Genomic DNA, 72,089 nt, shown 5'->3' on the forward strand with positions numbered 1-72,089 from the left:
CCCTGTCTCATCTTTCTTACTTTCAGAGTTATAGTAAATGTACTATGCCTGGCTTATATTCTTTAAAAACCACAGGCTATGTAATTATGAGTTCTTGATATTTCAGTAAGGAAAATCATTTTTCACCATTCTGCAGAGATCTGCACACCTTAATCATTCACTCTAGACTCCCTTATTTTGATGAAGACATTTAAAATTTATCAGTTAAAATCAGTTTGCTAGAATGCTCACCAATATTTTGTGAGTGCTTACTGCACACACATGTGCTTCCTTTCTTTGTGAAAAAGTCTTTAGTTTAAGAAAAAATTTAGTTAACAAAAACTTACTAAGTTTCACTTAGTAAAATACAACCAAAAGGAAATCACAGTACGAAGAAAGCTTTAAGTGAAGGCCTCACCAATCCCTACAGTATTAATATTGTGTCTCAATTCCCCAAACTAAGTTTTAAAAAGCTTAAACTTAACCTAAAGGTTTTAAATGAGAATATGAACTAGAATGAATGTTAGAAATGCTTCTCTTTGTATCGGGGATCTAGGGCCCTGAGTTCTCCAGAAAAGCACATGCCCCCAGTGTGTTCACTGTGGTGTGCCGAAAGATCCACTCACCACACTTACGCTGCTTAACTCAGATAACAACACTCTTAAGTATACTACCAAAAATGTTAATTGAGAAAGGCAGGAGAAAATAGTTTTAGTTCACTCAGTATTACATGCTAGAAGAAAAGTTTGCATGAGAAATACTGAAGAGATAATATTTTTAGACTGCTGTAGCTGATCTGTAACAGCCACTCACTGATTGGCTCTCCAGGCCACTGTAAGTTGCCTGGGAGCTGACACACCCATGCCCTGCATCACCTGGCTGCTATAGGCCCCATTGCTAGCCCCTGTTGTTGAATCCAGGAAGAGTTGTATGCATCTGTGTTGGCCCTATCCTTGGACATAGCTGCCAGGGCTTCTTCATGAGTAAAAAACTCAACACCAGCTTCTCCTGTCACTCTTCCACCAGCACCAATCTCAGTATGAACCCTCACAGGGTTGAGTGGAGAGAAGAAGTTGTAAATGTAGCCCTCTCATGTGGACGAAGTGGCTGTCAGTGCTCTGTACTGTGAACTCACTGTCTCAGTATCTGTGGTCATACATTCCTGAGAGACAATAGCTGAAGTCTCTCCCAAACAGGTCAGTGGTGAAGTCATAGCCATTACCGAGGCCACTGTGTTCTTCATAGCCCCCAGAGCCTGCACTATAGGCACCAGACCTCATCCTATCCAGGCCTGCCTGTCTCACAATGCCAATGTACCTCTGGGCTGTGCCAGGCCTGTCATAAGGCCCAGGCCTCTGGACAGACATAAACTTCAGAGGTGGATCTGAGTGTGACCTAACTTCCTCCTGACTGCTCCTGAACACTGCTCCTGTGCCCTATTCTCTCCTTGTGCCTCCCTAAGGCTTTCTCGGCTAACTCTTGTGAGGCAAACTGAACAAAGGCCTCCCCTGTAATTTTGCCTTTCAGGCCTAGAGGTAGTGTGATCCTGTTTGACACAATTTCCAACACTGAGAAGAACTGAATGACTTATTCCTTTGTGCAACCACGTGGGGGTCCCCGAAGCCTCACAGTATTTGCACTGTCGGCCCTGTTTGGACCACTGTCCTTCAACACCCAATCCATCTCAGTCCTGTGTGACTTCAATACCTCAATATACTAGTGTCCCATGCTTTCCCTGTCTTTTTTTCTTAAATATTTATTTATTATATGTAAGTACACTGTAACTGTCCTCAGACACACCAGAAGAGGGCATCAGATCCCATTACACATGGTTGTGAGCCACCGTGGGGTTGCTGGGATTTGAACTCAGGACCTCTGGAAGGGCAGTCAGTGCTCTTAACCACTGAGCCATCTCTCCAGGCCCCCTGGTTTTTTTTTTTTTTTTTCAGAGCCAATTTACATCATCTTCTGACTCAAGAGCAGCAAAAGCCTCACCACTCTGCCTGCCTTCTCCAGTCTAAATGAAGTGAACACCTGCGACCCCATCGTGAATTGTGCAGTTGGAAAGGAGATTTTGTACTACCTCAATTGAGCAGGACCGAGGTAGGCCACGGGGTTTGACCACATAGCCTTCCCCTCCCTCAGGGCCCAGCATCATGGACACTTGGCAGGGCTGATGTCACACAAGCTCGAGCAATTTTTTTTTTTTCGTAGCTTAAAGAACCACCACAGACGGCTTCTGTAGGAAACACTTGATGGAAAATAACTGGTTTTCCATGGGAGGAAGGTAGGAGTGACTTCAATAAGGCATGCGGCTTACGAACCCCAACTCTACCTGATGCCTTAAAAACAAAGAGGGCTCCAGGGAAAGTCCAGGTGCATCTTCTTTTTGTTTTCAATTTTCAGGAAGACGAGGCGCAGTCCTCCTTCCATGACAGAGCCAGAAGGATTCAAGACAGTTATGGGGCAGAGCCTCAGGCAGCGGACATCCGAGCATGGGCCGCCACAGCGCCACTCTCATACACGTGCTTCCTAAGTGCACACTTCGTCTTGTCTTTGGAGATCCTCACCTTCCCATAGTGTCAAGAAATCCAAAGGGATGACTGAAGGGGGACTCTGTGGGGTGGACCCCAGCATGCTGAGTGCTGTGTGTACCCTTCCTGTACTGTATATGGGTCTGCAGTATCATTGTACAAGAAGTTAAGGGCCATGGACACAGCTCAGTGGTGGGGGATCCATGTGTTTAGCATCCTCAGGGCCCTGGGTTTTTATCTGGGTTCAGCACCAGCGCAAAAGAAACCAAGACCCAAACCAAATAAACTCAAGGAGAGATAGGAGTAGAGACAGAAGTAGAGATAAACTAACTCCTCTTCTCATCATTTCTACAGTCAGCATGTTCTTATGCCTCTCTTACTTTTCTGAGACTTTCTACCCTAGGGGTACCAGAGTTCTTCCAGCTAGAACATTCTGGGGTGGTATTCCACCTTGGGTACAACCAAAGCAAAGTTTATAAGAAGTAGCTCTTCTCTTGCGAGGGACCATGTTTCCCTAGGCATAATGCCTTGTGGTGCCATGGGACGGTAAAGCCCTCCATCCTCACGGCTTGCTCTCTGTGAGGGGGATGGGAACGTGTCTGGTTCCTAGCCCTGAGAGTGGGCAACGAAAGTATGGTCTCTGGGAAACTGCTGTCCGATGATCTGTGATGTGTTGAAAGCAGCTCATTGGGGGGATATCAGCAGTGGAGGAGGGAAGGAAGCCGGCTCTTGAATTTCTATGTCGTCAAAAGCAGCTAGCTATAGGGCTGACAATCTTGGGCAGCAGGAAATGGAGCATTATTTCTGAAGAGAACTTCCTGTCTCCAAAAGCTAAACTTTATCCACTCTGCACACTTCCCTCTTGAGCTGGGGGCTTCCTAGGAATGAAACACCCATGGGTAGTGTGGCATGTCTCTCCTCGCTCAGGGGTCTGAGACAGGAACCATTTCTCAGGAAGATCTCTGGGAGAAGGCACAGGGCAGGGACAGGAGGTTATCTTTCTGGGAACTGAATGTTCTTCTCTCCTCATTTTCCTCATCTGTCCTTAAGCTAACCAATGCTGGTTTTTGTTGGGTTACTGACTTTTAGGCTTCAACCAGTTCTTCCAAAGTCCACAGACACTGTACCAACTAACTGTCTGCAAACCATTTTTGAGGTAAGCGGTTGATTCAAAGCAAAGGCCACACAGTATAAGGAAAGATAGAAGTGCAGAATGTATTAAAATCAACTCTATGAGATGACAATAAACCTTTATAAATACATGTACGTTACTACAAAATACACTTCTAAGAAAAAGGAGCAGGAGTCTTGTATATTATTTTTTCAAGAATTTATTAGCCTATTCTCTGTTTTTGTTTTCTTTGTTTTAAACCATTTCCCCTCCGTCTTTCACAGAGACAGATGGTTTCAGCTATGTTCAGTAGCTTCTAGCCTCTGTCTGCGTTGCTATGCAACAGAACCCATCCTACCCTCGTCCATTCTCTGTTGTATCCCGTTTCTGTTGACAACTCGAAATAACTAGCCTAGTGCTTTGGCATTCTACTTCCTCCTTGCTACTGAGCTGAATACCTATCAAGTATCTTCCGGGGCTTCCTATCTCTTCCTGTTACAGCCTTGAAAAAAAATGTGTTTGCCCTAAATTGATTCTCCTCATCACTTCCTATTTACATCAGCCCACTCAGTGCTAAGGCAGGCAAAACATACCAGAATGAGTCAGGCAGCTGCGGGCCCATGGGGGGGGGGGGCGATGTGTCAGTTAATTGTATGATATTTGAAACCAAGATTTCGTGCTTTGTTTTTTGTTTCTGTCAGATGTAGAGTTCTTCATGTTCCTTTTTTATCAGGATGTTGTTCACTAGGAGATACTAGTATGTAAAAAGAAAATTAAAAAAAAGCAAGGAGTGTGGAAAGGACACTTCTCTGGGCTTGAGGAAGGGCGATAAACTTCTTCCACAATGAGAAGAGAGCAGAGGTCATGAGAGTATTCTGCTTCTGAGTCTAGAGAGTGGAGAACAAGAGGGAAATTTTCTCCAGATGGAAACAAAAGTATGGATTTAAGACTGTAGGTCATTCTGGGCTTTTCCTCTCTATTTGTGTACCATGAGATGATTAGGCCCATGTATAGATTCTTCTAAACCTCATTTCATGCCTCTTTAATTCACACCATTTTTCTTAGCTCTAGAAGTCACACACCTCAAATAATTATAGAGTAAAGTCCCAACTAAGTAATCAGTGGCTGTTCAATGGGCTCACATTCCCATTATGGCCGCCGGGGAAAGTCACATCTGTCAAGCCTCACTTTGCAATGATGCTGAACTCCACTCTCTCAAGAAGAATCTAATGGCAAGTGGCATTCGAAGGTTCGGAGAACACGTGGTTCACATCAAAACTCACAAATCTTGAAAAAGCAAAGTACTGCAATGTTGTCTACTTGGGGTGAAGCCGATTCCACTCAGAGCTGTGACACCATGGGGTTATCTCACCTTCTGTTTCAGTGACCTTCTGTGGAAAGCAAATCGTGTGGTCCCTTCGGGTGTGTACGTTGACACACTTTCTTGGGACTTATCTTGACATCAAGCATTCTACTTGGTGTTGTAACCTTCTGACACACTGGCAGTGGTGTGGGCACTCTATGCTCACTGGTAAGGTGGTTGGTTTTGCTACTTTTTGCTTGGCCTCTCCTTGCCTATAGAAGGTTCTACAGGTGTCTACGCTGCTCATCAGAACAGAAGATCACTACGGCCAGGCTATCTACTACCTGGGTCAGAACTCTGAGCTGCTGCTTGAGGATGACAAGGGAGCTAACCCATTTAAGGGTCCCGAGGGCTCTCGTTGCCAACAGGATCTTAGGATCGCTGTGAAACCACTCAGTGTCTTCTAGTATACTGATCATTTTATGCAGGAGCCAGGACAAAGTGAGCTAGTGACATGCACAAAGGGAGCACTGACAGCTTGAACCCAATGGTCACTAGGTTCCCGGATGGAGCCACATCTCTGCTTTCTGCTTTGACTACTTATGACTGTCTGCATTTGATGGTGAGAGTCTTCTCTCTTCTCCTAGGTGGAAGAGGTGCTCTTTGGTATCTTAAGAGTTGAGAAGAGCTTGGACTGTGTTGGCTGTGTTCCTTCCTAGCCACAACTTTTTGATTCAGCTTTCCAGCCAACTATCATCCAAGAATATTCAAAAGGGAAAATTCCAGAGATAGACAACTCCTATTTTAAAATGGTGTGATGGAAGTCTAATGTGGTGACCGTTCTTGCTGTCCTCCATCCAGCCTAGTATACAAAGAGTACAGGAATCTAAGCTTGATCCGATATATCCACGCCATCACCACCAACCTACTGATTATCTAGTACCATCTACACTGTCGGATCTGCTGTCGTGGTTCAGCATGTGCTCTAATGACAATTGCTTTATTTACTAATGGCTCCGGATAATCAGAATAGTGACAAGAGGTGACAGCATAAGACAGGAGTTCAGATTCCCTCAGATTCCATGCATAAGGCTCCTAGGAAGTTTGAGAAGGTAAGGTACAGCTCACGTCGGGGTTCAGAACTACTGCTAATCCCAGGCATTCACTGGAAGTGGACTGGACAAGAGAACCTATTGTACATCTGAATTATATCAAATATTTGAGAACTAGACACTAAAAATTATAAAACCACTGGTTTTTTTAAATTATTTATTTTATGTATGCGAGTACACTGTTGGTATCTGGAAGAGCAGTCCATGCTCTTAACCACTGAGATTTTCTCTCCTGCACCCAAAACCACTCAGTTTTCAATGCGTGCATCCGGTACTTTTCTTTTCCTTGTTTATCAGTTCTTTAAAAAACTACCCACAGTTCTATAATGCTGTCAACTTTGTCAGTCTCTAGATTTGTTTCTTTTTTAAAAAAGGTAGTAAGGGGGCTGGAAAGATGACTCAGTGGTAAAGAGCACTGACTGCTCTTCTAGAGGTCCTGAGTTCAAATCCCAGCAACCACATGGTGGCTCACAGCCATCTGTAATGGATCTGATGCATCTGATGCCCCCTTCTGGTTTGTCTGAAGACAGAGACAGTGTACTTACATAAAACAAACAGATTTAAATTTTATTTATTTATTTATTCAGTGTGTGTGTGTGTGTGTGTGTGTGTGTGTGTGTGTGTGTGTGTAAGCATGCTTGTGGAGGTCAGAGACAAACTTTCGGGACTTGGTCCTCTCCTTCCACTGTGTGGGTGCTTGGGGTCTAACCTGGGTTGTCATGCTCATTGGTAATCACCTTTACACATGAGCCATCTTTGCAGTTCTACATCATTTCTTACTGTGTGTGAGAGAAGGACTTTGGTTTTCTCAGAAAAACAACAAAAATCAAATGATATATCCCCTCCCCACCCCCAATCCACATGGTGTCTTAGGAGCCCAGAAACTCCATTCTTAGAATCTATCTCATCTTATCACTTCAAACCACGAGCCTTGGCAATTCCTTCCCGTCTTGAACATGAGGTGAATTCTAGGGCAGATAATGAGGCCACACAGCCTAAGTCACACATCTGCCATCTCTGAGCCAATATTAGAGAAGCAGCCAGAGGCAGGACAGTGATTTGGGGTAAAATAACCCAAATTGTAAAGACTTTCCAATATAGAGCGGTACCTGGATACAATGGTCTGTCTCTAAATCTCAAGGCAGCCAACAGAAGGGGCTCTGCCACAGTCAACTTAGAGTGGCTTTGCTGGTGATGTGGTGGTTTTTATGTTGTTTATTTGTTTAATAGAGGGTTTGACTATATAGCTCAGGGTGGCTTTGAACTCGTGCTTTAGCTTCAGGAGTACAGGGATTATAGCTATGTTCTATGACTCTTCGTTCATTGTTATTTGTGTCCATTTAAAATTATGTGTCCATTTTGATGTATACTTATTAACATTGTAGTAAAGGATGCTTATTCTAGAATCTTCTAAGACTGAACAGTGTGAGGACGTGCACCCCTAGACTACCATCAGCACCTCTTTTGCTGTACTTTCCTCTCTCGTTTTCCTTCTGTGGGATCTTACTTGTGGTTGCCAGATTTCTCCCCCTACGTACCATGAATGGTTTACGTGTCCTTAAATATTTTAGATTATGCTTGATAATGACTGTATATATATTTCCAGATATGAATAACTTTGGTTACTTATGCAAAGAGCAAATTCTTCTGTCTTTTAAATGTAGATGAAGATGGTACTATGAAATAAGTCTTGTATTGTCAGCACGCTATGTCTCCCATCTGATCTATACCTGATGCCCCTTCTAGTCCCGGCACGGAGTCCGAACATATCCTCATGGGCATCCCATTTAGACTCCCTTCCTCCAGATGACCGTGAAACTTCAAAGCTAAGTTTTCCGCTTGATTCAGCTGGAATGTATGTCAGGACTTTCCTCCAGAGGATCTTTTCCCTCGACATTTATGCTGCACAGGGGGGCACTGAAAATATAAAGCAAAACTCTCACACACTTCAATCAGGATGTCCTCGAATTCTATGTGACATTTCTGTGAGGTGATGAAGCAGTTTGCCAAGGTTTGTGGGCAGGTCTGGTAGGGGTCATGAAGATTTCTCAATCATTTCATAATTTTGAGGCTTCTTTTCTCAGTAATGCCATTTCCCCCACCCCCCGCCCCACCAAAGGAAGGAATCTTTTCCTGTTTTCGCTCAAAGGTAAGCACAGTTCTTAGCATAGGGCAAGCAATGAGTTCAGAGCAGTTTATTTAATTTCCGTGGCCACTCAGGACTCTGAGATCTGAGGTCACAAAATGTGGTTAGTCTCAGAAGTGAAGGAAAATTCTTAGAATGCCACTCCAGGGAATAAGTCCTCCACAGGATGGTTAGGGAGGAACACCAGGCAGGCCCGCCTGACAAACCGCAGGTTGAGAGACGTGAAGTGAAAGGCTGGGCTTAGGTCTAGGGTTAGGACATTTTGAGTGCGTTAAGTATATTTGGAGATAATGTACCTCAGAGTGATAATATCGGAGTTCTGAATTATCACGGCGTTCTTTTCTGGTGAACCACACGCAGGCAAGCAGATAATCCTGGCCTCCAGAATAACATTTCCGTGAGTGGACGGTGAGTCAGACTGTGGGGAGTAACCCCAGGGTCACACCCGGAGGGTGAGAGCTTTTCTACTATTGTTCTTTCCTGAAGCCTCCCATTTCCTGACACACTCTTCCCAGGCTCTCAAGATTCAGCTCAAGCCTTTTCAAATACTTCCCGATGTCTCCAGCTTAGCTCTGCCCCAACCTTCTCTTCTAGGCTCTTACAGCCTTCTTACTGGGCATTCACAGATACTTGGTGTTCACATATAAGCCATTACCCACTCGCCAAATGTCCCCACACTCCCAGGATGCTACTTTATTTTGCTTCACGTTCCAGACACTCATTGCATGCAGCCCACTGTTTGTGACAGTCACATACAACATAAAATTAAGCAAACCAATAGTGTTTCACAAGTCTTGTGGCAAGTTAGTGAATAAGCCCATAAAACCAAGAATGGAGATGGGCTCTTACTAGGTCGGAGATGGGCTCTAACTAGGGTGTCTTCCCTCAGCTATCTTGATCAAAACACACAAACAAGCTGAGGTGTCCGCCATCTGCATATGATGGCTGCAATGCTAGAACCCAACAACCACAACAACAACCAAAACCCCACAAGCAAACCATTGATACACATGGTCACTTGGATGGGCTGCAGAGAACTTCTGAGGAGAAAAAGAGGTTGTATACTCTATGATTCCATTTACTTAGAAGGTTTGAAGCACGACTGTATAGGCGCCGTCATCTTTAGATCAATCTGAATATGTCTGCACCCAGAAGACCTCCCTTGTGGCCGGAGGAGCCGAGTCTCGGTCTGCTTTCCTGCCTGCTGTGGCTTTGGAGTCAGCAGCCACTCCTGTGGAACAAGGTGATGAACACCATCTCGGGGCTGTCGTGACACGAATGGAATGGAGTGGAAGCTGCTTGTCATCCCAGAGTACAAGAGGTTCAGGCAGGGGGATTTGAAGTTTGAGATCAGACCGAGCTACACAGTGGAAAAACCCCATCTAGAAAGGAAAAGGAGAGAGGGAGGGAGGAGGGGGAGGAAAGAGAGAGAGAGGAAGGGAGGAAGGGAGGAAGGGAGGAAGGGAGAAAGGGAGGAAGGGAGGAAGGGAGGAAGGGAGGAAGGGAGGAGGGGGGAGAGAGAGAGAGAGAGAGAGAGAGAGAGAGAGAGAGAGAGGGAGGAAGGGAGGAAGGGAGGAAAGGGAGGAAAGAGAGAGGCACAGAGAGAGACAGAGAGAGAGAGAGGGAGGAAGGGAGGAAGGGAGGAAGGGGAGAGAGAGAGAGATAGAGAGAGAGAGAGAGAGAGAGAGAGAGAGAGAGAAAGGGAGGAAGGGAGGAAGGGAGGAAGGGAGGAAGGGGAGAGAGAGAGAGAGAGAGAGAGAGAGAGAGAGAGAGAGAGAGAGAGAAAGGGAGGAAGGGGAGGAAAGAGAGAGACAGAGAGAGAGACAGAGAGACAGAGAGAGAGAGAGGGAGGAAGGGAGGAAGGGGAGGAAAGAGAGAGAGTCAGAGAGAGAGACAGAGAGAGAGAGAGTCTATGTATGTTTCGAATACATTGACATAAAAGTTGCACTATTTCTGCAGTCTGCTCAAGAACCGTATGCAGGAAACAATCTTTAGTGTGAGAAAAAGAGAAAATGTGTTTGTATTTTGGTTCTAATTGCACGGAAAAATCAAGCAGACGAGAACTATCGTTTTGGTCAGTGATTATTGCCTATTCCACGTTACTCTTTGTTTTATGATGGTCACCTCAGATAGAAAGAGGCACAAGAAAGCAACAGAAACGGTCATCACGGGGAGGCGGTAAGGGTGTAGAGATGACCAGTGCTCAGTGGCAGACATGCGAGAGAACGTCATAATGAGACCCATGACTTTGCTATGTTCACTAAAATACAATTAATAAAAATCGTGTAGATGGCTTAGTGGATAAGGGTGCTTCTCTGTAAGGCTGAGGAGTCCGGTTTGAGTCTCCAGCACCCGAAGAAAAAGCCAGGCAAGGCTGAAAGCGCCCAGAACCACAGCATGGCTCGGCAGACACAGGACTTCGGAGAGCTCACCAGCCGCCAGCGCCCGCGCAGTTGGAGTACAGAGTTTCTTGTTTTTCTAGTAACTCTGGGTGATAAGACAGTGAAGGAGAAAGACACCCAACGTTCTGCTCTCAGCTCAGCAGTGCACAGGCAGGCATACTCCCGCCCTCTCAGCACCCACCTCCCCCAGCCCCAGGCTGATTATCCAGAGAGGCTTGAAGGTCTGGAAGAGAGAGAGAGAGAGAACAAGGCTGGTAGAGGCGGTGAACTTTTGGTGTTTTCTGGAACACTGTCATTTAGCCCTGCGAAATTATTAGTAATTATTTAACTTTATTATCAGGAAAGAAATAAAAGTTGGGATTGCAATAGTTTACAACTCCGTAGACTTTGCACCAGACTTTTGCTTAAATTATTATTTACTGAATTTATAGTGTTTTCCTTATTTTGTTTATTGCGGTAAAGTTTGCATAATGTAAAAGCTACCATTTTGTAGTTGGTCGTAGTGTTACATGATTTTCATTTCGGCACTGGGGAGGCAGAGGCACTGGCAGGTGGACCTCTGTGAACTTGAGAATTTGATTATCTTCTAAAAATGGCCAGCCTGGTTTACATAGTAAGTTCCAGGACAGTGAGGGCTACATAGAGAGACCCTGTCTCAAACAAACAAACAAACAACTGACAAAAAAAGTTATTTTGATAATTTTTGAATTTATTTTTATTTTTTTGAATTTTTAATTTTATTTAATGTGAGTAAGTACACTGTTATTGTCTTCAGACACTCCAGAAAAGGGCATCAGATCCCCATTCCAGATGGTTGTGAGCCACCATGCGGTTGCTGGGAATTGAACTCACAACCTCTGGAAGAGCAGTCAGTGCTCTTAACCGCTGAGCCATCTCTGTAGCTTGATAATTTTTAACTAATTGAAAAATATTTATATGATGCTGGGTGGTGGTACACACCTTTAATCTCAGTACTTGAGATGCAGAGGCAGGTGGATCTCTGAATTCGAGAGCAACCTGGTCTGTAGAGTGATTTCCAGGACAGCCAGGGCCATATGGAGAAACTCTTGTCTTGAATAAAATAGAATAAAATCTATACACAGGCAGACACACTTGAGTGATATAAGTGTGTGTGAGTGTTTTGCCTACATATATGTCCATATACCATCTGTGTGCCTTGTGCCTGCTGAGGTCAGAAGAGGGCATCAGATCCTCTGGAACTGGAGTTATAGATGGTTACGAATCACCATGGGGAGGCAGGGAACCGAACCCAGTTCTTCTACAAGAGGAGCAAGTGCTCTTAACTGCTGAACCGTCTCACTAGCTCCTTTAACCAATGTTAAAAGTGCATCATTCTGAGTAGTATTAAGCACATTGTCACTGCATGGGATTGTCACCGCTGTTCATCTCCACAACTTCCTTATTCGCCCAGAACAAAACCCTGCCAAACCTTCACTTCTGAGTCTGGTCTCCCCCAGGTGCTGGTAGTCACTCTCTACCTCCTCTCTCTATGAACTTGGCCACTCTATGTCCTTTATAAAAGTGGAGTGAGATGGCCTTTGTCCCACGGTCTGGAACTATATTGTGTGAAACAAACAAGAAATGGGAAAAATCCATTTCTGAGGTAATGGTTTAGAAGGGCAGTTCTCAACCTGTGGGCCGTGACCCCAGCATAACAGATATTTACATTATGATCGTAACAGTAGCAAAATCACAGTTATGAAGGAGCAATGGAATAATTATATGGTTGGGAGTCACTACAACACGAGGACCAGTATTAAAGGGCCACAGCAACATGGAGAACCACTTCCTTAGAAAGACTTCCTAAGAAAAGACTTTTACTCCATCCCAAGTTGTCTGGTACAATCCAAGCATCTAAGAGTCCAGCCTAGTGGTTGGAGCAACGACTTAGTGGTTAAAAGCCCTGGCTGCTCTTGCAAGGGACCTGTGTTCAGTTCTCAGCACCCACATGGTGGATATCAACCATCAGTAATTCCAGTTCCAGGGGACCCAGAACCTCTCCTAGCCCTGTAGGGGACCAGGCATGCATATGGCGCACATTTATGTATGCGGAGAAAATACCCATGCATGTAAAATATAAAGTAAATGCATTTCAAAAAAGATCTGGCCTGTTGATAAGTTTTAGAGACAGTGTATAATAATGTGTATAATAAAGTCACACACACACACACACACACACACACACACACACACACACACAGGAGCGCATGCACACACACGCACACAGTAGGGCTGTCTTCTACTGGACTTTGTTCTGAGTGGGTACTGTTAGGACCTTCCTCCCTCCTGTCCTGAGTTAGGCCCTCCAAATGGCGGAAATTCAAATAACAGACAGCACTGGCCGCTTCACTTCTTTTTTTTTCCCCCGGAGCTGAGGACCGAACCCAGGGCCTTCCACTTGCTAGGCAAGTGCTCTACCGCTGAGCTAAATCCCCAACCCCGATAGCTAGTTCTTAACAGAATCTTTGCCTGAGGTTCTGGCACACACCTGCTGTCCTGGCATTTGTCAGCTAGAAGAGGCAGAAAAATTGCTTTGAGTTCAAGGCCAGTTTAGGCTGCATGGTGAATACAGACTGGGGACATAGAGGGAAACTTTGACTCCTTTACCTAGAAACCTAGAAAACACAGACGCAGAAGTCTGGTAATTTCCACAAGCACTTGAAACAAATGCTAGACCTGAGTGACAGTGGACAGAGCGTGAGTTTCCTCACCAGTTTTTGAAGGTTAAGTCAGGAGTCCCAGAAAGACGCACACACCTTCAGAAATAGCACCAGCCACGTACTAAAGAGAATGCCCCCTAAAAGCTTCACAATCTGGATGGTTTGAAGCATCAAAAAACAGACCCCCACAGGCCAGAGGTCAAAGTCTGAAGTCAAGGTGTCAGTAGGGCTGTGCTCTCTCTCCAAGGAGAAAGTGACCTTTTGTCCGTTTAGCTTCTGAGGTTGCCCACAACCTTGGTGTTCCTTTGCGTCTTTTCTCTGAAGGGGATGCTCACCCCTAGTCCGCCGTGACCTTGTTTTAACTCGTTACATCTGCAGAGACGCAGACGTGCTGGAGTTTAAAGCCTGAAGTCTCAACATTCCCTAAATCCCTGTTGTTTTCTGTAGGAAAACAAATCAGGCAAAGTGTCGGATCAACCTTGGGGCCACAGCTCTATTTGCTTGTGGTGAGTTAGTTGTTCTGCACATATGTTTGCCTGCTCACCGGGACATATTGGTGGCCAATTGCTGCTTTGGAGAAACTCCAAGAAACAAACAAAAGTCACCATATATCCCCGGAAAGGAAGGAACACATCTGTATTGTCAAGATTCTTCTGGTTATCTCTGCGGTAGCTCCCTTTGCTCTGGTCTTGTGACTGTGACGATAGAGGTCTGCCCTTTGTTACTCAACACAGTCATTTAGTTTAAACTGAGGGAGGGTTTCTCTCTCTTGGAGATTATGTACGTATATGTACATACACATGATGATATATACACATATGTATAAATATACATATATGTACACACATGCATATCCATATGATCACTTCCCATTACTTTATTTCTGAGGGAGTGGAGGCATTCATTTTAGGTGAACATCATTTAAGAAGTGAAAAATGAGAATGAAATATATCTTTTACCAGAAGGCTTTTAACCGGGGCAGGAAATCAGATCAAGGACCCCACTGTGCATTCCTTCTGGAAAATCTGTTAGAGGAAGGAACGTCCCTGGGGGAGTTTCAACCCTCCTGCATAGGACTTTGTTTTCAGAGGGTCAATTAAAAAAGAAGTCTGTGTACAATGCCCTGTAGGACACTCAGGTCTTGCTTGGGAACATTTATAATGATGGAGCTTCATGCTCAGAGAGAGAAACGGGAGCCAATGTCCTGGCTGAACAGGAAAGGGTTGTGGCCATCGTGAAGCCCACGCTGTGTGCTAGCTTCATCATTTAAAGAACGAGGGCCAGGCTGTGCTGGGGAGACGGCCCAGAGGCTAAGAGCACTTTTTGGTCTTGCAGGTTCTGTTCCCAGCAAACACATGGCAGTAAAACCATCTATAACTTAGTTCCTGGAAGCCCCGGTTCACCTCTTTGGGTCTTAGAAGTCTTCTGCATGGGTGTAGTGTACATAAATACAAAAAGGCAGATATGCACACATACAATAAAAATAAATAAATTAAAAGAGAGACAGTAAGTGGGCTTATAGTTTTTTGTTTTGTTTTTTAAAGAAAGAGGTAGAATGGAAAGAACAAACTTAAACAAAAGTTTGACAACATGAAACTAAGGAAAACAAGGTATGACAAAACAGGGATCAGCCCCTCCTCCTGCTCCTCCTCCCCCTCCTCCTCTACCACTACCTCCTCCTCCTCCTCCTCTTCCTCCTCCTACTTCTCCTCCTCCTCCTCTTCCTCCTCCTCTTCCACTACCACCTCCTCCTCCTCTTCCTCCACCTCCCCCTTCTCCCTCCTCCTCCTCCTTCTCCTCCTCCTTCTCCTCCTCCACCACCTCCTTCTCCTCCTCCTCGTCTTCCTCTTCCTCCTCCACTACCACCTCCTCCACCTCCTCCTCCTCTTCCTCCACCTCCTCCTCCTCCTCCACCTCCTCCTCCTCCCCCACCACCACCTCCTCTTCTCTCCTTATACCTTGGTAGCACAGGTACCCCACCCTGCTGGTTTTCCTGCTGATGCCTGTGTGGCTCTGTGTTACATCAAGGGAAGGGACCACTGTGGAATCAGCAGCAGAGTTAGCCATTCGTGAGATTAGGAGAGGAAACTCAGATGCCAATCAAAGCAGATGGTTCTAAATCACAGAGGGTGTTCCCCTAGCCAGCTTAGGGGATTCGCACAGTGCCATTGAGGTGAAGGTCTTGGGTCTAGTCCCACAAAAGGTCTCATCTTCTGTCTGGAAAGTTTACAAAGCTTGGCTTTCTCTGTTCTAGCTCGTTGTTCTGCAAACACCGAAGCAATCTGAGATGATTTGAATGCGGTCTGTGTTCTCCCAAAGGTTCATGTACTGGAATTGTCCCCCGGAAGTGGTAGGAGTTTACGTTTTTTTTTTTTTTTTTTTAATTTCTTAAATTTTTTTTGACTTTCAAAATTCAGTTGACTTCAAGCTGAAAAACATTTCTTAAAACTGCATTTACCACCGATACCCATTTGTTAACAAAAATCACCAACATTTTGTGGAGGATGGAGAGAAAAGATGTCTACATACGTACTCCTGGTGACAGAAAAGAACATCCTGGTGACAGAAAAGCAGCCCTTAAAGGCTCACTTTTCTTACATTCTATCAATGCCCAAGATTCCTTCATCTTTGATCTAGGGCTCCAAATAGTACTTTAGCCACCAAAATCAGAATGCGTTGTATGGAAAAACTATTTTTAACAAAAAGAGAATAAGTAATTCCAATTAAAAAAAATGAATGTTACCAATCTTATACTTTGTACCAAGGAGTGCATCTGCAGACGTACTGAGTGTTAAATGTTAGGAGATGGAGTGGCTTTTGAGAAAAACTTTACATAACCTCAGCTCAAAAGTTAGCTGAACTGGCTTGTTCCTTGCTATGACAGCGGCTTCCTCCTCTTCATCAGCTTTACTCGTGTGTGATGACTTAATGACTTCATTCCCGAGCTCTCCAATTGCAGAAGACAGTACTTCATCTTTTGTGGAGGATATTAAATATCCCCAACATGGCTGAGGTTTTGTCCATGTGCTGGCTGGTATGTCCTGGGCCATCAGAAGGCACAGCTAGCTGTACTTCTCTGGGATCCAAGGTGCTGGCCACATAAACCCATTAAGTTCATTTCCTAAAACGTTCTCTTGATTTGCTGCTTCAAATACTAGTGCAAGGTATCTGCATTGTCTTCCGCCTTTCCTGTGATGGCGTCGTCGTTGACTGCAGGCAGATGAAGCTCACACTCGTCAGGTTGCCATCACAGTGGTCTGTGTGGAAGCCTTTGGAGTGCAAGGTAAACTGCACCAGGGAGATTTGCTACCAGTCCATGCTCTGCAGCCAGCCCTGATGTCTTGGTGAGCCTCATTGATGAGGTAGGCCCTTGAGAAACTGCATCCTTCCTCAGGTTGGAGCCCTGGACCAGGCGGAGCTTAAGTATGGCAGCCAGTCAAGAGCAGCTGGAGGAGGAGACGTGTGAAGCCTGGTGGCTTAGGGCTCCCGGGTTGTGGTGTGAAAGCAATGTTGAGGAGCGAGAGCTGACAGTAACAAGCTTGCAGCCACCGGTCTACACTGCCTGTTCAGGTCTGTGCTCTTCCATGTATGGAGAGGTGGTGGTAGGTCTTTAAACAGATGCAACCTGTGAGAGACCCTGAGGTCACTGGGCACATGAGGCACTCTGGTGCGACCCTTTGAGTTTCTGTGTGGAACTGTAAAGGGGCAGGCCTGGCTCCTGTACCCTCTGCTCCTCCATGAGTCACTGTCATTGCTGTCCATGGACGAGGCAGCGAGCCACAGACACCGGGCCCTGTTTGCTTGCACTTTGAATCTCTTCAACTATGAGCTAAATAAACCATTTTCTTCATAAGTACCTAGATTCAGGGAATTCATTGTGGCCATGAGAAGCTTCCCATACATGGTCCTAGGGAATTTCCTTTCTGAGCTGCGTGAGTGGCTACACAGAAGAGTAGTGACATCTATATCATAAACAGTTATACGCTGTTTATGAAAACACAAATACCGACCAACGATTCCATCTAGTATTGAAAATTTAGCCAATCATGAATGTTGGTTAAATTAATAAATGTTATAAACAGTTATTATGAACCCATAGCAACCATGGTTGCCTGCACTGTGCCTGAACAAGACTGGGCCTGTCAACGAACACCGGGCATAGGTGTGTGTGGGGTGGGGCACAGGGCCTTACCCCCCTTTGAAGAACTATTGGTCAGCAATGCATGGTAGACAATGAGGAGCCATCCTCTTCGGTTGTGTTCCCATTGGGGAGCCCATCGGGCTCCAGTGGACAGTTCTAAACCCTCGGTCATGGAGATGACCCTGGTTAAACTCAGTGGGTCACAGAGGAAAAGAAAAACCATGGACATGGAAAAGGGTTTTTTAGGGAGAAGAGGAAATTGTGGGGGTAAGGGAGGAGTAAAGGGTGAATGAAGTAATTATGTATGAAACTGTCAAATAAAAATGTAATTAATAAAAAAAATAAAGTGTGATTGTGCATGCCTATACTCCCAGAACGTTAGAGGCAGAAGCAGACATATTTCTATGACTTTGAGTCCAGCCTGGTCTACTTGGTGAGCTCCAGGTCAGCCAGGTAGCTCAACTACAGAATGAGACCCTGTCTGGAGTCAAAAACAAAATAAAGATAGGCATAAATTAAGAAGTTTTCCTTAAATACATAGACTGTTTCCTGTATGGGATCTCTTAGCTTTTCAAAAAGCTTTCTAGTATTTAGTATGGGCTCAATATTTAAGCGTCTCATAAAAAAAAATCATCCGGGGCTGGAGAGGTGGCTCAGCGGTTAAGAGCACTGACTGCTCTTCCAGAGGTCCTGAGTTCAAATCCCAGCAACCACATGGTGGCTCACAACCATTTGTAATGGGATCTGATGCCCTCTTCTGGTGTGTCTGAAGACAGCTACAATGTACTCATATATAATAAATAAATAAAATATTTAAAAAAAATCATCCAATGACTACCAGGCATAGAGTCTTTAGGTAGTGTTTTTTGTTCCTGTAAAGAAATACCTGAGGCCAACTAGCTTCAAAGAAGAGCTAGGGACGGTTAGATAACCCTGGAGAGCATCAATTTGCCATCCTTCCGATTGTACCTCAAGGCTATAAATATCGTTTACTTTGCAAACCTTTTTTTCTCCCCTTGCGCACCGCACTGCCAACAGTACGGATTAGTACTGCGGCTGGGCACCTTATATTCTAAGTTCTTTTCGTCGGCCTACAAATCTACATACCACTCAGATCGATGGTTAATTACAGCAGCCGGCTGTTGCCATTACAGAGTCAATAACAAAGTTAGTGCCCCTAATGGAACACTTCAATATAATTGACATCTGTTTTAGACGCTTGTGGGGCAAACTTCCCTTACTCTCCTATTTAGGTTTGTGTTGAAAATAGTCGGGGAGATCCGGAAAGTAAGCTGCCCGTTCACGACAAGAAAGGCTTCAAGTGGTCTCTGCGGACACACAGCTCATTTGAGCACAGCAAATGATGAATGCAGATTATTGCCCAATTTCTGCCCAGGTCAAAAGATTTGGGGGTGTACTTTCTTCTCCCCTCAAATGCATGTCTGGTGTTTATTAATACTTAGAGCTGAGAAGGAAAATCCATGTGTGCTGACTCGAGATTCACAGTGAGACGGGATGGGCAGGTCAAGAGCGGAGAAAGATTTATTTCCCCTGCAAACTTACTACATAATTATTCTTGTGCTCTGTTGGAGACAAAGGTCATTCTTAGAAAGTTCTCTTTGGCTCAAATAACCCGAGTTCACGAAAGCATGAAGCCAAGACTGTTCTCAGAAAGGAAGGGCTGCCATGGGAAAGGGAAGCTGGCCAGCGAGTGATCACGGGGATGATGCTCAGATGTCATCGATGTAAAGACCGATCGATGGAGCAGGGTGCACAGGCATGCCTGTCTGTTTAGGTGTTCTTTGGATGCTGTCATATAACAAAACAGTAGCAGGAAATAACACTTTTCTCATTTACTCTTGTTGTGGTTTGCCCTGGAGTTATCTGTATTTTGATGCTAATTTCACTGCCCCAAGGAGGGCTGCCTAGTCACCACTCAGGACTCAGGTGACTTCACCAGAACAGGTGAGGGGCAGGTACAAGATAGAAGGAGGCCTGTCATTGGATGAGAAGGAAGGATGGGCGGGAGAAAAGTTTGAAGGAAGAGGAGACTGGAACGGAAATGGAGGAGAGACAGGAGGGACAGAGAGGGTAGCCATGGCAGAGAGAAAATGGAGGCTGACATTTAGATTCCACTCTGTGTATTTACAGGTTGTTATGAATGTTCTTAAGGGATGGATGGTACTGGGCTTTGTATGTTTAGGTGGGCAATTATATCTTACCAATTGGGTTAAAGGTTATTGTATTGTGTGTTCGTTCATGTGCAGATTTAAGTGTAAGGGAGTGTAGGGTGGCTGGTCTGAGCCAGGACGGAATTGGAATGTGTGCTTCTGGCAAGATATCCCGCAGATGTCTTGGGGCACTGTGTTGACAGACCTAGTGGGAGATAAAAGGCAGCATTTTATTTTTTTATATTTTTCAACATCATATTCATTCCTCCCTTTTGTGTTTCTTATAACACTTTTGAATATTCAGTTTCAAGTATTTCCACAGTATTCCACAGGATCAGTGCAGTGCAGGGCCAGGAGCCTTCTTTTCATTTTACATTTGTGCTGTGGATCTCTTCAGAGGTGGCGGACTGATGAGGACACCGAATTGTTATCCTTAGGACGTATAGCACAGGTCTCCCTCCCAGGGTGTCATGTGGACGGGCTGAGTTACCGAGTGACCCGTGAAAGAGGGTTTTCCTTCTTCTATGCACTTTTCTCTCTTCGCCGACTTCTTCCCTCATTTTGGGTCTTCATTTATCCACCATTCTTTCTCAGTGTAAAATCGTGCTTATGTATTTGCCTCAGATAAGATTAAAAAAGTAGTTCTTTTTAAAGGGTAACTGGAAAAAGGGAAGTGAGAGGGGAAAGAAGAGAGGGAGGGAAGGAGAGAGGCTTTAAGAGATGGCTTTTTAAACTGGCCATGCATGGAGGCACACCCCTGTAGCCCCAGCTTTTGGGAGATGAGACAAGCGAATCAGGGGTTCAGGGCCAGGGTCAGCTACATAGCAAATTTGAGGCCAGTCTAGATTATATGAAATTGTGTTTGAAGAAGGGGAAGAAAAAGAAGGAGGAGGAAGAGGAAAAGGATGAAGAGGAGGAGAAAGAAAAGAGAAGGAAAGGAAGGATAAGGAGAGGAGCGCAGCAGCGGCATCTCCTCTAACTCCACCTCCAAACAACCAAAAGACTAAGACAAACACAGAAAGTGAGAGTTTAAATAGATTAATCCTGTTCATATTTTAACTTTCATGTTTTGTCATGTAGTTTCTGGTATTATTTAATATAAATAGAAATGATAAAAATAAAACAAACAGCCTAGAAATTTCGTAAAATTCTACATTATAAAATACCGTGTAGCACTGCGTTACTGCCCATCTTTGTCCATTTCCCCTTATTTTATTTATTTCATGATTCTGGGGCTCAGTCTCAGATATGTTAGGCAAGTGCTGTGCCATGAGCCACCCTTGTTTCTGTTTGAAAATCTGCTGTGTATTTAGTGAGTCGAATATTGCCTTATGATTGTTTGAAATGCGTATTTTATTTTGTATTTGAAACCAGGTTCTTCTCTGAAGTCCAGGATGGTCTTAAACTTGCCATCCTCCTGCCTCTACCCCCAAGTACTGGAACGACAAGTATGTGCCCAACTCTGAAATGAATTAAACTTTATTTATTTTTTTATTTTAATTTTTAAAATGCACTGACCTTATTTATGTGTTGTATTTTGCTTGAATGTATGTCTGCGCACCACATGCATATCCAGTGCCCTTAGAGGTATCAGTTCCCTGGAATTGGAGTTATAACATGTTTGTGAGCTATGGGATTTGAACCCAGGTCCCCAGCAATAACAGATGCTCTTAACTGTTGAGCTATTTCTCCAGCCTCTAGATTTCATTTTTTATTTTGTGGTGAATGTAGATTCACATGGTATTGAAATAGGCATTTTCTCTGTTTTATAAAAGATCCTATTTTTAAATTATATGCATCTATGTGTGGGTTTGTGAGTGCAGTGCCAGAGGAGGCCAGAAGAGGGCATCACATTTCCCTGGCGCTAGAGTTACAGGCAGTTGTGAGGTGCCTTATGTGGGTGCTGGGAACAGAACTCTGGTTCTCTGGAAGATCAGTTCATACTCTTAATTCTTACTGAGCCATCTCTCCAGCTCTGCCCGGGCATTCTCGGTTTCTCCTAGACTCCCTGAAGCTTTCTGTGTGGAAATCACATCACTTAGCAACAGGAATGTGGATGGTTTTCCTTTTGTCATTTCTTTCTCTTTCTAGCTGTCCTGAAGGGCCACAGACCTTGAGTGCCAGGAAGACTCAGCATCGTGGCTATAGGTTTCGCCTTTTCTGTCCCTTGTCTTAGCATGAAAACGTTTAGTTTTTCATACCAAATGTAATATCCAGCAGTGGGTAGCGCGAGTGACATCCACATCTCTTCTTTTAAGCTTACGCTCATACTTAGTTACACTTCTTTGTATGTGTTGGTGGAAATCGGGGAAACTGGTATATGTTCCGCATTTTCAATATGGAAGTCTCCTAAAACCGAAGTTTTAGTCTGAAGATTCCTTTAATTTTAATTGCAACTCTCCTAGATATTCAGGAAATAATAGCTTCAAAACATTAGAATTTCCCCCTGTGGTTCCTCACTCTCTCTTACACAAGAACAAGAACATCCGAAATGAAATAAAAGTTCCAGAATAACTTATGATATTTTTCCTGAGGTATTCTGGGTTGCCTCTGTGTTCTCTAATATAGCCCTCATTAATTATTAGTTAATTCTGGAGGGAGGATGGCACTGTAAGTAATAACATGGATTCTTGCTCGCCACGTCATGCTTAAGAGTATTTTGCAACTAAACATTATTGAAGTTGCTCGCAAGGGACAGATGATTTAATATTGACACAACCTTAAATAAATTGAAAAGGCATAAATCAGAGTAATGAGATTCAAAAAGCTGTTAATATTAATGGAGAAAACTTCTGGGGGAGTATAGAATAAAATCAAAGAATCTAGGAGCCCTAGATGAAAATGGTGAGACCAGTTAATGACTAAAAATTTAGTTTTTTTTTCAATTTCCAGACTGTTCTACGTTCTTAGAAACAGGACATGCCTTTACAACTGCTATTTGGAAAAATGGAATGGAGAATTTTTAGGGAAAAATGTCAAAATTTGCCAAGAATAAAGTATAGTTCTTCTGGCTTTGCATATAACAAATTAGGATACTACTATGCTTAATTTTTGAAATAACAACCTTAGATTTTCCTCCAAATGACAATGTTATAAATAATTAGTAACAAGAAGTATATGCATATCATGGTTGCACACATGTGTGCTTATGTGAGTATGTATATAAGTATACACATGTATTATATCTATACAAGTATGTAATTGAGAATTATTAATATTTATTATTACCAAATTTTAAGTATACAGTGAAAGGACATAATTTGAACATATTAGAAGTTGTGTCTTTAAAATTGAAATTAAAAGAAGAAAGAAAGCTAGAGAGATGCAATCTAGACATGCAAGAAAAATGAATTAGTCAGACATTTTGACAAAAATCTTGAAACATGTTATGGGATATTCTTCTTTAGAGAGTGGAAGGTATATTATAATTGGGTATAGAACTATGTTTTCTTGGGTCTGAAAAATAAAAACAAAATTCAGCCGCCACTTTTGTTAAGTTTTGTTGCTATCAATGTTTTTAAAGTATTAAGAGTAAAATTGATATTCCTGGATTCAGTCACTGCAACATGCACACACACACACACACACACACACACACACACACACACACACACATTGTATATACACATGTACTTTGTGAAGAGAAAGTAAATTCAATGAAGCTAGTGGGAATTTTGAATGTTCTACAGTATGGTAGCGGCATGAGAATAAACACATGGAGCAGTGACACGAAGTAGAGGACCCGGTAACAAGCCCACGTGACTACAGCTAGCTAACCCTTGCCAAAGACGCACAATGGAGAAGTGACACTTAAACCTGTGCTGTGTTTTACCTTGTGGACCGGAATTCAAATCCAATTAGAAAGTGGTTGATTACTGCCATGATGTCCATGCCACCACTGTACCATTTGGGATGTCTTACCAGGCCAACCATTATTGTAGCTCCCAGAGCTCAGCTGGGATTGACTGATGGTCGCTTTCCTCCTATGGTAGCATACAGAGAACCTTTCAGCACTGTGGAAGCTAGCTAGTAGGGATGAAGCTTCCAGGTCAGGACCTTGCTTTCTCCATGTTCTGTGATTAAGGCCCTAAAGCCACAGGGTCTCTGTGTCAATTTCTGGAGAGGAGCCCATACCTGGAACCATTATTGGATGAAGAACCTATGGCTAGACAGCTTATAGGCCCTACAGGAGAACCTACGTCTATTATTCTGCCAAATTGACAGGTTTTTTTTTCAAGACAGAGTTTCTCTCTGTAGCCTTGGATGTTCTGAAATTTACTCCTTATACCAGGGTGACCTCAAACTTTGTCCTGCCTCTGCCTCCCGAGTGCTGGGATTAAGGGCACATGCCATCACAGCCAACCGGATGTAGTATCGAACTGATTTCTAGTGACAACATTAAACCCATAAATGAATACATCCCTGAGTTTCATCTAAGAAGCTTCTAGTTTCAGTAGATGGTGATTAACACAGAGACCCACAACGGGCTAAAGTACAGGGAGTAAGAGACTATAGAGTGCTCAGCCCTAACTGGAATCTGTCCTGTACCTCTATGCCTCCCCCCCGCCACTCCCAACCCCCTGGGTTCAGAGGTCACTGCAGAAGAGGGAGCAGAAAGAATACAAGAGTCATAGGCACTGGATGACCACAAGGAAACAGGATCTTCTGGACACAGCAGGGCAGCTGCCCATATGAGATCACAGTGACTGCAACATCACTCACAGCCTGTCTAAGTCCAAGTCAGATCAGATCTCAGCATGGAGATGAGAATTAGGCACTGCATCCTACCTCTAGTCTATCGAGAGCTGTTGTCTGCTGGAAGAGGGAAGAGTGGTTTCCTACGAGAGTCTAACGCCTGTAAGTTCACCACATTCCAGCGGAAGACCTGATATCCAAGAATATACATCAGTACAAACTGATCTTGATGGGTTTACAAAAATGAACAAAACACACAAAGTTGGATGAGTTGGGGAGGGGAAGGGACTACAAACAAAACACATTGTATAAAACATTCAACAAAATAATAAAAAATTTTGTTTAAAAGGAGGGCAGGATGTTAGAGGGAGTGGGAAGATGGGAGGTGGATCCGGGAGGGGTTAGAGGGATGAGAAAGGGTGAATAGGGGGTTGGGGATTTAGCTCAGTGGTAGAGCGCTTGCCTAGGAAGCACAAGGCCCTGGGTTCGGTCCCCAGCTCTGAAAAAAAAAAAAAGAAAGAAAAAGGAAGAAAGGGTGAATAGGTTCAAAATACATTGCACAAATGTATGAAATTCTTAAAGAATTAATAAATATGCAGTAATAAAAAACTGTGCTGGATAAACTAAAATGGGAATCTTACCCTTCACCATATGCAGAATCAATTCAAATTGATCAAAGACCACCACAAACTGAAAATATCCAAGGGAAATGCAAAGGGAGAACTTCAAAATCCAGGTCTAGGCATTGACTTTCTGAAAGGAACTCCAGTAGCTCCGAAAAAAAAAATCAGCAAGACTTGACACATGAAATTAAAAGATTTGTGCAGATCAAAGGGGACAATTAATATATTGACAAGACAGACTGTGGAATGGGAAAAAAAATCTTTGCCACCTATTCATCTAAATTAGTATCTAAAAGCTAACTAATCTAGTGGTGTAAATAGTATCACCATGTAGGGGATTAGTAGCTAAAATATACAAAGAACTGCAGGACCAGTGAGATGTCCCAGGTAACAGTGCTTTCTTGTCACACCTGATAACCCGAGTTCTGTCTGTGGGTGACATGAATGTCCATATGTTAAAAGGAGAGGACCTTTTGTGTGTATTTATGTATGTGTGTATGTGTGCGTATGTATGTATGTGTGTATGTATATATGTATATATGTATGTATATATATGTATGCAATTTGAAGTATGTAATTTCATCAGGCTCTATGGAAACTAGTCTGGGGGATTCCTGGGATTAAAAGCAGAACTACAATATGACTCATCTATTATACTTGTGGGTATATAGACCTAAGGGACCAAGTCACTGTTCAATAGAGATCCATGTATAACCCATGCTTGTTTGTCTACTTAAAACTCACTTTGTATTCTTTGAAAGTTTCATCCATTTTAGTCCTTTTCATCCCTTAGCATCCTCTCTTCCTGCCTCTCCCCTTCATTAAAACCTTTCCTCTCATTGAGCCCTCTCGTAGTTTAAATGCTTTTTGTTGTGTGTGAACTACCACATTTAGAGTTTCTCCCTTGAACATGGAAAGGAGGTGAATTGATGAAACATGGGGCACCTTATCAATGGCCATAGCACCGAAGAAAGTGGTACTCTTTCCCCTAGATACCACTAACTGTTGAAGGTTTCCTCAAACAGAGTCATCAAATGGGTACGCGTGTTCAAATGACAGAGACTATGGGGCACCATTCAAACTACTACAGCGAATTTAGGTCAGACAGATTTTACATACATGTGCATGAGTGCATGAACACACACATACATATGCATAAACACACACACACATGCTACATTTGGAGGTTCTTTTTATTCCAGATATATGTCACATATATTAAAAATAAAAAAGACTGATGAACAAGGCCAATGGACCTTGCTAACTTGCTTAGTCTTCTGTGGTCCTACATCATCAAGAGATGCTCTGCTCTGAACGATCAGTGTGAAGGCACAGAGAGTGGCAAGATCACCCATGCGTTCACCTTGCTTCCAACATGGCTTTGGAGATGGTGAGCACAGACTGCTCTGTTTCGGAATTTGCTATCTCACCTGGTAGGAGAGGGAGTGGGTTTTCTTAATGCCTGTAAGCTGAGGTCCCGTTTTGTGTCATCTCATAGTGTTCCCCCCAAATGCTGTACGGTGCTCGTGCTACATTGACTGTTCTCAGATCTGATGCAAGAGCTCACAAGTTCTGCATACCATGTCTGCCTCCTTAGTGAAAGCGTGAGTCTTCAGTTCCCAGAACTCCTCGGTAGATTGGGAGGATCTTCATCAGTGAACCAAGAACGCACATCTGATCCAGTGGGGGGAGAAAGTTGAGCCTTCTTTCACCTGAAAAAAGAACAAGATAGGAGCACAAGGGGAAGCAGGGAGTACGTGACTGAGGAGAGATGAGCTAGGTAGCTCCTTTTGGAGTTTCTGTGGAAAAGGACACATGCGTTTGTTCTTTCAGTTTTTTCCTGTCCCTACTGTCGGCGCCAGCACCGACACAGTACCGAGAATCGGGCGAAAGCCTACAGGATGAAAAACACACACACACACACACACACACACACACACACACACACACACACACACACAGAGGTTATCATGTCAAGCCAGGAGAGGAAGAGAGGAAGAGAGGAAGAGAGGAAGAGAGAGAGAGAGAGAGAGAGAGAGAGAGAGAGAGAGAGAGAGAGAGAAAGAGCGGAAGGAAGAGTGAGAGTGAGGAAGAAGAGTGAGAGACTCCTGTAGCTTTATTCACCACTTATATACCCAAGTCTCCAGGTAGAAAATAACTGGGAAGCACAGTGGGAAACCCTGGCTTATGACTTCTCGACTAAGAGACCTGAATTAATTAGGGAGAAATCCCAGAAGACCAGCCTAAATCTCCAGGATAAAGGCTGAGGAAGCAAAAGGCAGAAGTAAATTGCCCACCACCCAGGTGTGGTCCAGGTGTGTCGGTGCCACATGCATCAGCCGGGCTCAGCAGAGGTCATGCAGTGGAGACACTGGGTGTTTACTACTTGGTCTTTTCTTCCTGTGCCGTAAATACATGGGAGAGGATCTTAGGAGTATGTGTGGCCAAGAGTCACATAGCCACTTTGAGCTATCCAGGCCCAAATCCAATATGGCTCACTACACCCTACCCTGTGGTCTCCCTATTAAGTGGCACTCACTGCCTCTTTGGGCAGGGTGGCAGGGAGGTTTGGAAGAAGGTAGATTCCAGTTCTTGAACTGATTCAAAACCAGGAGCTGATAACAAGAAAAAGCGTGGACGGTTAAGATGGTTCACAGTCATCCACTTTTCTCATTCCTCAGCACCTGATTGCTCAGGAGTAAGAGAGAAGGCTGACCATGGGAGGAGCGACACCTAGACCAAAGAAGACCTGACAGGTATCCCTTCTGCCTGGCCCCACTGAGAGACCAGGTGTACAGGACAGTGTGCTCCACAGACTTGGAGGCTGGAGGAGAGAAGTACAACGTTTATTTGGATTAGAAATGAACCAAAGAGCAAGCACAGGCTGGACCTAGACCTCCTGCACTCATGGAGCAGACGAGCAGCTTGGTCTTCCCAAACAACTGGAGCAGGGCTATCCCTGAGCCTGTGGCCTGCCCGCCTCCCTGTGGATCCTGTACTGCTAAATGGACAGCCTTGTCTGGCCTCAGTGGGAGAGTGTGTCTAGTTCCACAGCAACCGGATACACAGTGTATGTGGGGGGTTGACACCCAGAGGGGGCCTTCGCCTTCTAAGGGGAATGGGGGAAGGACTTACGGGAGCGGGTACTGGGAGGGGAGGAAGGACAGATATTGGGTTGTAAAGTGAATAAATAAATTTAATAATAAAATAAAGGTTTACATCACAGTTGTGTAAAAAAAAACCCAACAAAGCATGAAAATCAATATCACTGTCTACATTTTTACAACCGAACAAACACATTCAAAGAAATTAAGCTGCTTATGAAAGAAAAACATTTTGAGTATCAGATTGGCAGCTCTTTTAAGTCAGAGAAAATCTATGGAAACTGGTGAGGCACTGCACCTGGAGTATCGCTTGCACATAATTAAAAGGATTCATTGGGCGTGCACGGTTTTCATCCTTAGTGGATTCCTTCAGCTGAAGTGCTACCACCATGGTCTAGTGTTGTAAGGTTTTATCATTCTTAAGAGAGCTCCCATGCCCCTTTGCTACCAACCATTCCCTAAACCATCCCAGGCAACTTTGCCTCTGCTTTCTCGCCCAGGGATTTGTGCTTTAATGGAGTTACGTGCCAACAGAAGGAGTTCGAAAGCTTGGCTTTTTAAACAGCTTGTGTGGAATTTCTGCTGTGTTTTCTTCATACAGTTCCAGAAAATTCCCAGTGATGCCTGAGCTTTGTTGGAATATTTCTTTTTTTAAAAAATTTTAATCTTTTTTAAAAATTTTATTCTCTTGAATATTTTATGTATTTACATTTCAAATGTTATCTCCTTTCTCCTCTCTCCCATACTCCCTCCCCTGCCCCCCTGCTTCTGTGAGGATGCTCCCACTCCCATCCACCCACTCCCACCTCAATGCCCTGTTATTCCCCTACATTGTGGAAATGAGCCTTCACAGGACCAAGGGCTTTTCCTCCTACTGATGCCGGACAATGTCATCCTCTGCTACATATGCAGTTGGAGCCATGGGTCCCTCCATGTGTACTCATTGGTTGGTGGATAAGTCCCTCCCTGGGAGCTCTGGTGGGGTCTGGTTGGTTGATTTTGTTGTTCTTCCTATGGTGTTGCAAACCCTTCAGCTCCTTCGGTCTTTTCTTTAACTCCTCCACTGGAGTCCCCTTGTTCAGTCCAATGGTTAGCTACAAGCATCTTCATCTGTATCAGTAGGGTTCTGTCAGAAACTCTAAGGGGACAGCCATATCTAGCTCCTGTCAGCAAGCACTTCTTGGCATCAGCAATAGTGACTATGTTTGGTGGCTGCATATGGGATGGATCCCCAGGTACGGCAGTCTCTGGATGAACTTTTCTTCAGTCCCTGTTCCACTCTTTGTCCTGGTTTTTCCTCCCATGAGTATTTTGTTCTCCCTTAGGAATCAAGCATCCATGTTTTGATCTTCCTTCTTCTTTTGCTTCATATGATCTGTAAATTTTTCTTAGGTATTTCAAACTTTTGGGCTAATATCCACTTATCAGTGAGTGCATACCATGCATGTTCTTTTGTGACTCAGGATATTTTCTAGTTCTATCCATTTGCCTAAAAAATTCATGAAGTCATTGTTTTTAATAGTTGAGTAGTACTCCATTGTGTAAATGGACCACATTTTCTGTGTCCATTCTTCTGTTGAAGGACATCTGGGTTCTTTCCAGCTTCTGGCTATTATAAATAAGGCTGCTATGAACATAGTGGAGCACGTGTCCTTGTTGTATGTGGGAGTATCTTTTGGGTATATGCCCAGGAGTGGTATCGCTGGGTCCTCAGGTAGTACTATGTCCAATTTTTTTTTTTATTAACTTGAGTATTTCTTATATACATTTCGAGTGTTATTCCCTTTCCCGGTTTCCGGGCAAACATCCCCCTAATCCCTCCCCCTCCCCTTCTTTATGGGTCTTCCCCTCCCCATCCTCCCCCCATTGCCACCCTCCCCCCAACAATCTAGTTCACAGGGGGTTCAGTCTTAGCAGGACCCAGGGCTACCCCTTCCACTGGTGCTCTTACTAGGATATTCATTGCTACCTATGAGGTCAGAGTCCAGGGTCAGTCCATGTATAGTCTTTAGGTAGTGGCTTAGTCCCTGGAAGCTCTGGTTGCTTGGCATTGTTGTACATATGGGGTCTTGAGCCCCTTCAAGCTCTTCCAGTTCTTTCTCTGATTCCTTCAACGGGGGTCCTATTCTCAGTTCAGTGGTTGCTGCTGGCATTCTCTGTATTTGCTGTATTCTGGCTGTGTCTCTCAGGAGCGATCTACATCCGGCTCCTGTCGGCCTGCACTTCTTTGATTCATCCATCTTGTCTAATTGGATGGCTGTATATGCATGGGCCACATGTGGGGCAGGCTCAGAATGGGTGTTCCTTCTGTGTCTGTTTTAATCTTTGCCTCTCTATTCCCTGCCAAGGGTATTCTTGTTCCCCTTTTAAAGGAGTGAAGCATTCACATTTTGATCATCCGTCTTGAGTTTCATTTGTTCTAGGCATCTAGGGTAATTCAAGCATTTGGGCTAATAGCCACTTATCAATGAGTGCATACCATGTGTGTTTTTCTGTGATTGGGTTAGCTCACTCAGGATGATATTTTCCAGTTCCAACCATTTGCCTACGAATTTCATAAAGTCATTGTTTTTGATAGCTGAGTAATATTCCATTGTGTAGATGTACCACATTTTCTGTATCCATTCCTCTGTTGAAGGGCATCTGGGTTCTTTCCAGCTTCTGGCTATTATAAATAAGGCTGCAATGAACATAGTGGAGCATGTGTCTTTTTTATATGTTGGGGCATCTTTTGGGTATATGCCCAAGAGAGGTATAGCTGGATCCTCAGGCAGTTTAATGTCCAATTTTCTGAGGAACCCCCAGACTGATTTCCAGGATGGTTTTACCAGTCTGCAATCCCAACAACAATGGAGGAGTGTTCCTCTTTCTCCGCATCCTCGCCAGCATCTGCTGTCACCTGAGTTTTTGATCTTAGCCATTCTCATCTTTGCATTTCCCTGATGACTAAGGATGTTGAACATTTCTTTTTTTTTTTTTTTTCAGAGCTGAGGACTGAACCCAGGGCCTTGCGCTTGCTGGGCAAGTGCTCTACCACTGAGCTAAATCCCCAACCCCTGAACAGTTCTTTAGGTGCTTCTCAGCCATTCAATATTCCTCAGTTGAGAATTCTTTGTTTAGCTCTGTACCCCATTTTTAAATAGGATTATTTGATTCTCTGGGGTTTAACTTCTTGAGTTCTTTGTATATACATATTAGATATTAACCCTCTACTGGATGTAGGATTGGTAAAGACCTTTTCCAATCTTTTGGTTGTTGTTTTGTCCTATTGACAGTGTCCTTTGCCTTACAGAAGCTTTGCAATTTTATGAGGTTCTATTTGTCGATTCTTGATCTTAGAGCATAAGCCATTGGTGTTTTGTTCAGGAAAATTTCCCGTGTCTGTGTGTTCCAGGCTCTTCCCCACTTTCTCTTCTATTAGTTTCAGTGTATCTGGTTTTATGTGGAGGTCTTTAATCCTCTTGGACTTGAGCTTTGAACAAGGAGATAAGAATGGGTCAATTTGTATTCTTCTACATGCTGAATTTGTATTCTTCAACATGATGTTGTCTTTTTTTCCATTGGATAGAGTGGGCAGCCTTGTCTAGTCCCTGATTTTAGTGGGATTGCTTCAAGTTTCTCTTCATTTAGTTTGATGTTGGCTACTGGTTTGCTGTATATTGCTTTTACTATGTTTAGGTATGGGCCTTCAATTCCTATTCTTTCCAAGACATTTATTATGAAGGGGTGTTGAATTTTGTCAAATGCTTTCTCATAATGAAATGATCATGTGTTTTGTTTTTTTTGAGTTTGTTTATATAGTAAATTATTTTGATGAATTTACATATATTGAACCAGCTTTGTATCCCTGGGATGAAGCCTACTTGATCATGGTGAATGGTCATTTTGATGTGTTCTTGGATTAGGTTTCCCAGAATTTTATTGAGCATTTTTGTACTGATATTCATAAGGGAAAGTGGTCTGAAATTCTCTTTATTTGTAGGGTCTTTGTTTAGTTTAGGTATAAGAATACTTGTGGCTTCAAAGAATGAATTGGGTAGTGTTCCTTCTGTTTCTATTTGTGGAATAGTTTGGACAGTATTGATATTATTGACAGTATTGATAGTATTATCTTCTTTAACGGTCTGATAGAATTCTGCACTAAACCCATCTGCTCCTGGCCTTGTTTTTTTTTTTTTTTTGGTTGGGAGATTTTTAATAACTGGTTCTATTTCTTTAGGGGTTATGGGACTGTTTAGATAGTTTGTCTGATCCTGAGTTTAATTTTTATCTGTCTAGAGAATTGTCCATTTCTTCCAGATTTCCCTATTTTGTTGAGTCTAGGCCTTGTAGTAGGATCCAATAATTTTTTGAATATCCTCAGTTTCTGTTCTTATGTCTCCCTTTTCTTTTCTGATTTTGTAAATTTGGATACTCTCTCTGTGCCCTCTGGTTAGTCTGTCGAAGGGTTCATTTATCTTGATGATTTTCTCAAAACCGGCTCTTGGTTTTGTTGATTCTTTATGTTGCTCTTTTTGTTTCTACTCGATTGATTTCAGCCCTGCATTTGATTATTTCCTGCCTTCTACTCCTCTTGAGTGAATTTGCTTCTTTCTGTTCTAGGTCTTTCAGGTGTGCTGTCAAGCTGCTAGTGTATGCTCTCCTCAGTTTCCTTTTGCAAGCACTCAGAGCTATGAGTTTTTCTCTTAGCACTGCTTTCTTTGTATTTTATAAGTTTGGGTATGCCGTGCCTTCATTTTCACTTCATTTCAATTCCAAAAGGTCTTTAATTTCTTTATTTCTTCCTTGAACAAGTTGTCATTAAGTAGATCATTGTTCAGCTTCCATGGGTATGCGGACTTTTTGTTTTTGAAGACTAGCCTTAGTCCGTGATGATCTGATAGGATGTATAGGATTATTTCAATCTTCTTGTATTTATTGAGGCCTGTTTTGTGTCATTTATATGGTCAATTTTGCAGAAGGTACCATGAGGTGCTGAGAAGAAGGTATATTCTTTTGTCTTAGGATGAACTGTTCTATAGATGTCTTTTAAATCCATTTGGCTTATAAGTTCTGTTAGTTTCTGTTTCTGTTTAGTTTCTGTTTCCATGATCTACCCATTGATGAGAGTGGTGTCTTGACGCCTCCCCCTATTATTGTATGTGGTGCAATGTGTGCTTTGAGCTTTAGTAAAGTTTCTTTTATGAATGTCGGTGCCCTTGCATTTGGAGCAGAGATGTTCAGGTTTTTCCTTTGATGAGTATGAAGTATCTTTCCTTATCTTTTTTTTTGATAACTTTTGGTTGAAAGTCGAATTTATTTGATATTGGAATGGCTACTGCAGCTTTTTTCTTGGGACCATTTGCTTGGGAAAAATTTTTCCCAGCCTTTTTACTCTTAGTGTCTGTCTTTGTCACTGAGGTGCATTTCTTCTATGCAGCAAAAATGCTGAGTACAGTTTACATATCCAGTCTGTTAGTCTCTGTCTTTTTATTGGGGAAATGAGTCCATTGATGTTGAGAGATATTAAGGAGTAGTGATTGTTTCCTGTTATTTTTGTCGTTAGAGGTAGAATTATGTTTGTGTGGCTATCTTCTTTTGGGTTTGTTGCAGGAAGATTACTTTCTTGCTTTTTTTAGGCTGTAGTTTCCCTCCTTCTGTTTGAGTTTTCCATCTATCATCCTTTGTAGGGCTGGATTTGTGGAAAGATATTGTGTAAATTTGTTTTTGTCATGGAATATCTTGGTTTCTCCATCTGTGGATATAGTAGCCTGGGTTGGCATTTGTGTTCTCTTAGGGTCTGTATGACATCTGTCCCAGATCTTCTGGCTTTCATAGTCTTTGTTGAGAAGTCTGGTGTAATTCTGATAGGTCTGCCTTTATATGTTACTTGACCTTTTCCCCTGTTGCTGTAAAATTAAAATAAAATTCTGTCTTTTATCCCGCACTAGATCAGGCACCATAGTGCCCCAAATTAGCTGGTAGATATCTTCATCTCAGTCAGCAAAGTGTCTCACCCACTTTGCTCTATCCCATATGACACTGCCAATGGCTACTCTCTGAGGCTAGCAACAATATCTCTACCTATCTAGTTCCCAAGGCAGGATGTCACCATGACAGACATACACATCCCAATTTTGTGGTGGGCTAGCATGTCTAGCCACCACATACTCTCTTGAACTTAAATTGCCACACGAAAAAACACACAACACAATAACCTCTGATCCAATTGAGAATATATAATTTGTTCATCTAGACATACAAAGCCCCGTACACATCCATCCCTTAAGAATATTCATAACCTGTAAATGTGCAGAGAAGAATCTTAACATCTGCCTCCATGTTCTCTCCTCTGCCTCTCTCTCCTCAGTCCAGTCTCCTCCCTCTCTAAAACTTTTCTCCTGCCCATCCTTCCTTCTTGTCTAATGACAGGCCTCATTGTATCCTGTACTTGCCTTCATATGTATAATGACATCATCCTACATTCCCCTTACTGCTCTTAATATTCTTTCCTTGTTTTGTGTATTTGGTGTTTTGACTACATGTGACAGGAGGAATTTCTTTTCTGGTCCAATCTGTTTGGAGTTCTGTAGGTTTCTTGTATGCTTATAGGCATCTCTTTCTTTAGGTTAAGAAAGTTTTCTTCCATAATTTTGTTGAAGATATTTACTGGCCCTTCAATTTGGGAATCTTTGTTCTTTTCTATACTTATTATTCTTTGGTTTGGTCTTTTTATTGTGTCCTGGATTTCTTGGATGTTTTGGTTAGGACCTTTTTGCTTTTTGTACTTTCTATGCCTACTGTGTCAATATTTTCTATGGTATCTTCTGCCCCCGAGATTCTTCAATCTCTTGTATTCTGTTGGTGATGCTTGCATCTATGACTCCTTTTTTTTCTTTCTTCTTTTTTCTTTTTTTCGGAGCTGGGGACCGAACACAGGGCCTTGCGCTTGCTAGGCAAGCGCTCTACCACTGAGCTAAATCCCCAACCCCGGCATCTATGACTCCTTATCTCTTTCCTAGGTATTCTATCTCCAGGGTTGTCTCCCTTTGTGATTTTTTAAATTGTTTCTATTTCCATTTTTAGATCCTGGATGATTTTGTTCAATTCCTTCACCTGTTTACCTGTGTTGTCCTGTATTTCTTTAAGGGAGTTATTTATGTCCTTCTTAAAGTCCTCCATCATCGTCATGAGATGTGATTTTAAATCCAAATCTTGCTTATCTGGTGCGTTGGGATATCCAGTATTTGCTGTGGTGGTAGAACTGGGTTCTGATGATGCCAAGTAGTCTTGGTTTGGTTGCTTAGGTTCTCATGCTTGCCTCTCTTGCCATCTGATTATCTCTGATGTTAGTTGGTCTTACTGTCTCTGACTGGAGCTTGTCCCTCCTGTGGGCCTATGAGCCTTTGATCTTAGGAGTGACAGGGATCCTGGGGGATCAGCTCTCTCAGGGTAAGTTTTGGGTTGGAAAGCTGTGGGACAACTCCAGCTTTGGGTGCAGATGGAGATCAGAAGGGTCCTGTCCTAGGCTGTCCTGTTTCTTTTGTGCCCCATGTGCTTCCGGTGTGTCTCCCCTTGGACAGTCTATGGAGGGAAAGTGGTGTTCCACTTGTGGGCTGTGGGCTTAGGAGGGAGAGCGCTTCTGGTAGACCAGTTCTCTGCTGGCAGATTTTGTGTCCAAGGGCTGTGGAACAGCCTCAGCTTTGGGCGCAGATGGAGACCAGAAGTGGGAATATTTCAATTATTAATTATTTCTTACTATTGGCATACTCATATTTTCTATTTATTCTTGAGAATTTTTTTTGTAACTTTCCCCCAGAACATACAATTGTCTAATTGGTTGACAGAAAATTGTTCATAATAGTCTCTTACAACTAAAAACATCTGGAAGCCTGCTGTGGTATCATAGGTGCCATATATTCATAATCTCATTACCCAGGAAGCTGATGCAAGAGAACTTCTATAACTTAGAGGTCAACCTAGGATACAGAATAAGACCCTGTTTTAACTACTTCCCTTTCCCCCAGACTTGAAGAGCCAGAAATGATACCTAAAAGGAGATTATTTCTAACAATAGAAAGAATGAAAAAATAACTGATGTCCTGTCTTTCAACCTACTGATTTTGCATATGTGCACATGGGCATAAAAATGAGCTAATGAGATCAGTAATAAGAAGTTGGTTAAGAGCACTGACTGCTCTTCCAGAGATCCTGAGTTCAATTCCCAGCAACCACATGGTAGCTCTCAACCGTCTGTAATGGGATCTGATGCTTTCTTCTGGTGTGTCTGAAGACAGCTGCAGTGTACTTAAAACACATAAAATAAATAAATCTTAAAAGGAAGTTGTCCAACTTCCTCCATTGAAGGGCTAGATTAGACAGGCCACTGGGTGGGGTGGGGGCAGTGTAGCAATTGTGTTAGGTTTTGAAGGATGAGTTGGATATAAATATGGTTGGAAGGTGTTTTGCGATTGAGAAGGAACGAAGAACAAAGACACACACTGACATTGTGAGCAATGGAACAAAGGAGACAAAGCTGTGCTGTGTTGGTTTGTTGAGGTTTTATATGAATCGGAGTCCTCATCTGGCTGGTAGCTGGGGATGGGGTGGGGAGGCGAATGTTGGAAGAGGAGATGGAAAAGCACACAGGAAGAGTTGATTGTTGGGATGGGAGCCAGAGTCCAATTTTACACATGTGGAGTTTGAGATGCCTGTTAAACTCTCTGGGTAAATTTACTGTTAGTTAGTTTTGTTGTTGTTGTTTGAATTTTGAGACAGAGTTTCACTGTGAAGTCCTGGCTAGCCTGGAACTCACTGTGTAGGCTGTCTTTGAACTCACAGACATCCACCTGCCTCTGCCTCCCAAGTGCTGGTATTAAAGGCATGAACTCTGGAGAGAAATCAAAGAGGACATGGATGTCTGATGAGAATTTGGGAAAGGTTTTGGAGTGGAGATACATGTTTTAAATCTTGGGCAACTAACAGCCTTTAATCATTACTGAGCTGGAGAACTATAAAACAACAGAATGCAAGTAGAGAGAGGAGAACACAAGTTAATGGGAAAGGTTGGGTCTGTAATGCAGAGAATGACTGTGCTTAACAAGATAGAGAGGAAGGGAAGGTGGTTGCTTTGGTCTGGGACACTTGAATTCCAACACATGGTTGGACAGTGTGAGATGTCGATCTGGAGCTGAGGAGACAGAAAGACGAGAGGCTGGTGGGGAAGGCACATTATGAACTTCTCAGCTGGGCAAGCAACAAGTGCCAAGGCTCTGATGAAAGTTGCAGTGGGAGAGTTGTTGTCCAGTGTGGTTTGGTAGAATAAGACAGGAAGGAAGCTAATGAGCAGATACACTATGCAAACCATCAGTGGGCTCCAAGTGCTTTGCAGATGAACAAAGTACCTTCCATCAACACGAAGGGAATTCTCTGTTGTCACAGTGGGTGGTGGCACCAGACACAAATGCAGTGTTGCTTGGTCTAAAGCCCACTCTCTTTCTTTAATAGCACAGAGTCTGAATGATTCCATCCCAATCTCTTTTGTGAGACAAGACTAGATTATGTAGGCCAGGTTACGTATCCCAGGTTGACCCGAAACATAGTATTTCTATGTCAGCCTCAGAAATGCTGAGATTATAAGGATGCATGACCATGTCTGCTTCATCATTTTTTTTTAAAGAGGTCAATCAATCAGGTTGTCGCACGCCTAATGTCCCGCCAGTAAGAATGACGCTCGGCAACAGGATTCTTCTTCGAGCAAGCCTTTACTGTGTTACAGCTCTTCTTAGTGTTACAGCTCTTCTCAGTGTTACAGCTCTTCTTAGTGTTACAGCTCTCTTGAACAGTGACTTCGAGCAGCAAAGTCGCTCAACTTATATACACAACAGTAAGCTAATTATCTCTCAGGGATTGGTGGGGCATGGATCACCCCACTACTTGTCCTCCAGGGATTGGCGGAGAATGAATCACCTCATTAGCATATTAACGGTCAACTGACACCTGGTGCATAAACCGCACATGTGCAGTACCGCTGTTCACCACTAGGGGGGAGCCCTAGCAAGGGGACAAGCCTGCACATGCGCAGTAAGTCGTTTATATCCAGACAAGGCTGGATGTCGGCGCCATCTTTGTTTCGCCGCGCCGCTCTCTACATCAGGTCACATATTTAGTTGGCTCAGGAGGTGGTTCTCAGGCCTTGTTATCTGATTATCTGACGTTCCACCCACCAGAACAGAGTAACAACAAAACCTTAGCAAAAAATCCCTAAGCTAATCCGTGACACCTGTGTCCCGCCCTGCTCCTCATAGGCAGTAAAGAGAAGTAAAAAGGGATGTCTTAGTTAGGGTGTCTCTTTTTCATGTTTGTTTTTTGAGACTGAGACGGAATTTCTTTTTGTAGCCTCGGTTGTCCTGGAACTCATTCTGTACACTATGTTGGCCCCAGACTCTCAGAGATCTGCCTGCCTTTGCCTCCTGAGTGCTGGGACTACAGGTGTATGTGTCACCACTTCCCGACACAGTTAGGGTTTCTATTGCTATGATGAAAACCCATGACCGAAAGCACACTGGGAAGGAAAGAATTCATTTGTCTCATGCTTCCACATTGCTCTTCATCATCAATGGAAGTCAGGACAGGAACCCAAACAGGGTAGAAACCTGGAGGTAGGAACTTATGCAGAGGCCATGGAGGCGTGCTGCTTACTGGCTTGCTCCTCATGGCTTGCTCTACCTGCCTTCTTACAGAATGAAGGACTACCAGCTCAGGGATCCCTCCACCCATAATAGCCTGATCACTAACTAATAAAATGCCTTACAGATGGATCTTATGGAGGCATTTCTTTATTGAAGTTCCCTCCCCTCAGATAACCCTCTGTGCTATCTTGTGTCAAGATCAAATAAGTCTGGCTAGCACAAAGGATTTCTAGGCTTTTGCTAAATCAGTGTTTCCTCAATTGTGGATTAGAGGCTAAATAGTCTGCAGCTGTTTTAAGTTCCCAAAGAATGCAGTCAACTTGGTACTGTACCTGTCAACACATCTGTGAACGTTACCAACACTTCTAGTCTTATCTATGTTGGGAATGTATTTATGATTGAGTTATTAGTGGCTGAACACAGATAATGGCTTACCATACTGTTGTTGCTTTAAGACATTGGTACTGCTATGGTGGTTTAAGCTCACCTTTCTCAGCTTTGCAAGGTCCTCCCTCAAAAGCCACTTGCCAGGATCTTCCATGAACTCTGCACATCTATTCATACCCACAGTTAGAAACCCCAGCTGCGAGCTCCCAACACTCCGTGACTCTTCAGTGAGTGAGTTAGGAACTAGCATCTTTATTAACAATCTAACAGAGCACTCAAGAGCCATTAGGGTGCAGAGTTGAATAGCATTCATACACTTCGAGAGAAATGCACTTCAGTCTGAAATATTCATTTGGGAGTTTTTCTTTAAAATTCACCACAAGTGGTCTCAATTTTGCTTGGCCGACCTAATCAATTCTACAACAATATATTTACATATCTATTTTTTCTAGGAGCTTAAACTACATCCTGCACACTATTTTGCTAATCTGTACAACACACTTTGGAGCCTAGGGGTCAAGCACCTGGCTTATGGGTTTCTTCACAAGAAAACTCAAAAGTATAATTTCTTAGCTAGGATAGAAACTGGTCCTCTGCTTCCCGTTTATTGTTTACAAGAACACATTTGCTATCTTGTTTTGTAGCTATTTATATTCCAGAAAACGCTTGGTTCTCTAGGTATCTTGATATCTCTGAAAGATCCATGTATGGGTGGGGGTGGGGAACGCAGGTAGAAGATTTATTTAATGACACGGTATCTTTGTAATTTACAAGCGAGCCTCGCTGTCTCCCCTTTAAGTTTAATCTATTGACAGTTGGCCTTAATATATTGACAATCATTTTCTCTCCAAGCTTTCTTCCTTGTTTAAAGTGCCTGGGTTGGGAGAGACATTACCTATTTAGCAATGGGAAATCAGCGCTTTTGCTGGCGTCAGGACATAAAGGAGTTATCATGGAGTTTCTGTCTCTTCTTTTTGGCCATTGGTGTTACAGGAAGGTGGTGTTCAAAGTGATTGATGTGGTGATTTTCCTTGGACATTGTCTCCCCGTGAACCAGCCAGGATACTAGCTATGTCCTTAATGACATTAGAGGGGAGAAAGCGCTTAGTTTCACATTATTTCAAAATGATCGCCTGTAACATTTGAAGCCTGAGTTGAAACATTTCTGTTTTGAATAATTTTTTTTTTAGTTTAAAGATTAATGAGGATAACCACTAGCAAATCTGTGATATGCAATCTAACTAGCTTGGATAGCTAAATAAATAAATAAATAAACAAGTAAATAAATAAATAGCTCTGTCTTTCGAGCCAGAGTGCACTATTCAAAGACAACCCTTTACAGCACTAACACAGGATGAAGTTGATCCTTAACCTTCTCATCACTAACCGTATTACTAGAGCAACTGTAAAAATTCCCAAGAGCTGTGTGCAGAAGTTTAGCTACACAGTAATTGAGGCAAACAAGGTCATTCTTACAGTATCTGTGTAGATGGTCTGGGAGCTGAACACACAGAATAGTCTTTTTTTTCTTTTTCAAGACAGGGTGTCTTGGTGTAGCCCTGGCTGTCCTGAAACTCACTCTGTAGACCAGGCTGGCCTCAAACTCTGAGATCCACCTGCCTCTGCCTCCCAAGTGCTGAGATCAAAGGCATGCACTACCATGCCCAGCAGAACATTGAGAAATTGAAGATCGGCTAATCCATGTTTAAGCAAGTAGACTTAAATTGTTTTTAATAATAGCTAATTATATGAGTTAAACTCTTCACAGCGGTAAGAGAAACATTTCAGCCCTCAGTAGTACTTGTTTCATTCTTTTTTCTTTTGCTCTTCTCTGAAAATATATTGCGTTTCTCACATACATTTACCTTGTCACCATTATGTATTATCTTGTAGCGCTAGTTACTTTTCTACTTGTGTGATAAACACTATGACCAAAAGTAACTTATGAAGGAAAGTGTTTGTTTTATCTTACAAAGTAACAGTTCCTCCCTGAGGGAAGTCAAGGCAGGATATCAGGGCAGGAGCTTGGAGACAGGAACTGTGGCAGACACCATGGAGGAGTGTTGCCTACTGACTTGTTCAGCTACTTTTCTTATACAGCTCAGTGCCACCTGCCTAGGGATGGTGCTGCCCACAGTGGGCTGGGACCTCCTCCGTCAAGGAAGAATTAAGAAAACATCTCAAAGACACAGGCCACGCTGATCTAGGTCTCTTCGCAACTGAGGTTCCCTCTTCAAGGTGACTGGGCTGTGCCAAGTTGCAGCAGAAACTATGACATTTATCTGTCATTCAAATATTCCTCATGTTGCTTCCCTGGACCTTCTCAAGTACTTGCAGTGGCTACCATCTTTCTTTTCAGTTTGCAAACCATTAAGAAATGGGATCACAGGGGATGTCAGGGAGAAAAAATAGAAAGCAACACCACAGGTGGATCCAGGGACTAAAGCAGATGGGAGAGGATAGACTTGTGAAGCGTTCTGGTGACAGTTTATATGGATTATAATAATGGACAGTATACAAATTGCAAGGAAGAAAAGAAATCCGGTATACATCCCAGGATTCTGATATTTGAGCTCAAGTAGAAGAAAGTGCTGTTCCTTTAAGGAAGGGAGGGAGGGAGAGAGGAAGGAAGGAAGGGAGGCGATGACCACAGATTTAGATGTAAGTTACTTGAAGTTTGAGATACCTTCAAGGTAATTGTGTCAGTTTGGAGGGTTATCTGTCTTTCTAACTAGGAAATAGATCTGAAACCATATTTTAGGCTAGGGAATAATTTTGAAGCTGTAGCTTATAGGTAGATGGACTAACCATGCTGTTTTCTTGTGTCTGGCTCAGCCCTGACGATCAGAGACCAGATGGGATTTCTGATCGAGGAAACGACATGTGGCTGAGCACTGAATTTGAGCATCTTTAATTTTTTGTTTGTTTGTTTCCGAGTCAGGCTTTCCCTGTGCTGGCTGTTCTGAAATTTGGTTTGTAGACCAGGCTGGTCTTGAACTCACATAGATCACCTGTTTCTGCCTCCTGAGTGCTGAGAATAAAGGTGTGCACGATCATGACTAGCTAAGGATCTTGGCTTTTTAGCAACAAGAGAGAGAGAGAGGGAAGAGGACGAACAACTATTTTTGAGTCATCTGCTCTAGGATCGGAGTTCTTGCTCAGATTATTGGATTCTTGTACCGTTCCTTTGGAAAACAAAGATCACACCAATACTTTGCTTCTAAGATGATGGGACTGAAACAAAGTAGGGAATGAACAATAGCATAGCGCCCACCCAGCCCATGGGCAGGGCCCTGTATGTTCTCAGTTTGTGTTCACCATCTTTCCTAATAAGCGTCTTTGTACATGGGCACAGGCATACAAGCGGCTTCCAATAATGTTTGTTGAATGAGTGAATATCGGTGGAACGACTGTAGATAGTTCTAACACTAGTAGATATTATAATAATAAACCTTCAAAGGAATAAATGTCATCTGAAAACTACTGTAGCCTTAGGCCAACATTTCAATATGTTGGTGCATTCAATCAAAATTTTAAGGCATTTCGTAAAATTATCCCAATAATGTTTGATTCTGGAAGCTCTGGGTTTGCAAGAGGTATTACATCATGTGAATCCTTTTATATTAAAAATCTTGTAGATATTTCCTATTTCACCTAGTTAAAAAATTCTGTAATTAATTCTTATTCAAGTATAACCAACTACTGTACATCAATACTATTTTCAATTCTCAAATCAATAACCTGTGTGGTTTTTTTTGGGGGGAAATCTAATTAGTCTCACTGAGGGGTTACTTTCTAACTCAGGGGAACAGCCCTCATGTTCCGGACGTATTGACTGGGAGGCGAGCCGGATGGAAACACTCTTTAACGGCCCCCTATGAGGTCAATTTAAGTGCTCTTGGCAATTCGTGGGAATGAGGGTAGATATGAGGCAACCTGTGTTCTTTTGCTCCACAGTTAGTCCCACGTTCTCTACAGTTGGTAAGACAAGCATTTCATATAGGGCACCAGTTCTGTGTCGGGGGGATATCGTTGCCTAAATTCAGGGGGATCATCAAAGAAACCAAACAACAAACCAAAATAACAAACAAACAAAAAACAAAACAACAAACAACAAAACCAAAGTGTGTCAGCGTAAGTTCTGGGACATTATTGGGTCTTTGAAAGTTATTTTGAAATGCCGCTGAAATAGAACGGGAAGCAGTGACAACGTCCACCGATCTGAAACAGAGCTAACCTCAGCGGCCATCCCTCCAGTCCTCTCCACACTCCTTGTTTCCTCTGCGCGTGCGCTACTTGGAACGAATGCGTGGCTCCCACATCTTCACGTGGTTCATGACGCTCAGAATTCAAGCTTTTGCTCTGGTCCTGTTTTCCCCATCTCATTATTCTGTATCGTGCTATCGGAGTCTTCTGTTTTTGCTGAGATCATAATCTGTGACATAGTATATTAGAACTCTTAATGAGTCTCTGAGAGATTCTAGACCTTAAAGATTCAGTCCGTAAATTGTTCTTTTTGTCTATCCCAGTGTTTTCCTTGGGAGAAAACACACACACACACACACACACACACACACACACACACACACACACACACACACACACTCTCTCTCTCTCTCTCTCTCTCTCTCTCTCTCTCTCTCTCTCTCCAAAGTAAAAAGAAAGGTGCATTGCTATGGCTTGGTGAAGCCATGCTTTCCTGGGTTATTCACTCTCTGGAGCTGATGCTTCCAACTCTCCCTCCCTATGCCTAGTCAGCCTTCTCCAGAGTATGCATGGTGACAGAGTGTATGGGGTGTACGCGGAGGCCTAGCGTTTTGGCTTGTTCTAAAGTCAGGGATTAAAATTTTAAATCAAAATTTCTACTTTTCATTAAAGATGCTAAAGAATGAGAAAAAGTTATCTGGATATCATCACTGGAACAATACTCAGAAATAGGGGATAATAATAAGTAGGAATATATTAACTAGAATGTTCTGTCAGACACTGTTGCATATGCCCCTATGCTCACAGACACCCGATGGCTACAGAGGTCTCTGTACAAGTCGGAAGCTATTTCCAAACCATCGGAGAGAGCATGGTGCTGGTTTCCTCTCCCTGCCATGTGCGTTGTACTGTGCTGTGGCTCTCTGAACACTTGTTGGGTTTGCCTGTGTTCATATTTCCGTGCTTAGCAGATTTTTAGATGAATTAGAACATCTCCAGTGGGACTTCTCCTTTCCCCATGTTCTGCAGCTTCACTCTCATTAAAATGCTCTCCCAAGCCAGCCTCAGATCAGAGCTATTTAAACACATGCCTTTTTTCCCTGGCTCGGTTGTTTGCTTTTAGGAAGCAGGCCAGGCCTTTTACCCACATTTTTTAATTTTGCCTTTTCTTTTCTTCTGGTGATTGAACCCAAGGTTGCACGTGGGGTCTTTGAACTCTTATAATTTTTCATACCACTTGGCACAAGCCTTGGCACATGGTTTGCTTGGTAAATACTGGTTCACATCAGTATTTACGAGCTGAATTTACTAGATCAGGAAAACTAATCGCCTGTCACCTCGTAGTCGCATCTAGTTTTGTCTCCAGTGCCGATCTACACGGACTACTTTATTAAAAAAGAGAGAGAGAGAGAGAGAGAGAGAGAGAGAGAGAGAGAGAGAGAGAGAGAGAGAGAGAAAGCCATGGAAAAGTTCAAAGTTACATCGAAGTATTCCCACAGCTGCACGGCTAACTTCTGAACTCCAGGCATTGATCTTTCATTTCTTTGGCACAGATTCAAAAGCAGATACGCTTAAGAGTGTGATACTCTAGCCAGGAGTGGTGGCACATACCTTTGATCCCAGAACTGGAAAAGTAGAGGCAGGTGGCTCTCTGTGGGTTTGAGGTCAACCTGGTCTACAGAGTAAGTTCCAGGACAGTCAGGGGCTACAGTAGAGAGACCCTGCTTCAAAAAAAGTGAGATACTTTAAGATAACCTGGTCCTTTACATCCGGTAGAAATGAAATGTCTATGTGCCTACTTTATAACCCAGAGAGGGGACACTCAGAAAAGGGCTATAACAGATCAGAATCTGGAGTTCAGAAAGCACTGCCTCTAGGCATGATGGGTATGCAGCTCCAACCAGTAAATCTTACAGTTCCAAACCAGCATTCATGAGTGGAACTCTGGGGAGCCTTGATAGTTCATACAATCTTCTCCCATTTGGTGAAGTCACTCCAGTTCCACAGAGACAACCCTCTGCACCCCTTGCGCACTCTAAGGACTGGAAGCAGAAGACAGTGGATAGAGTGTTCTACAATGGTGTCCCTCTAGGCATTCCTCTTCAGGGGTGTGCTGCCCTCTCTACCACTCTGAGGTTTGTTTTCAGCAGGCTTCGTTGCAGGATCTCCTCAACTTCTGGAGCTCAGAACAGCCTGACGCTCCAGTGTGTGAGTTCTCAGGAGAGAGGTGGTTTCACTATCTCTCTTGTACTACTGATGATAAAGTTAATGTGGTATTGCTAAGTCAAAATCAGATGAAATTATTATCTGCTTTTGCCTGCTATGGAGAGGAAAAGTGGAAGTTAGGGGGCCCAAGGAAGCAACTGCAAGCATTCAGATGACAGGTAATGGGGGCATAGTTACAATGAAGGTCATGGGATTGGTGAGGGAGGATGTAGTCCAGAGAACATGTTGAACTGAAATGAGTAGGGTTTGGAAAAATTGGAGGAAAAGAGGAATTCAGAGTAGACTTTGGACTTGGGAATGATGGAGTCTTTTACCAACCTGGAACTTTGCTTGAAGAAGCAGACAAAAAAAATCTTTCAGGTGTTTGGTATTTGCAAGTCCTAGAAGCTATCCAGGGGTACTACTGTTAAATACATTGTGGTAAATAGAATTCATTTCACAAGGGAAAGCAGGCTCATCTCTGGGCAGATCTGACTGGGAGTCTTTGATACAGGGGTGTATTTAAGTCATGGGATCAGACAAGGTCCTCCAGGAAGAGTGGTGGAGAAAGGCAGGTAGAGGAGGCTCAACTGGCTCTACACCTTTTGGTCTCTTTCCACAGGGTCTTCATGCCATAGCCCATGGAGAAAAGGACCCTGGGGCCTGTGTTTGTATGGCTTTCTTTCTTTACATTTCAAAAGCTTATAAAGAAGAACCCATAATAATATATATTGCCACGAAATCCAAAATACGTCTGATCTAGCATTTTAGACAAAAGACTTAGAGATCAACAAAGTATAGGCTCTGACACACACAAAGAAAACCAGAAGAGGATTGACAGAGGCAGGGGAGGACCCAGAATGGTCTGCTATCATGGAGGCCGTGAGAAGGAAGTGATTGACCAAACTCTCTGGAAGACACTGAGCTATGCCCCTTGCCAAGTAGATGGGTTTCAATAACTACAGTAGTCTCTACCACAGAAGGCTCAATGGGAGGAGTGTCTAAAGGAAAGAGGCCAAAGAACCCATGGACAAATGAGTAGGAAGATAGAAAATGGATCACAAGCAGAGACATCTCGTTCAATAAACATAACATTGAAGAGGAATGTGGCCAGAGAGGAGAGACACAGAGTGGAGCGGGTTTCCCCGAGAGGCTCTCATTGTGTAGTGGTAGTGGTGAGAAAGATGATAAGGCCAGTAGCAGGTCCCCCTTCTGTAGCACTCATTAGGTAGCAGATATGGTCCAGAACATTGTGAGTTCATGTTCCTGCTAGTCAGTAGGTAGTTACGTTACTCCTACTATAAGAGGAATGGAGTGACAAAGACATTAAGTAGATCGTCCAAATGTCACATAGTTCTCAGTAGGGCTGGCGTGGAACACAGAACAACTCCTCAGTTCATGCTAGTTGTCATTTGGGGGACAATAACTTTCAGAATCAAGTGGCCATGTGTTTTCACTCTTGACCCATTTCTTGCTGGCTATGTGACTTTAGGGAAGGCTTCTCATCTGTGAAAGGAAGAGGACATCTACCACTGAAGTGCTGTCGGAGTTAATTAATGAGTAAAGCATATGGCTTCACATGGAAAGCAGGCTATTCCGATTCCGAATGTGTTTTTCCATTTTATGTTTCTTCTCCATTAAAAACAAATTGGTTTGCAGATTTTAAGAATGTGTTGCTATTTAAGAGGGGATACAAGTGGAAACATCGTTGTATAGATACACTTATAAGGCTCAGTATTGGGAACCCAGATGTATATGATTTTAAAACGTGTGTACTGCTTTCCCCTTTCTGCAACACCTTGGCAGAAAGTCTCAGCTTGCTCTCTGATAGCGAATGGTTTCATGAGCATTTATCGTCATTTATTCTCTCATCCCAAATAAATAGGTGTTTGCATGAAAAATGCTAGATGCATCAGGATAATCTATTAAGCGATCTCACCACCTTCACATTCAAAAGATCCCTTGCATTTAAAAAAAATACACATTTTTCTCACCTTAAGATATCTTTCAATGGGGCCTGAGGAGGTAGCTCAGAAGATGAAGGAGTTGAGTTTGGTTCTCCAGATCCTACAGAAAAGCCAAGCACAAGGGGAGTGACCATTCCTCTAATCTTAGTACTTCTATGGAACTCCGACAGAAAAATGGAGACAAGATAATGCCCAGAAGCTTTGGGGCCATTTATCCTGGGGCATGCATCAGGAGCAAGGTGAGAGCCAAAACCCAAGGTTGTCCCATGATCATCACATGCACATGGGATGCACACGTGGTAGTACTAAACCTTTAGTTAGGTTTCGATTGGTGGTATTTGTAAGGAGTCTTTAATTCAAGACAGTTTTATTCTTGAAAGCAAAGGAGCTTGGTATAAAATTATTATATGATGGAGACTGAGCTAGAGTTAGAGTCTTGCATAGCATATCATGTTACCAAAGACGGTAAGTTGTCAATGCTTCTATGAAGAATGGTGTGTCTCCTCAGGGCTATCCTAGTTTATAAATCCCCATGCCTTCAGAAAGGGCATAGAGACAACAGAGATGCACATATTCACCTCTCTGTGGTATCCTGTGCAGAAGTCCAGACCAACTTTAACCAATGTGCACACATGACTCTTTCTGAGTTGCCCAGGTTGCTGGTTTCTGTATTTCTATCCCATTAGTGTCCATCATTGCCATAAAGCACAAGTCAAAAAACAGCCATTGATTGAAGGATGAATGGGTGATTATGATTGGACACCAAATAAAAACCAGAGTGTACTTTCCAGAGATAATTTCTGGACAGAACCTGCAGCTGTTGATCCTAAGCCTGTTTTTCCCATTACAAAACCCAAGTGATCCCAGAAGATTTGTTTTATATTGACATAAAAGTTTCCCCCATTATTCTTTAATCAGCGTTGAATGGCCGAGGCTCACGCTGTTTTGTCTATTTCCTTGTACAATAGATATGGATTCTCTTCTGGGTCTCCCTAAAGTGAACAATAGCATGTAAAACTCCCAGAGCTTCAATATATTGATTGAAAATGTGGCTTTATGTCCTTTACCACTCATAGCATCTGAAAGTTATATTTCTACAAGGGGTGTATTCGTGAAAGTGTTGAACAGTGGGACTCTTGCTGAGGACGGAGGAACAAGAGCTTCCTTTACCCTCCAGGAGCTAATAGAAGAGCGAGAACATTTTAACTGCCATAGATAATTGTATAATGCTATTTTAGTCAACATTTTGACTCACAAAAGGTTACATCACAAGGTTAAAAAACATTCTAAGTATAAGAAGATTGAGAACAAAAGGAATCGGAGAGAGTACATTTAGAAAATTTACAGAGGGATTTTAGTGATACTTTTCTTTTTGGTAGATGAGTTATGATTTTTTTTAAATGAGTGAAAAAGCAGACAATTACTAAATACCCCTAAAGAGATAATCCCTCTGAACTTTAAGGAGAACGATCCAATTTCAGATTAGCAGGTATGACGTTATGTTGAAATGCTATCAATCATTTTTAGGAAGGAAATTCCTAAAATATATTTTAAAAATATGTTGCTAAGAAAGTAAATTATAAGAGACATAAAGCAGTGGAATTTGCTTAAGTTTTCCCCTTAATACTAAACTTGAAAGGGCAAGCATTTTAAACATCTATGAGTCTTTAGTGCACATGTAATAAAGTGGTTATTGACATTGAAGGGAACACAAAGATCACAGAAAATCAAGCAACTCTCACACCCCGTGGAACAAAAAGCCTTTTTATATCACAGTGTCATGATTTTATTAGTATATTTGAAACATTTAAGTTGACATATAAAATTATATATGTGTTTATAAGCTATGATATGATGTTTTCATATATGTATAATTATGCAATATCTAATTAAGGTAAGAATTTCCATCTCCTCAAACATTGAATATTTCATTATGGTGACAGAATTTAAAATCCCTTCTCAAAGCTTTTGGGAAAAGTTAGTCGTTTCTATCTACCGGCATCTGTAGTCATACAGTAGGACACTAGAAACTTAGTTCTTCTATCCAGCATGGCCAAGTACATTGATAATACAAGTTAATATGCTTTGCGCTCTTCAACTTTTGTGACTCAAGAAATGTCAGCAAGCCAAAGGGAGCTGCCTTGAGTGGGGTGGATAAAAGGTGTTGACGGCGATCAATGATAGACGCTCACCACATGCTCAGCTAGAAAATTCGGTGTAGCCTCTTTGATGAAATCCCAAGAGTAGAGTGTGCTGCTGACTGGCCAATACAACTTTAAGAACCACCTCCCTCCCCTACTAATTTTTGAGACAATTAACAGAGTGGTCCTCGTGCTTTGGGAAACAAATGGGTCACAGTGGTCTGACTTAACTCATCAGTTCTTACCACAGGGTCTATTTAGGCACACTGCAGTCTCTCTTGCTGTATTCTACAATTCCTTTTGGCTGCCTACGGGGAAAAGATGAGAATTAAAATTCTTGCTTTGTGTCTAGAAAATATACAGCTGGTGCCAAAGTGACAATAATCAGCTGGCTGTTTGTTTGATTGTTTTGTCTAGGGTAGGAGGAATCCTAAGTGTTGCCTGCTAAGCAGGTGGCCTACACGCTGGTGACAGGAAAGGGCAAACACTAGCCTGAGGTGTAGGCAGTCCCAGTGTTTGAAAGGGAAGATCATGGATCGAGTCGTCATGGTGAATATGTTGGGCAGAGTAGAAAGAATGAAGAGCTCTGGAGTTTGTGTATTTTAGTGTGTACTGTCTGTCAGTCTTTCTTCAGGCTGAAATTTGACCCCAGGGCTTTGTGCATGTCAGGCAAGCACTTTATCACTGGGCTACATCCAGTTCCAGAGAGCGACTCTGGGCTCTTTCTTTCCTTCCCCTGTCCTTTAAAATGTTTCCTGCTGATAAGCTGAAGGAAAGACAGAGATTATTAAGAAAATATTACTTATAGGCTACTCTATTTCATATACATGAGATTTGTAGACTCAAGGGCAGGGGAGGGAAGGAACAGGAAAACATTGTCTTGTGCGACTCCTGAATTGTTTGTTCGTTTGCTCATTTATTATCAATTTTGAAACAGTGTCTCACTCTACAAAGCCTGGCTGGCCTGGAAGTCAACTCTGTAGACCAGGCTGGCCCTGAACTCACAGAGATCTGCCTGCCTTTGCCTCCCAAGTGTTGGCATTAGAGGCATGGGGCAGTACATCCTGAAACTCCAGAATTATTAATGGCTACTTCCGCTGTAGAATCGATTGGAAACTTCAGAATCATATATAAAACAAGCTCTGTAGTATTCATTTGGATTTATGTTTTGTTTTACAGTTTTCGGTAGCAATTACTGGAAGCAACTGTTGGTGTAAGTCTAGAAGGAAAGGTGCTGCTTTGGGGCTTGTGCTCTGGGCTCTTAATTCGCTAATGAGGTGCTCTGAGGAAAGCGTCTTTACTGTGATATGTGCTTTCTCCATTTTCAAACTGTGACAATGTACTACATGACTTCTAAGGTCTCTTCAACCGCTTGTCAGCCTATGTGTTTTGACTAAATTCAATGTTCTTCTCTTTCTCTTGGCGGACCCACTGAGCAGAAAGGAGGCAGCAGCATTTATTGGGTAGAGAAACGAGATGTTTGAAGACAAAACGAGTCACGAAACTGAAACCTAAAATAACCTGAGAGAGTTATGATATTATTCTCTCTTTAACTGTTTCGACTCTGTTGATTTGTCATCGGTGAGCGCAGGGGAGGATGCTGGGAAATAAGACCCAGAGAGTTGCTGTAGTCACTGTGCTTATAGACTGGAGATGAGAAGCTTAGGACATGGTTTAGTAGGAACGTTATCTTTATTTATACATATATGTCTGGACATGGTTCTTCAGTCTGGAAGCTGTTCACCACTATTAAGAGCAAGGAAGGATATGCCTACATATTCCCTCCTTATGGTGCCTAGTACTTAACCTCAGCCAGTCAAAATATGGATCAATGCCACAGAAAGACTTTCTATTGTTGTTATTAGTGTTCTGTAAATCAAACAGGATGGTGATAACAGGCAACACGGCACTGCATTACCCTGTGCAAATCCACCCGTGTCAAAGACAGTCAGCTTTATTATTGTAAAGGAAAACCAAAGCAACATGGTGTTTCAACAAATTGACTTTTGTAAATGGAAAATACAAATTAGTTCCTTGTGCTTTTTAGTTCAATTTTAGTTGCTGGCCTATGTGATGTGACTCTTGCCTTTTCCCCCCTTTCATTATTCTTGTCTTTGAGACAGAAGGATAGCACGCAATAATAAGGGTAGTTTGGGAAACACAGAGAGAAGGAAAAAAAGCTTTCTTTTATATTGAAACACAGAGAACATAAGTTCTGGCTTAATTCTCAAATATGGAGAAAAGGTGATGTAATGAGGGGTCCACATTGCCTATGCTGACCTAGAGGCTGAAAACATGGCTGCTGGGTTAAATCGATTGAGGACTTCCTCTTGGAATGATAAGGGCTCAGAGTGTTACACAAAACACTTTCATTGTAAACCACTCTTTAAATGAATGTGAATGACCAGGAAGAAATGAAGAGAGGACAGCAGAGTGAAGGCCATTTAGCCCATACAGCTGCTTTCCAGAGGAACCAAGAGCGACCACCTTAGTGTCACGTTATAGAGAAGGCAGAAGTCGATCTGTAGGGCGGAAGAGGGTCTGTAGGGCGGAAGAGGGTCTGTAGGGCGGAAGTGGGTCTGTAGGGCGGAAGTGGGTCTGTAGGGCGGAAGTGAGTCAGAGGGTGGAATGAGGTCTGTAGTACTCAAGCTAGTGTGTCCCGCCTCGGCTGTCAGCTGGTGCTCAGTGTGCGCCTGGTGCTGGTGATTGTTGAGCTTGTTCTCCGGAAGTAATGAAGAACTGAATGAATGAATGAATGAATGAATGAATGAATGAATGAATGTAATGAACATCTGGAAGAGACACAAGGTGGGAGGAGAAAAGATTGAAAATCACAGAAGGCTGAACTGAAGAGAAAGCTGAAGTATAACAGCTTTATCCCTCCTGAGTGGAAGAATCCCGACTCTCTTGAGACTCCGTTTACTTGGGTATAGTATAGGACCCCTGGACCCCTCCTCTCCTACTCCACCACTGTTGGTTGGTCTTGTTTGGATATCTGCCCCCAGGCCTTCCTGACATTTCTCCTCCCAGTTCTCTTCTGGGAGCAAGAAGCTGCTCTCTCAGGGAGTCCGAGTTTGTTTACCATGCTCCCTTTAACTGTCAACTGGGCTGTGCTAACAACACAATAGTGTCTTAATTAAGGAAATTGTAGATTATGGTGAGGGGATACAACAGCGTTCTCAATCTGTGGGTCATGACCTCTTGGAGGGGGAGTAATGACCCTTACACAGGAGTCACCTAAGACCACTCAAAACACAGATATTTACATTACTACTCATAAGTTCATTTTTATGGTTGGTGGTCACTACGACGTAAGCGCTATCTGGGAAGAGGTAACCTCAATAGAGAAAATGTTTCCATCAGACTATCCTGAAGGAAAGTTTGTGGGGGCATTTTCTTGATTAACGATTGATGTGGGGCCCAGGCCAGGAGGGGCAATACTACTTCTGGGCAGAGAGTCCTGGCAAGTATAAGAAAGGTCACTGAACATGATCCCGGAGAGTGGGACAGCTATCATGGTGACTGCCTGAGTTCTGGCTCTAACTTCCCTTGATACAGGAAGTTGACATAGTAATGGTGTTTTATCACAGAGACAGAAAGCAAATGGAAAAGCAAAGCACCTACAGCAACATAGATTTGGGGCATGACTTCCTGGCTGCACCTTCTTTTAACTCTCAGAAGGTAGGAAGAGACATGGAAAATAAACTGTGATCTCCACATAAGTAAGGTTAGTCAGATAACTGTCAAAACACTTTGATGTTCACAGAAGAACATTTTGCCTGGAGTCAATACTAATGGGGCCATGAAATCTCCAGGGCACAGCCAGGAAAACCTCTGGTGTGGACTACAGAAGGATCTGGGGTCATTTGAATATCCCCATTGTGAAGAAGCATGGGGCTTTATATGGGGGGGGGGGAGAAAGGGAAGAATTTATTAGAATCTGAGAGAAAGCTGATTACAGATGAATGTAGAGAAGGGTCATATTAAGAAGATTAAGGAGGCTGGGCCCCATTTTCCACAGGGATATTCTAATACGGACACCATCCCAATCAGTGGTACCCAAAGGCGATCCTGCCCTTGCTGTGTCTCTCCTGCTAAAGAGTGAACTCAGGCATTGGCCAAAGGTAACAATAAATATTCAAGCCTTTATTATCAATGTTTGATAGCCGCATAAAACATTTATATTCATGTGCTATTTCGTTTGCTGAGAAGATGCAGGTGGTTTTAAAGGTGCTACTGGTAGATCATTTTTAAAGAGAAGATCTAATTATCTTCTTACCAATTTCCCTTTGTTAAAGCTGAGCAGGGTGTACCACACAAAGAGGAATTACGCCGGGAGAAGGGCTGGGCCAGGCGTGCTTACCTTTAAGTAATTTGTTCTGCATCAAGGTCGGCAGCGTAGAGGCGGCTGTGTTCTGCCTCTTGCTTAATTTCCTATTTAACTTCCTTCACAATCTTTCCGTGATTTACAAGCAAACGCGCACAGACATTTTGGCAATTACAAAAGCTATTTTCAAATGATAGAAAGCATTAACACGGGAGCTAGGACATTAAGAATTTCTTCTGCACCGATGCAGTGAGACCTTGTTCTTTATGTAGATGTCTTTTGTGTGGTATAAAAAGAAAGGGACTGCAGCCTTCCATTAGCCAAGCTCATTTATACTGACATCACTATGCTTTAACAATTTTATAATTAACACCGGTCATTCATGAGTATTTAAACATTATTCAACAATGGTGTTGGTAAAAAAAAAAAAAGTACTCTGTGACTATCTGTAGATTTTAAATTTCTCATGGGGGCCTGGAGAGGTGGTCAGAAGTTAAAGAGGATCAGTTTTGGGGTGCAACCCATCCAGGTTTGAATTTCCTCTTTGATTACTTACTATGAGGGTGACCTAAGGCACACAAGTGTCTGAGTTTTAATCCCCCCATCTGTAGAATAGCACCAACGATGCCTATTTTCATGGTGATTGTGAAGATGAAACCGGGATAACATTAATAGAAATTTTTAGTATAAGGGATGGACAGCAATCTGTCTGCTCAATGGCAGGTGTTGTCTCCCATAAACAATAGTTTATTCTAGTTTTCGAGGCAGAAATAGTAAGTCACCATTGTCATTCTGTCTGGCCACTTCATAATTTTTAAATTTATTCTTGGCACATAAAGGCTATTTTTTGAAAAATGTTCAACTACTTTCAAAAACTAGTAACTTAACTCTAATGCCTGGGTAATTGTAGTCCATTTTAAAGACCTAGCATTGAAAAAGTGCATAAATACACAATTTTAAATGGTCTAGGATAACCAAGTGGACAACTAGGAGGGGCAGAAGGAGAAGGTAAAGAAGTTTGTGTAGGGTATACTCAAGGGCATGATAAGCTTGCCTAAAGGCATGTCCTTATGTGCTCTAAACACACACCAATGAAAAAGTTTCAGGGTCCATTGTGTGACAGAGGTGCATCCTCAGCTGTGTCTGATTTCTACCTGAGTCTTCTTTTATATAAGTACTTTTATTCTTACCTAGCAATGCTTCGGTTAAAGCATACATGGACAGTTTTGATCTCTTTCTGATGGGTTTAAACATGTCCCCTCCTGAGTGCCTGGAGGTCTGACACAATGTGAACCAGGCACGTAATAAATAATTAAATCTATGTCTTTAAGGAAGCCAAAAATAATACTCTTGATAATGACTCCTCGAAGTACAAAGGGCCGTTCAGCCACCCAGTTGAGACACATGCTAATTAAAAATTGAAAGTCATAAGTAATTGAATATTGATTCCTGAGTTCCTGCCCTGAAAGGTGAGTTGAAGATGTGTGAATCTATGCAGGAAAGAAAGCCTTCTGCAGGCATCTGGAAGGATCAACGATAGATAGATAGCCCTTGGTAAGCCAGCAGTTGTGGTTGGAAGGATCGCACATCACCAAGAGCACTAGCAGACTGTCTTTCTGCATGCTGTTCTGGTCATTGTGTGCAGCACACAGTGGGACAGATACAGGCCATGGGAAGAGAGCACCGTGCCAATCCTGGGCGGCTGGACATGAGGCTGGCAGCATGATGAGAGACTATAAAGTGTCTCTACTGCAGGTGCAAAGTATTGGTATTATGATTATTATGATTATTGTAGCAGAAAGACTACAACCTAAAGAATTTATATTTGATTCTGATGATTACTTGAAGATGTGCTCATTATTTTAAATTTGGCAAAAATCAGAGAAGCATAACAGGAGATAGATAATAATCACAGTTTTAGGTAGTAATGTTCATTTTGGTGAATTTCCTTCTAGTCTTTTTTTCCCCCCTTTGGCTAATAACTTTACATAACATTCAGGGCATCAGATAACAGAAGACGATGTGAGAAGAAACTTAGCTAAAAGAGACGGATAATGAAAATAAAAAATTAAAACATTCACACAAATAACTGCATTCAAACAACCATAACCATGTTCTCCACCTAGTAGGTTAGCAAGGATGAGGGGAAAGGGAACACTGGCTACTAGGCTAGTAGTATGCCACTTAGGCAAAGGCATTCTTCCAATGCTGGGGGGCATGGAAGCAACCCAGTCTCCCTGGTGCTGACACAAAGTGGAAGAACAAAAGGGTTTTATCAAATACCCAAGTCCCAACAGCCAGTTTGTCTGCCAGTAGGTCAATGTACAAATAAGGCTCCTTATCGGGGGTTTGGGGGGATCATTAATTTATCTCTCACCTGAAACAACCGTACAAATGCCTTCTCTAGAAATAATTATGTGAACTTTTCCTATCGTCAATGAAAACACAAAGATGTATAGACTCGGAATATAATAAATCAAAGGCTATTCATAAGTACACCTGGCTTCCTGAGCAGTGAAGTACACACGGTCTCAACCCATCTAGGAACCAGTTCTACACACACTTGCTTTTACACCATCAGTAGGAATGCCAGCCCAATGCCAGAGTACCCACAAGGCTGTTACCCCTAAGAGGGTTTGAGAACCCCAGGGGTCTTTGTACAAGACCAGAAACTGTTCTAAACTGCTCGGAAACTTTTGATAAATTATAGTTAATTAACCTACTCATCACCGTAAACTCTTAACAGTCCATCCTCCTAGCTGCCCTCCCCATTCCACCTGGCCTCTGCTAATGACCACGCCCCTCCAGCCTCTGTGGTCCTATCTCAGGTTACACATGCTCGTAAAGCACGTGACTTTGGTCTTTCCATGCCTGGCTTATTGCACTCAGTATAATGTCCTCCAGGTTCATTCTCATTGTTGGAAATCACGGAATTTCCTCCGCGTGTGTCAGTGGTGGTCATATATGTGTACAGTGTATGAGGGGTGGCATTGACACTTGTAGAGACTAGGCAGACAGCCGCCTAACTGTGCTTTATCACTCCCTGCCTTATTCCTTTGAGACAGGGTCTTTTACAGAACACAAAGATAGAGTGGCAACCAGCAAGCTGCCCCTCAGGACTGGTGTTATAAGCAAATACCAGGCTTCTTATGGGTGCTGGGATTGAACTCAAACTATCATTTCAGCAATCATTCTTAATCCACTGAGCCATCTCTCTAGCTATGGATTTCTTTCTTTTTAAATGCTGGTTTACCACTGGGTATGTGCAGTGGGAAATATTAAATAAGAATCCCATGCTACCGCCGTCAAGGCACCGGCGGGCAGGCCTGTTCTCAGCCCAGCCAACCTGTTCTCATCTCGGCAGACTCCCTGACCCGGAGCTCTGAAATCTCTCTAGCTGACTCATTAAGTTCCCATGGTGGGTTACTGCCACCCAGCCCCACACTTCCAAATTCCCCACAGTTGGGATGCGCTAATCGCAAACCCACGCTTTGCCACCATACCTTTCTCTCTGGAAATCAGTTGAGTTGCTGTGTGAAGGAAAGCACCACACAAACTTCGTTTAGAATCAGCAGGTAACCCAATCGCTGGGCACAGCAACTAGCATCCTAATTTGTAAGCTATTCTAAGTTACAAATCCTCTGGTAGCCGATCCCGGTGGAATGGCCACCTGAACCGGGAACTTCCATTACTTAGTTTCATCTCCATCAACTCGGTCCAAAAGCCTCCCCTCTTCCTTCCTCTGACCCGGAAGTCCTGCCTACTCCTTGCCCAGTGATTGGTCCTCTGGAATCTTTATTCATTAGGGCAATGTTCTGCCACAGGTATGCATGTCGCATTTCCTTTATCCAGTTGTTCCTGAACCTGGACTAGCAAAGGAAGTTATAGGAAGTAGAGACTTGCTGGTGTCACTTCTTCCTAGCCTTTATCTTCAAGGATAGTTTTCCAATAACACCAAACCCATGCATCAGATAGTTTAGAAATACAGACACATCTTTGGATTCAGGTCCTTATAGAGTCCCATTCTTTAAATTGAAAAATAGCCTACAGAAATTACGACAACAACCAACCCCGTAACTCCACGGCCTTGTTGCAACTCATGTTGGCTTACGTCATTTATCCCCTCAGTGAGGACACTTTCCTGCCTTTTAAGTATAGGCATGTTCTGCCCACAGACCAACCAGTCAGCATCCATTTGCACCTAAGTTTCTTTTACAATTTCATTTAAAAATTTTAGACCTCTAGGTTCTGTGGAGATGGGTCAGCAGTTAGAAGCACTGGCTGCTTTTCCAGAGGACCTAGTTTCAGTTTCTAGCGTCTACGTGGCGGCTAACAACCGTCCATGACTGTAGTTCCTGGGGCTCCATGGCCCTCTTCTGACATCATCGATACTGAACATGTGTGATGCACAGACACACATGCAGAAAAAACATCCATTTGATAAATGAAATTAAATCTTAAAAATCTGAACCCACCAAGTAAACCTTTTAGACTTCTATAAGGGCTTCTCTCAAACGGTCGAATTGTCTACGGGTTTTGTCACTGACAGAAAAGGCTGGGCTGGGGTTTACATTTCTTCTTCAATGGTGTGAGGACAGCCTTTCTGTATCGAAGATGCTAGCATGAAGTGGTGAAGGCTCTGGGTAGGCACCAGTTTGACTTCTCTACGTTCAAGGAGCCGTCTTCAGCAAAGGGCCCCGCCGTCAGCTTGTGGAGAGCAACCTACAGTCTTGGCGGCAGCTTTCGGTTGTTTGGAGATTTGCAGATTTGCATAAGGTAGTCTTTGGCAAATGTTTGGCAAGCAACTCAATTAGATGTAACCCAACCCCAACTGGAAGCTTCGGTGACAAGAGCTGTCTAATCGTGGCTCCGTTTCCACAATTCTCCGGTGATTCCATTTAGATCACCTTCATATATGTATGTATATATTTTGGGAAGCTTATACTGTATTAGGTTTCCATATTATCCCTCAAATGGCCCCTAGTTCTAGCCGTCTCTCCCATGTTCCTTCCCTCATTCCCCTCTTCCCTCCCTGTCTCCTCTTGGTTTTCCCACTCCAGTCCACCGCGTACCTATCCTTCCAGAACTATCTTATCCCATTTTCCTAGGGAGGTCTACCTGCACCACCTCCCCCAGTCCCTTACTTTGTATCTGACCTCTGTTGTTACATGGATTGCAGCCTAGTTATTGTCGACCTAACAGGTAATATCTGTATATAACCCAACACATACTGTATTTGTTGTTCTGGGTCTGAATGGTACTTTTTTCCCCTCGAGTTCTACCCATCTACCTGCAAATGTCGTTTTGTCTTAATGACTGAATAATATTGTGCCACGCAAATGTTCCACATTCTCTTTATCCATTCACCTGTTGAGGGCCATCCAAGTTGGTTTCTAGTACTCTACTTATTTCTATCCACGAATAGAGTAGCAATTTGTATAGTTGAGCAAGTGTCTCTGTGGTAGGATGAGGGGTCCGTTCTTCCCCCTACCAGCAAGAATGGAATAGCTGGGTCTTGAGGTAGATTCCTATCATCCTGAACTGTCGCACTGATTTCCATCGTGGATGTTTAAATTGTTACTCCCACCAGCAGTGGATGGGTGTCCCCTCTACTCTACATCCTCAGCAGTATGAGCTATCACCTGTTTTATTGATCTTAGCCACTCTGACGGGTATAAGATGAAATCACAAAGTAGTTGGGATTTGCATGTCCCCGATGGCTAAGGATGTTGGACGTTTCTTTATTTCTCAACCATTTGAGTTTCTTCTTTTTGCAAGTTCTGTTTAGATCTGTGCCCCATTTTTAAATTGGGTTACATATTTTCTTTGTATATAGTTTTTTAAAAAGTTCCTTTCATATTTTGGATACACTCTATGGCATGTGTAGTGTTAATTTTTTTCCTCATTCTGTAGCTATTGTTTTATCTGAACAACAGTGTCCTTTGCCTTACAGAGCCTTTCAGTTTCATGCGGTCCTATTTGTTTATGTTTTATTTTTCTTTTACTGGATATTTTTTTAATTTACATTTCAAATGTTATTCCCTTTCTCAGTTCCTGGACATAAGCCCCCTATCCCATCCCCTCCCCCTCTTCTATAAGGGTGTTCTCCTCCCCATCCACCTCCCCTTTCTGCCCCCCCCTATTCTGCTACACTGGGGGTCCAACTTTAGCAGGACCAAGGGCTTCTCCTTCCCTTGGTGCCCAACAAGGCCATCCACTGCTACATATGCAGCTGAAGCCATGGGTCAATCCATGTATAGTCTTTGGGTAGTGGTTTAGTCCCTGGGAGTTCTGGTTGGTTGGCATTGTTGTTCTTGTGGGGTTGCAAGCCCCTTCAGTTCTTTCAATCCTTTCTCTAATTCCTCCAATGGGGGTCCTTTTCTCAGTTCAATGGTTTGCTGCTAGCATTTGCCTCTGTATTTGCCATGCTCTGGTTGTGTCTCTCAGGAGAGATCTGTATCTGGCTCCCGTCAGCATGCACTTCTTAGTTTCATCAATCTTAATTAGTTTTGGTTGCTGTGTATATATGGGGCACTTGTGGGACAGGCTCTGAATGGCTGTTCCTTCAGTATCCGATCCAAACTTTGCCTCCATATCCCCTCCTATATATATTTTTGTTCCTCCTTTTAAGAAGAACTGAAGCATCTGCACTTTGGTCATCCTTCTTCTTGAACTTCATGTGGTCTGTAGGTTGTATCTTGGATAATTCAAGCTTTTGGGCTAATATCCACTTATCAGTGAGTGAGTACCATGTGTGTTTTACTGTGATTGAGTTACTTCACTCTGGATGATATTCTCTAGTTCAATATGTTTGCCTATGAATTTCATGAAGTCATTGTTTTTGATAGCTGAGTAGTATTCCATTGTGTAGATGTACCACATTTTCTATATCCATTCCTCTGTTGAAGGGCATCTGGGTTCTTTCCAGCTTCTGGCTATTATAAATAAGGCTGCTATGAACATAGTGGAGCACATGTCTTTGTTACAGGTTGGAGCATCTTTTGGGTATATGTCCAAGAGAGGTATAGCTGGGTTCCCAGGTAGTTCAATGTCCAATTTTCTGAGGAACCTCCAGACTGATTTCCAGAGTTGTTGCAGTCCTATTTATTAACTGTTGATCTTAGAGCCTGTGCTAGCAGTGTTCTGTTAGGAAATCTCCTTTGCCAATGTGCTCAAGGATATCTCCCCTCTTTCTCTTTTATCAGGTTCAGAGTATTTGGTTTTACATTGAGGTGTTAGATCCACTTGGACTTGAGATTTTGCAGGGTGATAAGTTGTGGATATATTTGTATTCTTCTACATGTGGACGTCCAGTTAGACAGCAGCATCTGTTGAAGATGCTATTTTTTCATGCAGTATGAATTTCTGGCTTCTTCCTAAGGAAGCAGGTATTCATAGGTGTGTAGACTTATGCCTGGGTTTTCAAATCTGATTCCATTAATCAGTGTGTATGGCTTTGTGCTAGAACCTTGCAGTTTTAATTACTATGGCTCTGTAGTACAACTTGAAATAAAAGAATTGAAAAGCAATTCTTTTATTACTCAGTATTGATTTAGCTATCCTGGGTTTTTTCTGAAAAGTGTCCTTCAAGATCTTTGAAGAATTGTGTTGGAATTTGGATGGGGATCACAATGAATCTGTAGGTTGTTTTTGGGAAGACAGCCATTTTTACTTTGTTAATCCTACTGATCCTTGAGTATGGTAGAGCTTTCTACTTTCTGATATCATCTTCTGTTTCTTTCTTCAATATCGTTAAGTTTTTACAAGACAGGGTTTTCATTTACTTCATTAGAGTTACCCCAAGATATTTTACATTATCTGAGGCTATTGTGAAACATACTGTTTCTTTGATTTTTTTCCTCAGTCCACTTGTCATTGGTATATGAGAGGGTACTTATTTTTTTTGAGTTAATTTTGTATCCAGCTACTTTGCCAAAAGTGTTTATCAATTGTAGGAGTTCCCTGGTAGGATTTTTAGGGCCGCTTGCATATACTATCATATCTGCAAATAAAAATACTCAAATTTCCTCTTTTCAAATATGTCTCCCCTTGATCTCCATCAGTTGTTTTATCGCTCTAGCTAAAACTTCAAGTACTATATTGAATAGGTATGCAGAGTGTGGGAAACCTTGTTCCTAATATTAGTGGAATTGCTTTTTGTTTCTCTCCATTTAAGTTAGCGTTTGTGGTTTGTTTTGTAGAAAGTTCCACAAGGTGCTGAGAAGTTGTTTTCTTTTGTGTCAGGGCAAACTGTTCTGTAAGTACCTGTTAGGTTCACTTGGATCATAACATCAGTTAGCACCAACATTTCTCTGTTTGGTTTTTGTCTGAATGGCCTCTCTGTTGGCAAGACTTGGGTGTTGAAATCTGCACTCTCAGTGTGAGAGGGTTAATATATGATTTGAGCTGTAGTAGTTTCTTTTGTGAACCTGGGTGCCCTGTTGTTTGCTTCATAAATGGGAAGTGTTGTAATGTCCTCTTGGTGGAATTTTCCTTTGATGGGTAGATAGTGTTCTTTTCTACCTTTTCTGATTGATTTTGGTTTAGAGTCTATTTTGTCAGATATTAAAATAGCTACACTGGCTTGCTTCTTAGGTCCATTTGCTTGGAATATATTTTTTCTATCCTTTTACCCCTAGGCAATATCTTCCTTTGACATTAAGTTGTATTTCTTTGATGCAGTAGAAGTATGGATCCTGTTTTTTCATCCATTCTTTTAGTTTGTGGCTTTTTATTGGGGAATTGAGAGATATAAATGATTAAAGATTGTTGGTCCTGTTATTTTGTTGTGGTGGTGCTTTGTGTGTGTGTGTGTGTGTGTGTGTGTGTGTGTGTGTGTGTGTGTATGTGTTGTGTATGTATGTTTCTTCTCTTTTGATTTGCTGTTCTGGGATTATTTATTTCTTGTGTTTTCTTAGATGTGAATGAGGTGGACCTCTTTAGGTTGGAGTTTTTCTTTTCGTATCTTTTGTAGATTAATTTGTAGGTAGATATTGCTTACATTTGTGTTTTGTTCATGGAATGTCTTATTTTTTTCCATTTATAGTGATTGCAAGTTTTGCTGGGTATAGTAGTCTGCACTGGCATCTATGGTCTTTTACAGTCTGTAGAACTTCTGTCTAGGTCCTTTAGAATCTCTGTTGTGAAGTCAGGTGTTATTCTAATAGGTCTGCCTTTATGTGTTACTTAGTCTTTCCCCTTGTAGTTTTTAATAAACATTCTTTCTCTGTTCTGTACATTTACTATTTTGATTAATATATAGAGGAGACTTTCCATTTTGGTCCAGTCTATTTGGTATTCCATATGTTTCTTGTATATTGATAGCTATCTCCTTCTCTAAGGAAATTGTCATCTATGATTTTGTTGAAACTATTTTCTGTTATTTTTTTCCCTGGTTTTCTTCCCCTTCCTCTATTCCTATTATTCTTAGATTTCATCTTTTTATAGTGTTCCAGAATTCCTGGATGTTTTGTGCCAGGGAAATTTTAGATTTAACAGTTTTGTTTAAACCAGTGTATCAGTTTTTTTCTGTTGGGGTTCTGTCTTCCATGTCGTGTACTATGTTGGTGAAGCTCGCCTCTATGGTTCCTGTTTGAGCTTCACATTTTCATTTCCAGATTCCCACCCTCTCCTTTTAAAGGGATTTATTAATTTCTTCTTTAAGGACCTTTATTATGTTTATAAAGGCCCTTAAAGGTCCCTTTCTTGTGTTTTAGCTATGGTGGGGCTCCTGTAGTTAGTGTTGCTGGGCTGGAGTGGGCACACACTGTTCTGCTGTTGCTGGTCATGTGTCTATGCTGATATCTAGGTATCTGGGTTTGGGACGACTGATTCTAGGTGATGATATCTTACCTGGTCTTTGTTGGTTGGGGGTTTGTTCCTTGGTTTCTATTGCCTTCCCTGACTCTTAGAAGAGTGTGGTGGCTGCGTATTTCCTGGTATGAAATTCTTCTGGGGTCCTGATAGGTGTGGCTACTGGGGGTTCCAAATACGATGTGTTTCTAGGTATTGTGAGCTAAGATTTAGGAATAAGGATGATTTGGGATGGGGACTCTGAGGAGAACATTGAGATCTGGAGATGTGCTTTGTTCCCTGGGAATGGAGGCAGAAACAGAGGCCACAGCAGGTAGCCTGCTATAGAGCTGGGGATGAGACTGAGGCTTGAATATGGAGAAGGAGAGTGAAGATCTGAAGCTTGCCTACCTGCTTTGCTGGCCTCCTTACTGCTCTGGAAGGCTTGGCGGGGTGGGTTCTCAGAGAATGACTGCTGGAGTTGGGAGCTGGGGTAACAGGTAAATGGTGAAGATGGTTGAGGGGAAAAGATCAGGTGTGATCCACTGGAGATGCGGGCAGAGAGGAAGGAGAAGCCATAGCAGGTGGTCAGCTTCAGAGTTAGGGATGAGACTGGGGATTGAATTTGGAGGAGAGGAGGGAGAGGGGAGGATCTGCAGCTAGGCTACCTGCTTCCATGGCTGGAGTGGCCTGTGGGATCCCAGGGAATGCCAGGTGGAATTGGGGCCTGGGGTCATCTGCTTGGATTTATGAAAATGGCAATATCAGAAAGTAGTGGTAAAAATCTTGGGATAGAGGAAACTATTGTTGGTGTAAGTTTAATCAAAGGAAAAATGCAAGCATGTCTCAAAGCTTAATTTTTGACAGTTTGATAGTTTTTTTGGCAATTAACAGACAGAGGAATATACGACTTTATTTCAGTTGTACTGCTTTAGAAGACAAGAATGAATGTTTTCTCCTCCAATTAGCTCATGTGTTTGTGAATAAAAATCATAATCGCTAGATGAGCCAAGATTGGAGGAAAAAAAAATCACCATCAAAGGAAGAGAAGTACTGTGCTTTCAAAGGGCGCACTGGAGAGGCCTCTCAGAGCAGCTGTCACATTTGGAGCCACCATGTCTTGTTGAGTTCATCACAAGTAAATATGCACAAGGGAGGAGTAAATATTCTGCCAGGGTAAGGGTTGGGGAGGGGAGACGAGAAGGCACTTCCTCTCAGAAGCTGAGTATGTGGCCTCAGAAATGTAACCCTGGCACATGCTCCTTCTACCCTAGGTGTAATGCCGAGCTCTCGGAGTTCTTTATAACACTCGCCACCACCCTGAAAACACACCAGATTCACAACTGAGAGGCAAAGCCATGCCTTGATCAGCCAGTCCATCGGACACAATATCCCAGATATTGTCCCTCTGCTGCTTCAGGACTTCCCACTTATGGGAAGCCAGCACAGGAAGACTAGGAGAGAGAGGAAGTGGGTCGTTCTTTGTAAAGGGAGCAAAGGGAAGTGGTAAAGGAAGAAGTGAAGGGCTGTGAACACAGCTTGTTCTCAGCGTAGTTCTAGAGGGTGTATGCTCAAGGGTGGGTCTGGTAGTTGATTACTTTGAAATGAAAGGAAATTACTCTGTGTTCTTTAAATCTGTCTGCTGGCCTCTATGCTCCTTTAAATCCGTCTGCTGGGATGAAAGTATTAGAGCACTTTGTTAGTTATTGCTGTCCACTTAGAAACACATAGAAAGGCTCTTTAAAAATATATGTATGAGGGCTGTAGAGATGGCTCAGCAGTTAAGAGCACTGACTGCTCTTCCAGAGGACCTGAGTTCAATTCCCAGCAACCACATGGTGGCTCACAACCATCTGTAAAGAGATCTGAAGACAGCTACAGTGTACTTATATATAATAAATGAATACATCTTAAAAAATATATGTATGAGTGTTTTTCCTGCATTTACATCTATGTGCCATGTGTATTTCTGGTGCCTATGGTGGCCAGAAGAGGGAATCAGTCATGTGGATGCCTGAAATCAAATCTAGGTCCTCTGTAAGAGCAGCTTCCTCCTGCAGCCAATGGGAACAGAGACCCACAACTGGACAGGGTGCAGAGCCTGAGAGACTTTGGAGCCCTGAGTCCTAAATGGGGTGTCTTCACCAAATTCCTCTTCTCAGGGGTCAGGGCTGTATGCAGAAGAGGAGGCAAGGAGGTAGAAAGACTATAAGAGCCAGAAGGGATAAATGACTTCAAGAAAACATTATCTTCTAGACAAAACAGGATGGATGCACAGATGAACACACAGAGTCTTGGCAGCATGCTCAAGGCCTGCAGAGGTCAAAGACAGAAGAGGTCCCAGTGCTGAGAGGGTTAAGTGGACATGGGTTCCCCACCCTTAACCAAGAAGCCATCTGCAATTGATACCCACTTGCAAAGAAAACAATTAGTTTTCTCCAGTGGAGAATGTGGAATACTCTCCAATGGGAATATTACCCATGCTTCAAGGTAGGCTATATACATGGCCAGGAGTAGCTGCCTAACACAAAATGAACTCAATGGTATTTCTGTAGACCTTTTATCTCAGACAGCTTTGACTGGGCTTTTCTTTTTCCTCCTTTTTTTTTTTTTTGTTGTATTGGTCTTTTGCTTGTGTATTTTGGTTTCTGTTTCTTGTATGTATGTTTCTTGTTGCTGGAGTTCTTTTTATTTTTTTAAAAAGAGCTAGAGAGTGGGCTGAAAAGATGGCTCAGTGGTTAAGAGCACTGACTGCTCTTCCAGAGGTCCTGAGTTCAATTTCCAGCAACCACATGGTGGCTCACAGCCATCTGTAATGAGATCTGATGCCCTCTTCTGGTGTGTCTGAAGTCAGCGACAGTGTACTCATGTACATAAAATAAATCTCTTTTAAAAAAAAGAGCTAGAGAAAGAAAGGACATGGGGTTTTGTTGAGTGGAGATGCGTAATATCTGGGAGGAGTTGAGTGAAGGGAAAAGCATGGTCAGAATATACTGTATGAAAAAATCCAATACAAATCCAATGGCAATAAGATTAAATTAGCATTTATCTTCTTACTTAAATCCATATTTTATCATCTATCTATCTATCTATCTATCTATCTATCTATCTATCTATCTATCATCTATCTATCTATCTATCTATCTATCTATCTATCTATCTATCTATCTATCTAATGATACACACACACACACACACACACACACACACACACACACCCTCCCTCTCTTAGGAACACCTGCAAGACTGTATCGAGACCTTACAAGTTCGCAGTAGGGATGTAAACTGTACATAGAGTGCCCGAGGGCTGAAGAGCACTGTCCTGGGATTCATTAACTTTGCTTTTATTGTAGGCAGGCTCCTTACTTCTAGAATGAAGGCTGATTAAGGAATGCTTACACTTTGTGTAAATTCCACTGCTTTTGAGTTTTAGTTGAGAGCGGGAAGGCAGAAGCTATTTCTTCCTTCCTGTATAATTTTCATGGCGGTGGTGATGGGTATAAACTCAGCTTGTGTGTGAGTAGATTGACCCCACCAGGAATAGTGTAAAACACGGGCGAGAGATTCGAAGATTTCAAGGTTCTTAACTCCCCACATTTTCTTATCTGGAACTAGATCCCCCCTCCATATGTGGATTGCCCAGGATGTACAATACATTGCAAATACCTTTACTGTGACAATAACTACACCACTGAAGTGGCTGGGGTCAATTCACCCAGGACAACTGCATGCCGGGTGCTGTAGGAAGAGAAAAGCCTGCAGAAGCTTGTGATGGGGAGAGGTTAAGAAGGGTGGGGACACCAGAAAAATCTGCAGAATTTCCCCCTTTGAATAACTTCTAAAGGGTTCATCACAAACCAGCCAAGAGCTGGAGTTCAGGTTTTTTTTTTGGGGGGGGGGTTGACAAAGGGAAGGAAGAATCAGCAGCCCAGGCAATGTAAGGGAATTTGGGGTGTGATTCCAGAGATGTGAAAATCAACATCTGTTAGATCCTTACCTGAACATGCATTAGCCGCTGCAACCATTCTAAGAGGTCCCTTCAGCTCCTTTCATTACTGCTATGACAATATTTCTGATGCGAGAAATCTGAGGGAGGAAGGACTTATTTCGGATCAGTTTGGAGGAATCGCTTATCATGAGGAGAAGGTATGGCGGCTGGAATAGCTTCGCACTGTGTCAGCAGGCGTGTGAGGCTGCTTGCTTACGTTATTGTGAATCAGTACACAGAGAGACTGGGCCTGGAAGCTGAGCTCAGGATCTGCTTCTTCCAGTCAGGGTTTAAAGGCCTACTAAAGTTTTCATAACCTCATTAACAGCTGGTCTCTGCTAACTGGCGACCAAGTGTTGAAGTACATGAGCCTGTAGGAGACATTTCATGTCCAAACCACATTACCATCTTGATAGAGGTTGAAAGATTTCATTTGCAGGATAGAAAAGTCAGCGCAAGCTTTACCAATGCTTTCCCTCTCAGAGGTGCCTTTTCAGGCATTGCTGTCATCTTTATTGATCATTTGGTAATACTGTACCACATAGATATTACCTTTAGACAAACACAGTAAACTGCTAAGCCTGTGGTGGAATTTATTTTGACTCCTAGTTGGTAAGTGGTGATCGGTGTGTATGTGTAGGTGTGTGTGTGTATGTGTGGAGGTTGGAGATCAACCTTGGGTGTTGTTCCTTAGAACAGCCATCCACCTTGTATTCTGAGGCATGATCTTTTCCTGGGACCTGGGATTTGCCCTTTAAGCTAGGCTGGTTGGCCAGTGAGCCTCAGAACCCTCCTGACCCTGCCTGCCACCCCACTATTCCCTTCATTTTATGTGGGTCCCAGGGACTGAACTTAGGTTCCCATGTTTGTGTGGTAAGCTAAGGGAGCTATCTCTCTAGCCCTGGAAATTTTTTAAAGCGAGGTGGATTATTTAGAAATTGTGTTTTTGCCAGGGCATTGATTCTCAACTTTCTGAATGCTGTAACTTTTTAATACAGTTCCTCATGTTGTGACCCCCGACCATAAAATTGTTTCTGTTGCTACTTAATAACTGAAATTTTGCTACTGTTATGAATTGTAATGTAAATCGTGTTTTCTGATGGTCATAGGCAACCCCTAAAGGGTCGTTTGACTTCCCCAAAGGGGTCACGACTCTCAGGTTGAGAACCGGCTGTGCTAAAGTGTTAAAATCGTAGGACTTTCAGGCCTCTGAGGAGGCTGAGGTACCTTTTAGTGTTGTATTCCTGTGATATAGTGTTGTGGCCCACAGTTGTCGAGTTACATCAAATAACATGAAATCTATCAAGTTTATAATACGATTGAATATAATAAAGAGTATAATAAAAAAGAAGGCACTTGCCTTTTAAAGTTGTAAAGTCTGATTTCTGGTTATGTCCCTTTCCTAGGATTTTGGGGGAAAAAATGACTTAAATCTTTCAGTTACTTATCTATAGAATGAGGTTGATAGAAATATCTCACAGAAGCACTGCAAGGATGAAGAATTCATAACACACATGAAGCTGTTTGTATAGTATACAACTGTCTGAGTTTCTAATGCTTTCTGTGTGGATGGCGATTTTCATGTGTGCAATGTTTGAAACAAATCACTTAATTTCCTTTGGTGTGGAATACATGCTCAAGTAACGTGGGGGAGGCTCTGAAATGTCTTATCTTTTCTGTTGACGCCCAGGGTAAGGGAATACATTTATGTCCTATTATGTCTAAGCAAATAGGTCATCGTACACCGGAGCTCAGCTGATATGTATTAATGCGGTACAGCAACACGCTCGTCTGTTGGAGGGAGGCCAGGACTTACTGAGACTCAATTAAGTGTTCCAGTAGCGGGCTTTCAAGTCATAGTCTACGCAGCGACTAAACCTTCCTGTTACATCCAAAACCTAAAGGTTTTATTTATTTTCAACTTAATACGAATCCGTCGCCCTTTCTTTTGGGTATACACGAGGAAACACTACAATCGCTCTCCGTAGAATGCTGCATTGTAAGGACTCTGTAAAGATCCACGGGTGGCTTCGGCTGAGGCTGAATCTATTTGAAGAAAGCCAGCGATCTGAAGTTAATTAGTTTTGTAAGGTGCAGTAAACACCCATTGTTGGGTCTACAGAGCAGCAGTTTGTGCTACTGTAAAGATGTCCTTTTAGTCCCCCAGCTGTTATGAGAAATTTCAGAGCCCACAAGTCTGAGAAAAAAAAAAAAAAAACAAGGACAAGATAATGACAGAAGACACAATTAATCCTGGCGCTACCGCCTGGCACAAACTATTACAATAATCACAGAAAAAAAGCTGTTTATAGCAAGAGAAGTTACAGCGTGGTGTTACAAAACCACGAAGCTAAGCGAAGGGAATGAGCCGTCTCTGAGAAAGTAAGACAGCCCAAGACCCTGTGTTATAAAGAAAAGGGCAAACAGACTGGACACGTTTGCAGGGAGTGCAAAGGGAGATGTATGTTGATGTATGTAGAGACATGAAATTGCACTTAGGTAGACACGTGTCTTTCCTCAGGGCGTGACTTCAGCTTGTGCGTAGTTAAGATTTGAAACTCTGGTAGAAAATGCCAAACATCCTTGGCTCAGAACCCCCCTTGGGCCACTGCGCTGTGCACTAGAAGGAGCCTGGAAGACTGTTGGAGAGGACTCTGAAGATCAGGTTTTCTCTGGCAGTCACTTCTTATCTCTCTCAACTTTTCAAACTTCCTTTTACAGCGATCTGTTTCTGAGGATGAGCCAAACACAAGTCCCTTCTGGGCCTGGTTACTCCCCAAGGGGCTTCCCTCTACCAGACCTGATGTTAAGTCTTAACTTTGAGATGGGAAACAGTGTTAGCCTTTCTCCCACCCAGGAGCTGAAGGCTCAAACAGGGAGGTTTCTGCTGTCTCTGCTTCTTATTCCTTTATCTGAGAAACAGATTCAGCCAGCATCTTAATGAAAATCTCATTGGCCATTTTACCTAAGGTTACAAAATATAACACACCACTTCCGGATTGGAGCCCACTTGTATCTCACGCATGGGCGAAGCATCCTCTTGGCCCTGTGTTAAGTGGGGGTGGAGGCATTTGGTTGGAACTGGGCTCAGTTAAAGATCTTCTTGTCTGAGTTGTATGATGTGGATGCATTGATCTAAGTCATCCTGAAAAATCACATGCAAAGTGTTACCCAGAGACCACTACTTTCTGTTCAGTCTCGGGAAACCTCTGTCCTCACAGTCTCCATAGTGCATAGAAGTACCCAGCCTCTAGACTGCTCAGTGCGGTGAACCGTAAAGACTTGGGAGAATCACACAAAGATCTGAAACAGGCGAGGATCATTCATCAGAATGGCTCATGAGGTGAAAATCCCATTCCTGTTGTGCACTGCAGCTTTTTCACACAAAAGTTTCTCAAAAGGGGTCTCCATGGCTTCTCAATCACAAGGAACTCTTCACCTGGTGAGTCTGAGCTGAAGCTGTCATGGCTGCATCTCCTTGGAATAGCACCTTAATTCCTGCAAAGCAACAGGCAGGCAGGCAAGCAAGCACTAACAACAGAGGATGGCTGCATATATTTGAACGGGGTAGACTGATTGTCACCAGTTTGTACCAGGCAATAGCAGGGACATACTCACTATTTATCAAACTTGGCTGGGTATCTCATTGCCAATCTATTTTCAAATCATCGCCGATGCCAGGTAATCTCCCTCTTTATTTACACCCAGAGTGGTGAGATCACTTGTTTGCACCTCTGAGGAATGACTGTCATCTTTGGTTTTCTCCCTCAGCTCCTTTCAACACAGCCGAGAGCGGCGAGAGTCAATGCACTGTGCATTCCTCTTTCTCTGGGGCGCGGGTGGCATGGCCTCTCATGTTCTGTTCTCCATCTGGCACTTTCTCTATGAAGCACATTCCAATAGCTATGGAAGGTCTCTGCTTTGCTATTTTTAGATTTCAAGTGAATTACCAGTTTGCTAAAGTTTCAGGCATCAGTTCATGATAGTTGAGGGGGAAAAACCATGAGAGAAGAGTGTGGATTCTCAAAACGTTTTTACATTGTGCCATGTTCTATCAAGGCCGAGATATGCACCCAAGCAGCACAGCAAGTCAGTTGGCAAAATTAACAACATATTGGGAGGTTGGCTCTTCACTCAGCTGCCCTCTGGTAACCCTGGAACAGGAGAGTCAGAATATAGTTCACCCTCACTATTATATTATGAGAGTGTTAAGAGCAAAGGCGAATTCCTCTGTACCTGCTTGCGTGCCTACTGGGTCAAGTCTGCAGCTAACACCGCACTGTCTGCTTTGTCACGTGTCCACCTGCCCACCCATCTGGCTTGTTTAAATGCAGTTCTTCATCCCTAAGCAGTCCGGGTGATAAGCTATTAATTAAAATTCAGTATTTATCTGCGATTTTAAGG

General features: G+C 42.8%; 1 long non-coding RNA gene and 1 pseudogene across 5 annotated transcripts; both read right to left on the reverse strand.

Moving 5' to 3' along the window:
• Positions 1-756: 756 nt before the first annotated feature.
• Positions 757-1,423, reverse strand: Hnrnpf-ps3 (heterogeneous nuclear ribonucleoprotein F, pseudogene 3; annotated as a pseudogene).
• A 24,650-nt stretch (positions 1,424-26,073) lies between these two features.
• On the reverse strand, positions 26,074-57,666 carry LOC102548181 (uncharacterized). Of its 5 annotated transcripts, none has more exons than XR_005492481.2 (5): positions 57,409-57,640; positions 47,465-47,537; positions 43,297-43,494; positions 26,479-26,610; positions 26,074-26,328 (listed from the first exon to the last, which is right to left on the reverse strand). It is a non-coding gene; the product is annotated as an uncharacterized LOC102548181 (long non-coding RNA). The 5 variants fall into 5 exon arrangements; XR_010057015.1 differs by adding an exon at positions 44,877-44,986 and having other exon boundaries at positions 26,074-26,610; XR_001840830.3 differs by having other exon boundaries at positions 26,074-26,610.
• Positions 57,667-72,089: the final 14,423 nt, after the last annotated feature.

Source organism: Rattus norvegicus, chromosome 13 (genome assembly GCF_036323735.1).
Source record: "Rattus norvegicus strain BN/NHsdMcwi chromosome 13, GRCr8, whole genome shotgun sequence".
NCBI classification, from domain to species: Eukaryota; Metazoa; Chordata; class Mammalia; order Rodentia; family Muridae; genus Rattus; species Rattus norvegicus.